This window comes from Selaginella moellendorffii, unplaced genomic scaffold, assembly GCF_000143415.4.
Source record: "Selaginella moellendorffii unplaced genomic scaffold, v1.0 SELMOscaffold_11, whole genome shotgun sequence".
In the NCBI taxonomy this organism is placed as follows: Eukaryota; Viridiplantae; Streptophyta; class Lycopodiopsida; order Selaginellales; family Selaginellaceae; genus Selaginella; species Selaginella moellendorffii.
Window position 1 is genome coordinate 157438 of NW_003314272.1, and position 59633 is coordinate 217070.

Consider the following 59633-nt stretch of genomic DNA (forward strand, 5'->3'; position numbering starts at 1 on the left):
TTCCCAAGAGTATAGTAGGGAAAGTGTGAGTTGGATTTTAATAGAATTAATTTGGTCAAGAAAGGCTAATGTGACTTAAGAAGCTTACACCCACATGGTGGGTGATGATATAACTATTGAAGAGTTTAAAGTTAGAGTGAATACAGATGGACAAAAGGGTAGTTTGGTGAAGTGTTCAAAAACCTATTTTAATTCCTTTGGAAGATAAAATGGTCAATGCTCTCTATGGGTGGCATTACTTACTTGGATATCTAATGTGACTTATTGAAACCTCACTCTAACTATATGGTTAAGGCACCTAAGGGCAGAAGGTGGGAGAGTACCCACGAGGCTTGTGTAGGGTTGCAATGTTTCAAAGTGTCATCCTAAAGTCCCAGACTGGCCTTTGGGCCTTAACTCTATGGCAGTGGGTGAGATGCAAATCCCTAAGCCCCAAAGTGGAGTTGAAAGGGTGCCACATGGTAGTGGCTGAAGCGAAAACCAAACGAGCGTAACACGTTTGGACTAAAAGCTCCGACTTGAAAGGTCTCGGACCATCTCGGACCCGAAATGGAGTCTGATGTCAAGACCGAGACCGGGACAAAAACCGAGATCGGGACCGAGACCGGGACCGAGACTAGGACTGAGACCGAGACTGAGGCCAAGGCCGAGACTGAGCCCGAGCCCGAGTCTGAGTCCGAGTCCGAGTCCGAGTCTGAGTGCAAGTCTGAGAGGGTGAAAGCCCAAAGCATTTGTCTCCCAGACTCTGGGGGGTTTGGTGAGCTCCAAAAGTATAGTAGGGGGAGGACTGCAGTGGAGCCAGTTTGGCCAGGAAAGGCCAATTTGGCCCAGGAAGGCTGTACCCAGTGTTGGGTGATGAGTTGCCCACTGGGAAGTCCAAAACTAAAGTGAACACGGACTAACAAGTGGGGTAGCTTGGTGAAGTGTTCAAGAGTCGGCTCTAGTTCCCCCGGGAGATCGACTGGCCGATGCTCCCAATCCAAGTATGGGTGGCACTACCTACTTGGATACTAGGCGTGGCTCAATGAAACCTCGCTCTAAGCCCATGGCTAGAGCACCTAAAGGCAGAAAGCAGGAAGAGTACCCACGAGGCCCACGTAGGGCCACGGTGTTCCGAAATGTTGTCCCAAAGTCCCAATCTGTGGAAAGGAAGAAGAGTAGCCCTCTGGTGTGGTGACTAAAGACACAGTCACACAGTGAGGAAGTCCTAGAGGACAGTGGGACTTAGTAGTCGGGCATGTGAGCCTTGACCCAGTGGCAGTGCAACAATCAAGGATAAGAGCAAAAGACTAGTGGCTAATAAAAAAGCCATGGGAATCATGGGAAAGAATCCAAATGGCAAAGTTAGAGTTTACAGTTTAGGTTAGGGTTTAGGGTTTAGGGTTTAGGCTTCCAAATCCAAATGGTAAAGTTAGGCCGAGAACACTAATGTGTTGGGTGCTAACAGATTGTGGGAAGGGCAATATTTCCCCAAGGATGGATTCCCAACTTCTCCAATTTGGCGAAAGTGGATGCTCTAAAGGGGGGAGCGGTAAGGTAGCCAAATAATAGGCCATGGGCAGCCCTAGCACCAATTATGATAACTGGAACTTAGTGCCCAAAGGTGGCACGATATCGAAGAAAGGATGATGGTACCCTCAAGTAAAGAACTTTCTAGGATAGGGAAGTGGAGTTGCACCATGTGCAACGTAAGGTGTCGGGGACACCTAAGAAATTGACTCAGAGAAGTCAAGATTAAAAGTTCCAAAGTGCAAAGGTTATGTCAATGGAATCTGAGATTACTCGAGAATGAGTAGTAGAATTGAGTTAGAGAGGGTGTCTCTAACGGGTTTAGTAAGAACTGAACCAATAAAAGGGAGTAAACCACCCTAGGTGGTCGAGTGAGTCTCTATGTTGGAGAGACTACGCTCCTTAGAGGATGGACAAGGCATGGTGTGCCTTCGGGGTCAAACCATAGACAAATATTGGCTGGGTGCCAAGGATGGAAATGGTAATACTTGTGGGTATTACTTTATAAAAGGGTTTACCGTTCGATGAGGACATCGAACTTTGTCTATAGGTGGTGGAGTTGTGAGACACAAAATCCCTAGGCCACAAAGTGGAGCCGGAAGGGCGCCATGTGGTAGTGGCCGAAGCAAAAGCCAAACAAGCGTAACACATTTGGACTAAAAGCTCTGACTTGATAAGTCAAGAGCGGGAATGGAACTCCCAACAAAGTGCTCGAGGAATGAGCATGAAGCGAGCAATAAGCAAAGCTCTAAAAAAGGGACCCAAAAGGACAAACACATGACACGTGGGAGTGCCTAAGATGGAGTCCAAGATGGACCCGAGATGGAGTCCGAGAAGGAGTCTGAGATGGAGTCCGAGATGGACCCCAGATGGAGTCTGAGATGGTCCGAGACGGAGTCCGAGAAGGACCAAGATGGAGTCCGAGATGGACCGAGACAGAGTATGAGATGGACCCAGATGGAGTCCGAGAAGGAGTCCGAGATGGAGTCTGAGATGGACCCAAGATGGAGTCTGAGATGGACCGAGACGGAGTCCGAGATGGACCAAGACGGAGTCCAAGATGGAGTCTGAGATGGACCGAGATAGAGTCCGAGATGGAGTCCGAGATGGACCCAAGATGGAGTCCAAGATGGACCGAGACGGAGTCCGAGATGGAGTCCGAAAAGGACCCAAGTTGGAGTCTGACGTCAAGACCGAGACCGGGACCGAGACTGAGACCGGGACCGAGACTGGGACCAAGACCGAGACCGAGGCCAAGGCCGAGATCGAGCCCGAGCCCGAGTCCGAGTCCGAGTCCGAGTCCGAGTCTAAGTCCAAGTCTAAGTGCGAGTCTGAGAGGGTGAAAGCCCAAAACATTTGTCTCCCAGACCCTAGGGGGTTTAGTGAGCTCCAAAAGTATAGTAGGGGGAGGACTGCAATGGAGCCAGTTTGGCCAGGAAAGGCCAATTTGGCCTAGGAAGGCTGTACTTAGTGTTGGGTGATGAGTTGCCCACTAGGAAGTCCAAGACTAGAGTGAATACGGATTGACAAGCGGGGTAGCTTGGTGAAGTGTTCAAGAGTCGGCTCTAGTTCCCCTGGGAGATCAACTGGCCGATGCTCCCAATCCAAGTGTGGGTGGCACTACCTACTTGGATACCAAGCGTGGCTTAACGGAACCTCGCTCTAAGCCCATGGCTAGAGCACCTAAAGGTGGAAAGCAGGAAGAGTACCCACGAGGCCCGCGTCCGAAATGTTGTCCCAAAGTCCCAATCTGTGGAAAGGAAGAGGAGTAGCCCTTTGGTGTGGTGACCAAGGACACAGTCACACAGTGAGGAAGTCCTAGAGGACAGTGGGATTTAGTGGTCGGGCCTGTGGGCCTTGATCCAGTGGCTGTGTTGCGAATATGGCCAAGGACAAAAAAGGACTTGGTGGAGACCGGAATGAAGATATTGGGGAAGGTTATTCCCCATGTCTGCAGGCATCCTAAGGATGCTAAGGAGTGGATTTGGGATGACCACTCATGGGCGAATGGCCTAGTTTTGGAGAGATGGGATTGCAAGGTAGGTGGCATTAGACCATTGATGTGACCAAGGTGAATGAGCGTGGCCTAGTGTAACGGGCTCATATGTCGGTGGTACCGTGGGGTGTTGGTCATAGGATCGGACACGTGGAACACTTGGACCAAGTGCAAAGGTTGAGTGGCATAGATGCCATTCTTGGGGCTAGCAAGCCCCAAGTCTTGAATGGGACTTATGGAGGTTGTGAATGAGACTCCTCCAAGTGGTCAGAGGTGTGGTTAAGTGACTAAAGTAGAATGGAAAAATTTAGTTGCTTACACTGGGATGACCACTCGTGGACAGATAACCCAGTTTGTGAAAGACGGGATTGTGGTGCAAGTGGTGTTGGACCACCGGTGTAACCAAGGGGAATGGGCATGGCCTTAGTGTAACGGGCTGGTATGTTAGTGGTACTTTGGGGTTTCGGTCATGGGACTAGACACGTGGAGCACTTGGACCAAGTGCAAAGGTTGAGTGGCATAGGGGCCATTCTTGGGACTAACAAGTTCCTAAGTCCGGAATAGGATTTAAGGAGGTTGTGAGTGAGACTCCTCTAAGTGATCAAAAGTGTGGCTAAATGATTAAAGTAGAATGGAAAAATTAGTTGTTTACATAGTGTTGGCAAGCATTGCTGTGAACAAAATGAGACTTAATGAGGACTAAAGAAGGGATATTAGGGAAGAGTGTTCTCATATCTCCAAGCATCCTAAGGGTTATCAAGGGATAACCATTCATAGACGGATGGCCTAGTCCATAGGAGATGGGTTTGTAGTATAGGTGGTCTTGGACTACCATGAAACGAAAGTGTGGATATAGCCTTAGTGTAATGGGTTGATCTATTTATAATATCTTTGTGTGTTTGTTTTAGGATTAGACATGTAAAGCATTTGGACCAAGTATAAAGGTAAAGTGGTATAGAGGCCATTCACGGGAGTATTAAGTTCTCAAGTTAGAAATAGAATTTATGGAGGTTGTGAGTGAGACTTTTCCAAGTGGTCAAAGGTGTGATTAAGTGATTAAAGTATAATGGAAAAATTAGTTGCTTACAGTTAAAATCACTTCAATCAAAATTTCAAGATCACTTAATAATTTAAGATAAGAACAAGATCAACAAATGAATTAATGCCCAATACATACAATTTCAATTTTAGAGGTAAAAATATACCTTACTCAAAGGTATATTATAATTTAAATAACTTGTGCCATTTGCTTTGATACCATATGTAATGCAGCTTATCTCTCTCATTTTAACCCAACTAATAAAGGGATAATCACTTTATAAGAAAAACTATTTTATCCCTATTTATACCAAAGGGAAGGTCTAACAGTTTGCTGCTAAACTACCAATTAAATGCTGCACAACTAATATTAATATATAACATTATAGTTATACACTTGGACCTCACATAACTAGCTTTTTTTATTCAAATACAACACATTGTATTATTATACATTTCCATATCTTTTTCTTTTCATCTCAAACCATATATTATATACAGCAATCCAATGCCTCTCAGTGTTTTGCAGTTACATCCAAGAACATGAAAGTATTTAAGATTAACAAGCTCAAATTTTGTATCATTTTGGAGTGGAAAACCTGGCTAGCAAAACGTTCTGTTGGGACTCCTGCAAAATAAATTAAAGAATATTTGAGGTAACCTTACAGCAAAAAAAAACACTTTTTTTTGCAGCTATTCCTTAAACTTTCTAGTGGAAAGGCTGAAATGGCTGCGCATTTCTGATATTACTTGCTCAGCGAACATTATAACAAGTTGTTGATCAAAGTCAATACCTTCTACCTAAAGTAGTTTCCTGCATTTCGATGAACACCAACTTATGTTGCATAGCCTCCTGAATGAACTTGGAAAGAAAAGTAGCACCTGATATCTCGTTCCAGCACTCTAATTCTCGCAGCCAAGAATGCCAAGTTCTGTTCTCCAAGTCTGATGCCAGCAAAATTTCCTTGATTTCAAGGCTGTGAGCGTGTAGCGGAATTCTAATGTGTGTCTGGTGTGCATGCAACGAGGGTCGTAGAATTCGCCATCAGGCTAAGACTTCCCAGTGGAGGAAGTTGGTGTTGTGCCGTCAGTATTGAGTTGATATAATAGAGACTGGTTAGTTTGACTGCCACAAGCGTCGTTCTATAGATTGCAACGTACCCTTCGTTGGAAACCCCGAGAACATACGCCTTGGGTAGGACTTGGTATCCCACACGGCACCAGATGATACTATCCCCGTCCCTGTACATGATCACGTAACAGTCCTTGTCGTGCCGGTGTATGTCAGATCTCCTTACAACCCTAAGTATCTGTTTGCATTGTCAATCGGAACCCTCCACTGACAGAAGTGATGCTGTTGCCACTACTAAGATACGATGCTGGAACTTTACCTCTCATGAAGCTACTCACCAGGGTCGTCATGTAGATCTAGCAGTCGTGCCTATCATCGTCAACATGTGGCTTGAATCTATCCCAAATCTACTCTTTGATGACGAGGAGATCGGCATTGTTCTCGTCGGGCTCGGGCTCGAGCGTCTCGTGGCGAAGTCCAACGTATCGCAGTGCAATGGTTACCAATCCGTCCGACCCTGACCTCGTCCATAAATTCGATCACACGTCCCTTGCTGAGTTGACGACCTCGGTGGCTCCTAGCACACCCCCGATAATGGAAAGCGTGACTCGAGCATAGACGTTCTGGCCCATGTTCTGGCCGAACTCCACATTAGCCGACAGATACTGCCTGAGGCGATCGACGAGAGTTGTGTACGGAAAGAGCATTGTAAAAAATCCTTCTCGTGACCAGGCGACGCTTGACAATGATGTATGGTGGAAGGACATAACGTACGCTTTGCAGGCTTCAAGAAGCCTCGCTCGCTCGCTTCCTTTCAAACCATTTGGTTTCTGTCCTGGTCCGCAGCCCCAACGTTTTTGCCTTGGGAAGAAAAGACTGACGTGAATACCAGTCAAAACATCAAAATAGACTGATACTAACAAGATCCGAAGAAACCTGGTTGGAAGCTAGAAGTTTGGCATCGCAGCCATCTTCTCCAGATCTTCTTGTGACAGCAGTGTTGATTTGCTGACCTGAGGGTCTGATGGTTGAGCCATCCGCCGCAAAAACTGTAAAATGAAAAGCATTCAACCCACGCTTTGATAATATTTTCTGTACTTCTCGGGCAATGTGGACTGCCATATCAGTACTCAGGTTTAGGTGCTCTTCCCGTAGCTGAGATTGAATCCACTGCGGCAACTTGTTTCGTTTGTTAGGAAGGTTATACCTGTTTCAATGTCAACAAAATTAGAAAAAAGAAAAGGAAAAAAGAAAAAGAAACGACAGGGGATAACCTCTTGTCTGCAAATATCATCATTCCGTAATCTGCTTTTGAGCGAATGACACGGCCTACGCATTGAGCAGCTTGTCTCTGGTACAGGTAAACGAATAAGCGGAGAACAGAACGTAAAGAACTTGCCACAGCATCGAAGGTGAGAAAGTCTCCCTCCTTTATCTGAAATGTATCTCGCAAATACTCCAGGCGCGCATTCAATATTCTGGGAATCGAAAAGAGGGAGATTCATCGTTTTGGATATGCGTGTACAACTTACTTGCTCAGTGTATACTGAAACGGCACCCCAAACATTATGACAAGGCGACCATAATGTCGATCGAAGTCAATACCTTCTGCAACTTTCCCCCTACATAGAACAATGTTTTTGCCAAGTAAAAGATGCCAGAAAAGCTAACAAACCTAGCGACTGAGAAAAATACGGCTCCACGGCCACAATCACAGGCTTGACGGAAGTTCTCCAAGGCCAAAGTAGTTTCAACATAGTCTTGCGTTTCTATGAACACCAACTTATGTTGCATAACCTCCTGAAACCAGCACTTGCACGTACAGGAATGCCAATAACCTGAAAAATCTCACCTGTAAGATTCCCATCTCATTCCAGCTGTTGATTATCCCGTCCATGTATGAATAACTTACAAAGAAACATACCACTCCATCCGGGACAGTGGCCACCATTTCGAGCAAGAGGCGTCCATAATTTCGGACCACACCAGGGTCGCTCCGCATATCAAACTTTGAACTCACCGGAAGTTGATCACTGTAAACAAGTCCTGTGAGATACTCACGACAGTGAAAACAAAATAGTACCTTCCTCGCGCGAGGATCATCGGACACAAGCAGTCCCTTGTTAGAGTCATTGTGAAACTGTGGATAATGACCGGGTTAAAGTTAAGCAACCGCGGGTAGAGATCGATGGGACTTAACGTTCCTGAAGTTATTACCACGGACTGAAAACGGTCAAACACGGGTTTGATGGCGAGAGACGCATCTAGACAGCTTAGCTGCAACCAAACAAACCGAGGCGTTTGGTCCGAATGATCGGAAAAAAACGAAGCAGGAAAACACGTACTTGCAAGACTGGATCTGGAATATGAGGCATACGCTCGTCATAAGGTTCGATGATGATGGAGAAACCGCGAGTGTAGGTGCCAACGAGAGTAAGGAAGTTGCAGACGGTTTGTACATGCAGGAACTCGTCAATCTCGGTCACCTCCAGCGTCAGCAAAAGGGAGTGCAAGCGGTCGTAGCAAAACTTGAGCGCTTTCTGGTCCAGCCCCGCTGCAGTGCTCATCGTAGTCGTGAAAGAAACAGGACCCTCTTTCACTACCGTGTCCGTGTCCAGCCGCTCGCGGAGGTATTGTACCGCTCTCTGTAAAAACGCTACGAAGTGTTCTGCTCGTCGTATGTTCCCGGGCACAGCCTCACGCAGAATGTCTTCTGGGAGAACGGGGTTGGCAAGCCAATTATCCGAACCTAAAGAACGAGCGAAGCAAGAAAGGAGCCTTTAGCAAACTTCGTTGTTTCCAACATTACCATGGAGATTTCCTTGCTGCGCCAGACCTTCTACGAGCCTGTTATACTCCTGCCGCAGACGGTTGGCATCGGTTTCCTTGAATCTGGAAGACACGACAAGATAAACATGGTTTCACAGGGAAAAAACGGAAAAAGAAGAAAAACCTGGAGATGATTTGGTTGAGCTTGTGTATGTTCCTGCTGGCGCCATCGAGATTGTTTTGCCGCAAGTTGACGCTGAGCGCCTCGATGCAAACGTTGTCAATGTTATGAGCCTCGTCAAAGACGACGATGCACTCCTTTTGCATCTCCTTGGAGATGATCCCCGACACCTTGGGGTCGAGGAGGTACTGATAGTTGTACACCACCACATTCGCAAACTGGATCATCTGCCTGGCCAGAAAGTATGGACACCAGCCCCGCTGCCTGCCATACACTCGGAGGTCGTGAAGAGTGTAGACGCCGGGAGGCAATGGCTGCTCGCTGCCTTGCTTCTCATATCCCTGGTAGAAGGAGCACGTCTCAATGTCGAGGTTGGTCTCGGCGGCGGCTCTCACCCACGACGCCGTCAACTTTCGGCAGCCGGCGTCGACGCTCTCCCTGGAGGTCTCGCCGCTCACCACGGGATGGATGCACAGGTTCTTCCGGGAGCTCAAGCCCAGCGCCAGGATCTTGGCCCGGCTGCTGCCAATCTCCTTCTCCTGGTAGAGGTGGAGGCGGCGGAGCTCGTCCAGCACCTTCTCCATCTCGTGCACGGTGCGCGTGCAGTAGATGAGCTTGGCGAGCGAGGGATTGGCGAGCTGGTAGCTGGTGATGAGGGAGAGGAGCGTGATCGTCTTACCCGTGCCCGTCGGCATCTCCAGGAGGCAATGGCCGCGGGCGTCGAGCGCGTGCTTGAGCTCCACCATGTACGCATACTGCTCGCGATAGATGAACTCATAGGGGAAGTAGACGGTGAGCCCCTCGATCACAAACTTCATAACTCTCAAGAACCCTAACAAAAACCCCCCCTCTATTTACTGGAAAATTACATAACCGGCTCTATCTTCTTCTCTTGCTTTCACTGATCCGCAAGCACTGCATTGCTCCAAGACAGGATGAAATCCCGAGCAGCCGCAGGGATTCCTGCTCAGAAGATAAGAAACAAATATCAATAGCTACTTTATGTTGATGGAGAGATCACAAACCTTGCAAGACATCGAGAGCCAATGCAGCTGGATCCAAATCTTTCTCGACCAGCCGGTAGACGTCCAGAACCTGCAGCAACCCAAATCTCATTATTCAGGAACTCCACTCCATCGTGAGTAGAGAGAGCATCACTCACTTCGTCAACATGAAGCCTCGAGTCCTCGGTGAAAGCCAATAGGAGCTGGCGCCGGATTTCGGGATCGGTGATGACAACTCTCACACCGTCTTTGATGGTGTCTGTGAGATCGAGCTTGGGAACCTGGCCTTGAGAAGCCGTGGCAGACCTGCAGCAGCACAAAACATTGAGCTTCTAATCCGATGGAAAAAAAGTGACCTTGCTTTTGACTTCGGACGCTAGGGTTGCGACTCATCATCGCTACTTGCTCTCTGGCAAGCATGATCAAGTTCTCCAGCCGGTTCCACTGAAACATGCCATCCTTGAACAGCACCTAGATAACAAATGTGAGAGTTACTTTAGAATCTCGCAAAAATCTAGAGATGAGATTTTCTTACTTGCAGCAATCTCTCCCGCAGGTATGGCTCGGGATCAGTCAAGAGTCTCTTTGCTACGTATGGATAAGCTACCTGAGGGAATTTTTTTTTTGTTGCGTGTGAGTTGAAGATAGAAAAAGTGAAGAGAAGCTTACCTCGAGAAACTTAAAATCTGGCTGGAGCGTCAAACAAATTCCTTCCTGTGTTAGTAGCGAGCGGATGACTAGCGAATACTTCTCAGGTATACGAATAGGATACTGGTACACAAGCTCATTGAATTGTTCTGTGAACAAAAGCAAAAGAACCACATCAAGAATCACGAGAAGAACAGCTTGCATACTTGTAACAATGCGGAAGTTAAAATCCGCAAGACCCTTCCCCATTGAGTTTCCCCAGATCGCCTCCAGAGCTGGAACAATAGGTGTTATGTCCGTTCCCGGTGCAAGAAATCCAAGTCTAGAGAAATCGTTGGCCATTTCCACGTAGTCTTCGTTAACGGCGTGAACGACCGCATCAATGAGAATTTGCTTATTTCTCTGCATGAACGACGGCCTGTAAGCAGGATATAATAAAGTGTCTCTGCGAAAAAGATACCTGTGTGAGCTGTGCTACATTGCCAAAATCAACGTAAGCAATGCGGCCATCACGCATTGCAAAAATGTTTCCGGGGTGAGGATCGCCATGAAAAAGACCAAACTCAAGAAGCTGCCTTAGAGCTGCGCTCACACCAACAGTGATAAAGGCTGGCACGTCGATACCAGCATCAGTTATAGCCTGGAGAGGCGCAACATATAAGCGTGAGGTCGAGAATCTCTACAAACAACTAAATGACGAACCTGAGGATCAGTGCAGCGAATTCCGTCAATCCACTCCATCACCAAAACACGAGAGCCGGAGAAGCTCTTGTACACGAGAGGGATCTTCACGGTCAGATCATTCTTAAAGTTCTTGTAGAAGTCCTCAAGGTTTCGTGCTTCCTGTCTCAGGAAAAAGATTTCAAGAATTAGCAATCAAGAAGAAGACGGGGAAGGATTTAACTTACAAGAGTGTAGTCGAGCTCTTCTAGCAGCTTCTCTCCAAACTCGTCGACAATCAACTCAGCATTACATCCAAGCTTCTTTGTGCTAATGCCGTTCAAGAAAGATGCAAGGGTTCTAAACAGAAACAAATCTCTGTAAATTATAGGCTCGATGCCAGGTCTCTGGACCTACAAACCAGCAGTGGAGAAAGATGTAAGCGAGAAAGTTTAAGAAAGGAAGCGAGTACCTTGACGGCGACTTCCTCTCCAGAAAGAAGCGTTGCTCGGTATACTTGACCAAGGCTAGCTGCGGCAACTGGCTGTGCCGAGATTTTCCGGAAAGCTTTCTCCAGAGGCATGTTAAGGTCGCTCTCGATGATGCTGAATGCAATCTGGGAGAAGAAAATGAAAACCAATACGAAACAAGCTTAATAGCAAGACCTGGTTTGGGAACGATGGAACGTCATCCTGGAGTGTGCACAACTCGTTCATGTAATCCTGTCGAACGATATCGGGCCTGTTCGCAAGAACCTGCAAAACAACCGAGTTTCAAAATCCATGAAACACGCAAGAAATTCTTCATACCTGTCCAGCCTTTACAAACGAGGGTCCTAGATCGCAGAGCAAAGTCCTGAGCTGTGCAGCACGAACGGGCACCATTTCGTCGTCTCTTCCAACCAGACAATCGTAGGAAAGGCTCGCCCAGTACAGTCCGAGCCTCCATATGATCTCCACGCATCGCCCAACAACGGAGGCAAATGACTCCCTCGACTCAAGCACTCTTTGGCGAACCTGTTTGCTCCAAACACTAGGCGTAAGGAAGAAAGAGTCCGCGATCTCGAGACTTACCAGTTCCGGTGTGTACTTTCTCAAGAGATTGCAAGCTCCTCGCTCCAAGTCCAGCTCCTCGAGTGCTTCGGTCGAGGGGAAAGCAGTGGCAGAGCCATTGAGACCCGACTTGATTCTGAGCGGAGCTGTAGCGACCCGGCAGATCACACAGCTCCTTTTCCTCGTCCGACCACTGATCGAGTGTGGAGGAACATTTCGGAGCCTGGCACTGCTTCCAATTGCCGGTGTTGCTGCTACCTCCATGTTGGCAGTGAAAAAGAGCCACACTTTCTGGGCAAAACATGTCCACGTAGACCCCGTTAAAAAGCCCACAGCCCTTTTGGATCATATCCATTCATTTCTCATCGCATTTTCTCATCCAGGAAATGCACCACTTGTATGAGTGACAAGAGGGATGGACTCCACCGCCATGGAAGATTTTTGCAACGCTCCTTCCTAGCTGGTTGCATCCATTTTGAGCGTGTTTTGCATCAGCACGAAACGGGCACCGTCCGACTCCGGCATGACATGGACGCCAGCGGCTTTTGCTGCGAGCTTGGCATCTTTGTGAAGTTTGCAAGCACTGATCAAAGAAATCCAGCCATCCCTCTCGCACTCGACGGAGTTTAGAAGCAGTTCCTCCGCCTGTTCCAGCAGGCCCAAGCGACCCAGGAGATCCACCATGGAAATGCAGTGCTCGACGGCAGGAGAAACTCCATAGTCGTGCTTCATGCCGCCAAAGTACTGGCAGCCGTCCTCTGAGAAGCCTCCGTGGCTGCAAGCCAGCAGAAGAGCACTGAAAGTTGCCCCGTTTGGCTGGTGGATACTCTCCAGCTCCAGTGTCCTGAAAAGCTCGAAAGCTTGGCTTGCTTGGCCGTTCTTTGCATACCCTGCGACCGCAGCATTCCAAGTGACTATGTCGCGTTTCCTCATTCCGTCGAACACGCTTCTAGCCGCTTCCATGCTTCCACACTTTGCATACATGCTCACGAGTCCGTTGCCTACAGCGACTCCTCCTCCAATCTCCATGCCATTGACGATGGAATGGTGAAAGATCCTACACGCTTCCAGTTCTCCCAATCTTCCAAAAGCCTCGAGAGCTGCTACGACGGCGACACCGTCTACAGGAACTCCTTCCAGGTCCATGACGCTAAAGAGTCGCACAGCATCCTTGAATCGTCCAGCCCGGGTGTAAGTTGCGATCATAGCAGTCCACGACACTGTGTTCTTGTGTGCCGCTCTATCGAACACGTCTTTAGCTCGTTCGCTCAAGTCACACCGTGCATAAGCGCTAACGAGAGCTGCGGTCAACATCGTGTCGGACTCCATCCCCCTGAGTGTGATCTCATCGTGGGCAAGACGAACAAACATTTCAGCACTGGCGGCGGCCTGGAGAACTGCGACGAATGTCATTCTGTCGGCTTGCACGGTGCCTTCCAAATCCATTGACGCCAGTAGCCGAAACGCAGCCCCGGTCATTTCCTGTCCACCATACGCAGCAAGCATCACATTCCAAGAGGCTATATCCTTTCTGAAAGGCATTGAATCAAAGAGCTTGTTTGCTTGCTCGATATGCCCGTTTTGGGCATATGCCGAGATCAATGCATTCCAAGACACGGCATCTCTCTCGGGCATCTGATCAAAGACCGCCTTGCATCTATCCAAGTCCCTGAGCTGCGCATAAACCGTTATGACGGTGTTCCAGGAGACCAGATTCTTCATTGGCATCCTGGCGAAGACACTGCAAGCTCTTTCCATATGCCCGTTTCGGGCATGTCCAGAAACAAGAGCAGTCCAAGACACGACGTCCCGCTGCGGCATTGCGTCAAAGATTTCCCGAGCTTTAAACATGAGACCGTTTTGAGAGTAGATCTTCAGCATCACATTCCACACCACTACATCCTTGTCTGGCATCGTATCAAAGAGCTCTCGAGCTTCGACAAGATACCCATTTTGGGCATATGCGGTGATCATGACAGTCCACGAAAAAACATTAGGCCTGTCTATGCTCTCGAAGGCCGCCACCGCGCGCTGAATGCTCCCACAGCTCCCATACATCTGAACGATGAGATTGCCGAGGTATCTGTTTCGAGAGTGGTGGTGCGATGCTGCAATTCGGCCGTGAACGAGAGTGCCTTGTGCTAGATCCTTGGCCCGCGCGCATTTTCTAAGCAGAGAAGCCAAGAGGGCGCATTCGTCTCGAAACGAAGTGTCGACTGTTGACATCTGTGGCAAGCGAATAAAAAAGATTTCGCTACGCAGTCATCGTGCACACTGCGATTCAAAGTTGGCATGGACGAATGTTTGTTAGCTTCCGGTGACAACGTTGACTGTGTGGCGGACGAGTTCGTTCCACTCCAGCTCCACTGTTAAAAGGCGAGAATATATGTGGAGGGGAATCTCGAGTGAGCTGCAAGCCAAGCGCCAGGGCCCAGGAGAGCAATTTAAGCAAAAAAGCAGCGGAGGACAAGGGGGTATCCATCTATCCCATCTATCTCTCTATCTCTCTATCATCCGCAAGGATTATAGCTATGGCGGTCTTGTGCTGCTCACACCACCCTAGCACGCAGCTCGGAAATCCCCATGAGTCGTCCTCCCACCACAAATTCGCCAAGGGCATGGTGGCTTTTCCAGGCAGCTCGCGCCCCATGAAGTTCTCGCCGCCGCCGAGATGGAGAATGCTGGCGACCCCCGCGTCGCGGACGCTCCAGGACGTCAAGAACAGCTGCACAGGTGAATCCTCCTTCGATCTCCAATCCTACTTGCAATTCAAGGGCGTGGCCGTGAACGCGGCGCTGGACGAGGCGCTGCCGATGCGCTACCCGGACAAGATCCACGAGGCCATGCGCTACTCGCTGCTGGCGGGCGGCAAGCGCGTGCGGCCCATCCTGTGCATCGCCGCCAGCGAGATGATCCCCGGCGGCACCCAGGAGGCGGCCATGCCGTCCGCCATAGCCATGGAGATGATCCACACCATGAGCCTCATCCACGACGATCTCCCGTGCATGGACAACGACGATCTCCGCCGCGGCAAGCCCACTTGCCACAAGGCGTTTGGCGAGGACACGGCGGTGCTGGCGGGCGACGCGATGCTCTCGCTCGCGTTCGAGCACATCGCGCGGTGCAGCGCGGGCGTGCCGGCGGAGCGAGTGGTGCGCATCGTGTCGGAGCTGGGCAGCGCGGTGGGATCGCAGGGCCTGGTGGCCGGCCAGATCGTGGACATCGCCTGCGAGGGCAAGGAGGGCGTGGACCTGGACATGCTGCGCTACATCCACATCCACAAGACCGGCAAGCTGCTCGAGGCGGCGGGCGTGTGCGGCGCCATCGCGGGCGGCGCGAGCGAGGAGGAGGTGGGCAGGGTGCGGAGCTACTCGCAGGCGGTGGGGCTGCTGTTCCAGGTGGTGGACGACATCCTGGACGTGACCAAGAGCTCGCAGGAGCTGGGCAAGACGGCGGGCAAGGACTTGATCTCGGACAAGACCACGTATCCCAAGCTGCTGGGCTTGCAAGGGGCGCGCGACTACGCGGAGGAGCTCCTGGCGGAGGCCAAGCAGCAGCTGGCGGCGTTTGGGGAGTCGAGGGCGGCGCCACTGCTCGCGCTGGCCGACTACATTGCCTACCGTCAAAATTGACCGTGTGCCATTTTAGGGCTTATTCTTTATACGAAAGGAAAGCGTCAAAAAGTCGACCTCATTTTTAAGGCTTATTCTTTTTCAAAATTAAAGGCAAACAAAGCTTACTTTAAAGATTTGCTCCCAGTGAGGATCGAACTCACGACCTCTCGCTTACGAAGCGAGCGCAATACCACTATGCTATGGAAGCCTTAACTTATCCTAGATCCGCTCACCTTCCTAGAACATTGATGTGTCTTCTTGTATTTCCATGTTTACTTGAATAAAGAGCTACCTAGGGCTTGCCATGGCGCTCTCGGGGCTCTCGTCCGTAGCATCCGGAGCGGCGCTGGTGGCGGCGTCGTCTACATCAGGGCCTGGGGTGAGCTTAAACCTAGCCGCATTTGTTTGATCCATCGCCACAGAGAGATTTCGTCTTGCAGCGGACGAGCGTGAGGATTCCTACATTTCTAGCATGGCGGAGGGATCGGAGACTGCTGCGGTGCGATTCCGCCCGCGCCTTGTCGCCTGCGAGTAAGACTGGGGAGGAATCCGCGACGAGGAGCGCGGTAGCGGCATCAAAGCCACAAGACCCGCTCAGATCGTTTCCGTGGGACGTGGCCGCCAAGAGATTCGCCGCCAGGCTATCCGACTTGGTGTGGACGGCGCTCAAGTGGCTCACCATCCCTGTGCTGCTCGTCTCCTCCGCCAGCGAGCTCGCCTACACGCTCGTCCATGGCAAGGCCCTCTTCGTGCCAGTCTCCATGCTCCTCGGGATTGCGCTCGCGGGGATCATGAACGAGGTTGCGAAAGAAGTGTCTCCAAGTCTCCGGGTACGTGCACGCTTGCGAGCGACTGACTTGACGAGTTTTTCTCGCCTCGTTCTCTTGCAGAAGGGATTTCCATTCCACTTGGTGGTGATCGGCGTTGGATTTGGATTGATCAAGATGCCCGGACCCTCGTATCCTTTCTGGGGACGGATAATTCTTCCACACTTTGCGAATGGCGGGCTGTGGCAGACTTGCTATCTCATCTGGCGTGGGCTGAGATGATCTTCCGAGTGTTGTACTACTCTCGAGATATTTGAGGAGGGCATATCCGGCAGGGATCCTTGGAATATCCACTTGGTGCTTCTTTCAAAGTTAGTAGTTCTTCCACTTCCGCCCTAGAAGAGATTTTTGGCCGCGCCTGCCACTAGCTATGCAGGGCACTCGAGTGCCTCTCCATTGCTCTCCATTCCTTCCGCTCCCTCCGCCACCGCTTCTGCCACCTCCGCCGCCGCTTTCTCCATTCCAATCCACTCTCGCGAGCAGCTGCTCGTTTCAGTCTCTTCCTCTCGCCTTGTCCCCGCCGAGAAGTGGTGCTCTGGAGAGCTGTGCTGCTGCGTTCTGGAGCCCGAGCTTGGTGAGAAAGCAGAGGAGGAGGAGGAGATTGTCGAAGCTGGATGCCGTTGCCAATGCTGTGGAGGAGCGGGGGCGGGAGCGGGACACTGGTACCATTGGGCCTCGCCGAATTGCTCTCTTCGTGGAGCCGTCTCCGTTTGCGTGAGTAGCAATTTCTTTCCTCTCATTCTCTCATTGTCTTGCTGGGCACAGCTATGTCTCTGGATATAAAAATCGCTTCCAGAATTTCATTCGCTATTTGAGAGAGATGGGGGACGAGGTTCGTGCTTTTGCGTGCTTTTCTTCTTGTTCTGTTTATAATCTTTAATTCCAGGTGCTGATTATCACGACACACGAAGGTGTTCCCACCGAGTTTCATGGAGCCAAAGTTATCGGTTCCTGGAGGTAATGCTCAATTTCTACGAAGAAAAAACGTTTTTTCTTTTTTTTTTCCTTTTGAAACAAGTGTTTTTCTCTTTTCTCGTGAAGCTTTCCTTGCCCGTTCTACAAACTCGTTCCCCTGTCGCTTGCTCTCAGCCCACGCATCATCTCTGAAGTTGCGCATTTCAAGCCCGATATAATTCATGCGTCCTCTCCAGGAATAATGGTATGGTTTTGATTTTCTTCTACATTTTAATTCTTGATGCAGGTTTTCGGCGCTCTAGCGATTGCAAAGCTGCTCCACATTCCTATTGTGTTGTCCTACCATACTCATGTCCCTTTGTAAGCTCTTATTGGCTTTTCTTTTACAAAGTTAATGTTTGATCAACAGGTATATACCGAAGTACACATTCAGCTGGCTCGTCAAACCAATGTGGCTGATCATCAGTAAAGTTTCACTTTCCCAAGCCAAATCAAATGTTAATTTTTTTTAAAAAACTTTTTCTGTCGTGCAGAATTCTTGCATCGAGCTGCAGACCTTACGCTGGTAACTTCCAGTGTTCTTGGAAAAGAGCTCAAAGCAGCTGGCGCAGCAACAGGTATAGTGCAATCAATGTTTGTTTGCATCTAATCCATCCTTTTCCAGCCAACAAGATTCGTGTTTGGCGCAAAGGTGTCGACTCGGATAGATTCCATCCTCGATATAAAAGTGACGCTATGAGAAACCGGCTCACGTAAGCTTCGGTACATTTTCTCCTTCCGATCTCCATGATCTTGACTGGCAAATCACTTTCAGCGGTGGGGAACCTGAGCGTCGCCTAGCGATTTATGTGGGAAGACTGGGAGTCGAGAAGAACCTGGAGTTCTTGTACAAGTATGTCAAGAAATACTTCCACCGGTTTTCTGTTTTCTCACGTTGCAGTGCTTTTAGAGTGATGCAGAGACTACCCGACGCAAGGATTGCGTTTGTAGGTGATGGACCGTCCAGGTAAGTCACTGAATTTCATGGCTAAACTTGTTCTAGCGAGTCCACATCGTTGCAGGAAGGACTTGGAGGAATTGTTCGCGGATTTGCCAGTGGTTTTCACTGGAATGCTTCAAGGAGAAGAGCTCTCACAAGCCTATGCCAGTGCGGACGTGTTCGTGATGCCATCCGAGTCGGAAACGCTGGGCTTCGTGGTCCTCGAGGCAATGGCCTCCGGAGTTCCCGTGGTTGCGGCTCGGGCGGGGGGCATTCCCGACATTATCTGCGAGGGTGGCGAGACCGGATTCCTGTATGCTCCTGGCGATTTGGACGAGTGCGTGAACAGGGTGCGAAGTTTGCTTGATTGCGAGGAGCTGCGGCAGAGGATTGGAGACGCCGGGCGGAAAGAAGTGGAGAAGTTCGACTGGAGAGCGAGCACGAGACAAGTGCGGAACGAGGAGTACGGGGCTGCGATCTGGTTTTGGAGAAAGAGGAGGCAGCAGTTTTTGAGAAGATTAGCTTGGGTCATGAGGAAGCTACACTTGAAACAAAGCTGGTCTGGTGGAAATGTTGGAAGTGCAACTTGATTGGACTGTATTCTTTACCTTCGGTTTAAGAAACTTAGAAGAGACAATGTTCAAGACAGCCTTGACTTACTTCGACTTGCTAATCTCCTTTCTGTCTTTGTCATAGTCTTCTACTAGCTTTCGGACATCCTCCCAAAACAAAGCCTCTGCAAAAACTCCTTCGCTGGAGAACCTGGGCAGCAAAATTAGTGTGTTGTGTTGGATACAACCGTGACAAACCAAACGACAAGCATACCATTTTGTAACGCTCTTGGTAAACTCCACCGGCGAATGGGCCGAGATGTGACCCGGATCAGCACTCGCAATGCGTAGAGTATACTTTGGCGAGTGACGGGGGAGCTTGGACGATATTGCTAGTCCAGTACTGGTAAACGAGCCCTGCAAAACTCAAGTTAGAGTCCTCTCCCGCAAGAAAGAAGAAGAAAAAAAAAACAATCGTGACGTACCGGGAACGGATACGTGACGACTATGTTGTTCTTCTCCTTGAAGTAGACGATCGCTTGGATGGCGAGATTCAAGACAACATACGTGGGATCTGTGTCAAGGAAACAAGAAAGGAAACAAAACAAAGATTTGAGGATATAAGGCAATGCAGACGAGTAGAACTGGCTTGTTCTCCGGGAATTTCTTGGGATAGAGCTGCGCTGCCAGAGCAACGAGGCAGGCTAGAAAGCCAAGGCCCAGCTTCATGTTGCTCACCGTCACATTCTCCTTGAATCCCATGTCGCCGATGACCTGGTAACGGAGGATCCAGCTCTCAGCTCCCAGATCTAGCGAAATTCTCATGAGCTCCTACCTCGGACACAGTCTCATCGAGCATGCGCTTGATGGCGAAGTGATCGCTGAGATTGACCTTCTTAACCGCGGCCGCGGCCTTCGCCTCCCCCATAGCCGGCGACGGTAAACCCTAAGACTGGATTTCCCGTAATGACATGGATTTATACACGTCACACTTCTCCTGATATCTCCCGCCCAACGGGGTTTTAGCCCAGCTGCGCATTTAGGGTTCCTATGGCCGAAGCTCCTCTCCCGCCCGAGAAGGATCTCTACGGCAAGGATGATCTTCACTACCTCAGTTTCTCGGCGCCAGTGCCGACGCTGCCGTTCATCGACATCCATGACTATGTAAGTGTTCCTTTGAGCAGTGGAGCGGTGCTAAGCTAGGATTGTCGAGCAGGATTTACCGTATGGCGGGAAGAACTTCCTGCACGACACTTTTGCGAAATCGCAGACCACGCCCAGCCCGTTTCAGTTCAAAGGATCGACTGTGAAGAAGGAAGGAGCGAATTTGCTGTCTTCCCTTACTGGTGTCAAGACCGATGTCACGCGCCACAAGCATTGGGTGCCTGGCTGCGGTCGTGTGCGATGTAAGTACGACCAGCAATTCACCGAGGAGGCTGTGAAGCAGCTGGAGGATTTGCTGGATGGGAAAAAGAAGAGGTCTTCCAAGTCGGGCTCTCAACGCTCGCGCAGGAGTTATGTCTGCTACATGGTGGACGAGTGCGTGGATACAGGAGATTTGGAGGGGCTGGTTTTCGACTTCGATGCTGACAGTGATACCACAGTTGCTCAAGGTAGCTCCAGCAGCAGTAGTGACGAGGACGATAGCCCCGAAAAGAAGCCTGGAGTTATGGACAAGTCTCCGAACGAGTACCTTGCTCTCATCAAGGATTCCATGAGCCGTATCGGTCTGCGAACGCAAATGCTACATGACCTTTCGCTCGGTGAATGTCCTCCGAGAGAGGCACCGGCGTCAGCTCCAGCTCGATCGCAGGGCCAGGGATCTGCCGCCGCCGCTGCTCAAGAAGCGGATTCACCGTATATGTCGCATACAAGCATCAGTGTCAAGCAAGCCCGAAAGCTAGTAAGTTCAAGCCTGCATGGAGACTCTTTTTTATATTTTTCTTTTGTGCTTTCCAGGTTGGTGCGATGCACACTGATGAGCAGGCTATCGATTTGAGGGACTTGCTGTCCTGGATGGAACAACTGGGTGGGCTCTCTGTTTATTATTCGTGTTTACGAGAGGATTCCTGCTGTCCAGGTGCTATGGCTGAAGAAAAGAGCAAAGAGTACGAGTCCCGGCAGAGTTTAAAGCCCGAGTCTACAGAACAGATGAAGTCGAGGCTGCAAAACGTGGGAGGAAGTGACTGGAGACTTCCTGCCTCTCCACCTATCGCTTTACAGCTTGCGAACGAAGATTTGCAAAATCGACTGGCTAATCTGTATCAAGAAAAGGTTCTCATCATCTGGTTCTACGGTTTGTAAACGTTTGGTGACACTATGTTTGTTGACAGAACTTCCTGAATAACAAAATTCAGAGCTTGAGAAAGGAAGACCTGGATGTAAGTTCGGCTGTAACAGAGAAGAGCGTTCTTATGTCTGTCTGTTAATGCAGGAATCTCAAAACATGCCGCAGGAGTTTATGTCAGCACTACGGTCCTTGGTGTGTTTCTCCTTCACCAGCTTAAGGACATATCTTGAGTGGTAAATGCACTTGATTCTGAAAGTCCCGTGATAGGATGGGCTTTAAGCATTGTTTACTACTTATTCGCAGGAAGAAGACTACGAACTTCTTGGTGACTCAGTGTCGCAAAATCTTGAATCTGCTGAACGTTTGGTACGAAGCTTTCCTTTGATTTCCCATTGATTTTGAGTTTCTTTGGTTTGTCAGGAAGAACGATATCAGCTACTTGAGCAACAGCTGAATGCAACCGGTAAAGAGTTTCTTATATTCGTTGCTCCGCTTCTCAAAAGTTTTGTTCTTTGCTGGCAGGAAATAGTGCCGGCAAACATCTTCACGACATGGTGAAAGTGAAAAATCTACTGGGACCAGATGCCGTTGAAGGGCTTCAAAAATTACCTCCATCAAGACCTGATTCAGCTTTAAGTGAGGCAGAAAAAACTACACGGGAGGTCACAGAAGATCCTAATAAGAAGCCAAGGAAAAGCAGAAGTCCCGAAGCGATGCGAGAAGGAGGTGAAGGGGCCGCTTCAAAGCCACCGATTCGGATCCAGTCAAAAGTCTACCCAAGGAAGTCACCCAGCCCGAAGTTAGGCAAAGGAGACGACGACCGGCGTAGTCCTAGTCCTCTATCTGCCTCTGGAAGTCAGACTCCCGACTCGAGGTCGACAACTAGAAGTGAAACTGCAAGCCAGGGTAAAAATCTTATACAGATCATCCAGGACGACAAGACGAAGATTATTGAAAGTCGAGATGATGGAAGTGACAAGAGAGTTAGACGTCCTGCAAGGAAGGATAAAGCTGTTCAAACTGATTCGATTACAGTATCGTCCCTGGTAACTTCATCCTTCTTATATCTTCCTCTGACCATGTTTTAATTTCAGATGGATGATCATCGTGACTTCGCTGATGAACCACACGTGTCTACGACACACTTGGAGGTGCGTGATTTATTTGGATTCATTCAAATTAGAAATGTTGTGTGCACACCAGGCTAAGGCTGCCGAGAAGCCTGAGAAGCCACCCACTCCAGTTCCAACACCCAAACCAACAGTCGCGGACAAAGTTAGTGCCAGACCAGAAACACCAACTACAACACCAACTTCAAGCCCAGCAACACCAGCAACAGGAAGTCCTTCAGAGTCTCCTGCGCTGGACGGCGATTCCTCCAAAGTCAACATGCTTCACAAAGAGCTGGTAAGTCTTAGCTTGGGACCAAAAAAGTTTTTGACGCACAAACTGGGCTTGTTCATGACAGGAAAAATCCAAGAAGCAACTCAACTATTACCGGACTCGTAACTGGGCTGAAAAGCACGAGGCTCACGCTGTTCCGATTCCTGTTACTGCGACACGACGCCCAGAAGAACCATTGGCTCCTGAGGGAGACGTCGGACTTATTTTCGTTTACAACCCAACGTCTGGATTCCATACAATGCTGTCATCGGGCGACGTGGGACAGTCGAAGAACAAAGGTTCACTCATAAGAGGATCCACTATTTACCACCACGATAAGCCAATGTCAGCACCAGCGGGACTTTCCAGGTCCGGTATGCCCATGTCAGTGAGCACCAGCAACAGAGTTGTGTCAGCCAGTCAAGTGATGAAACTTATAGCCAAAAGAAGGGAGCAACAACAAGCAGCAAAGAAGTAAAAGTTTGTTTTGGGAGGGACAGATGTAGCAGCAGAAAACGTGTTTCACGCCGTCTATCTTCGCATCAAAAGGACAACCGTGTGTGCAGCAATGCTCCGATTCTCACCGAGGCTGTCAACCTTTTCGTGCGTTTTGGCCTTGATATTGATTACAGACGGGTGCACTCCGAGAAGACTGCAAAGGTTGGCTCGGATTTCTTCTTTGTGTGGGCTTAACTTTGGCCTTTGCAGGATCAAGGTGGCGTCGAGGTTTCCCAGCTCGTATCCGGCTTCATGCATGCGCTTCACCTGAAGATCTCTACGTTTACATGGAGGCAAACAGAATGACGACGGGCTTACCGCTTCTTTCACGAAAACAGAGGAAGCTGCTCCACGCCATCTGGGATCTGTGTCCGGGAAGAGCTGTCCGATATCCGGCAACGAAAGTGCACCTAGGATGGCGTCCACAACGCAGTGTAGCAACACATCACCTGTGCAGTTCAAAGTTTGAGACAACGAAAATAACAACACCCATGGGTTTAAAAGAACAGGATGACAACTCTACCATCGGAGTGAGCTTCGCATCCGCGATCGTGAGGAATGTCTATTCCACCAATCGTGAGGGGCAGTCCGGGTTCCAGCCGATGCAAGTCAAAGCCGTGTCCAACTCGGAAGGGGAGCACAGGTGCACTTATGGAAGCCGTTCTTCCGGTTTCGACTTCCACGGTCGTCGTTGATGCGCAACAAATGGTTCCACGAGCTGCTCTGGAAACTCTCCTGCTCAGCTCGACCCTGCTCGGACTACGAGCGAACGATTCAACGCCATCGTAAAACATGCGCTCGCTAGAATGAATTCACCACCAAAGCTCTCGGAAATTCGGGCTTACCCACAAGTCGCTGCTCGAATTTCCTTGTGCTGGAACAGAGACGAAGCCGCCGCCAAGGACGTCCCTTGTTGCATCATGGTCGCCATTCTCCTGCTCTCTTACCTAGAGAGTCGCAATGCTGCTGCCATGGCTTATAAAAGAGGGATTTTTGGAGCATACGACGACGACTGGTTGGAGCACGAGATTCGATCCACGGGGATATTCGATTCCTCGTTCGTTGTTCGATCATCCGCCGGCAACTCGAGGATTTCCGGTTCGTTGTTTTCGATTTCATGTTGTTTTTTTTTTCTTCTCGCAGAACAAAGCAAGCCTTGGAAGATACCACTTCTATTCGATACCCGAGGATATTCCATATCCCGTTCGTGTGTTCATGACTGGTCATGGCTATGGCGCTTGCTAGCTGCGCTCCAGCAGTCTCAGGTTCGCTTTCGTCCGTTAAATGTCCTTTCCTTTTGTCATGTGTTATGTTTCTTCTGCATAGGGAGATCCATCTCTGCCAGCGGTAGCATTGCATCTCGGAAGAAAAGATTCCATTGCATGGCTTCGACTGCAGAGGTTTCTAGCTGGGAAGAATTGTCGGAGAAAGTATCGAGACTGCCGGGATACAATGCAGCGGCAGCAGCTGCCAGGCTCCCAAACGTTCAACAGCGGGATTTTGGTGATACAAGCATCGCACAGGTTGTTTTCTACAGGGACAACTCGTCCTGGTGCCCGTATTGCCAGAGAGTGTGGCTGCAGCTTGAAGAAAAGAGGATTCCTTACAAGGTTGAAAAGATAAACATGAACTGCTATGGACCGAAGCCTGCATGGTATCTCGAGAAGGTACCTTCTGGACTGCTTCCAGCTCTAGAGCTCAAAGGCCGGCTTTTGACAGAGTCTCTGGACATAATGCTGATACTGGAAGAGGCTTTTCCGGAACGCCATCCTCTTTTGCCACCCAAAGGTTCTCCCAAAGCGAACGCCGTGGACGGCTTGCTGAGACTGGAGCGACTTCTCGCTGGCGCGTGGCTGAGCAGGCTGAGAAGCTTTTGGACGAAACCCGGACAGTTCGAACGTGCAATGGACGACGTTGATGGCGCTCTTGCGAAGTTCGGTGGCCCATTTTTCCTCGGTGACACGGTAAGCTCTCACACACCGAAGTAGAAGTTTGAAACTGATTATAACGCTGTTTCCTCCACAGTTTTCTTTGGTGGACGCTGTTTATGCTCCTTTCCTAGAGAGAATCGCTGCCAGCATGCCTTACTGGCAAGGAGTTATGATCCGAGGTGAGACTCGGTGGCCTCATCTGCAGGCCTGGTTTGATGCCATGGACGCGAAGCCAAGTTATCAGGCCGTCAAGTCGGATGACTACACTATAACTCACACGTTGGAGCCTCAAATAGGAGCTTGCAGAGCACTCCCGGCTGGCGAGGCATACAGAGCCAAAGTTGATGGGAAAGATGGAAGCTGGGATTTGCCACTAAAAGCAGAAGTGACAGCGTGGGGACGAGAGGAGGGAAATGGGAATAAAGCGGAGGCAGCACAGACTCTTGTTGACAACAACGCAGCAGTGGTCGGTTTCGCTCTCCGAGCCCTCAACAGCGATGAAAAGTATCGGGAATCTGTGGATTTGGGATTCCGATGTGTGGCGCAAGCTCTGGTTGACGGAGTTGAAAGTGCAACTCCTCCTGCTGTTCCTCAGCATTTTTCCAGAGAGGTGGCGAAAGCCGCTGCATATCTGCGAGACAAAGTCGGCGTACCTCGTGATTTGAGCTATCCGGCGGCCAGACAGCTCCGAGCTCATTTGCACTGGCTGGTAAAGGCGCTGGGATCGGAGCTCTACCAGTAGGGAGATTCCATACAAGAAGAGTTTTCCAGGTCTGATACGTTTCTACACTCCCCGAGGCTAAAGAGTTTTCTCTTTGCAGGAGCGCAGAACACGTTGGAAGCTGCCACAATTTTAAGCTCGAGAACCAAAATGCGTAAACTTTTGGAGACAGCACCCTGATTTCGTCTGGCTCAAATCTGTCTCACTGGATAGATTAAATCGTCTAAGCAACCGCAGCAGTCACTTCGCAGGATTGGCAGCAGCATGGGAGACTAGACGAGCGGGAAAGCAAGAGACTTTTTGGAAGTTTGGTGTGAGGTGATTGCAAGGGGATGCGACAAGCAGGCTGGAATCTCATGTTCTCTGGACTGTATGAACTCGGAGCTTGCCAAAGGCTTCCAGGTATGAAATCGAGCCCGGTTGGTGCACAAAGCACTATGCAAGCGACTGTGACCAGCCAACCTCGAATTTAGACTTGCCTCTCCCTTTGTAAGTTCGTAGCACAGGACGCTTTCGCTTTCATTTTTGTTTCCTCACTGTTTATTCTCGTCTTTGCCGGTAGCTTCGGTTTAAGTCAATGGCTCAACAGTGGTATGTTTTTGGAATTCATTTTGAGAGTGTGATCCGTGCAGGCAGGAATGCCGAACAGGAAAGTTGTCCAAGCTCAGGAAGAGCGTTGGCGGCCTAGAGGCACGTCTTTTGTACGTGTCTGGCTTCAGGCTACGTGATGAGAAGATTCAGCGGATCATGCAGCGTCGACTGTCCCTGTCAAGAAGTAGCTCGTAAGTTACGTTGCCGGTTTTTCGTTCGATTGGCTTGATAATTTGTTAGCTAACAAACATGCCCCTTATTTGGTTCTTTTGATCTCGGATCAATCGATCCAGTGATGGTGGCTGCGGTCAATTTTCTCTAGTTGTTAAGCTACCGATTTCGTGGCTTTACGGCCTTGTCTCAGCGATCTCCATTCGTGCATTCATTTATTTGCAAGGGAATGAGAATGATGGTGGTGATATCTTGCAAGCGATCTATCGCTGGGCTACCATTTATCATTGTCAAGGCGGTGAAAGAAAGCGAACGAGAGGGAAGCGACGTTCTTGTTTGGGCAAGAACATGGCACAGTCATGGATGATCTCTAATCGTGCTAATAAGAAGCATAGGTGCGCTGATAAACTGGATTGTGCGATCTAAAAACTATATGACAAAGAGACAAAGATCAAACTCGCGAAAACTTTGGAAGCACTCCTCTCGCAAGTTGTTAAACAAGCTTCCTTGAAATGTTCCAAGAGCACAAACAAGTCGAGTTAAAGAACAGTAACTCCACGGCACAGGCTTCGAACCCACGACCGTCTTGTCCGCCAGCGAGTAAGGCGGGAAAGGTTTTACCGCCACAAGTTTTTAACCCGGGGTTGAGGTGAAGCAAGCAGCAAGGCTAACTAACAAGGCAATATTTTTCCACCGCATTCAATCTGCCGTTCGTTTATTTAAAGAAAAGCCCGCTAACAAACCGAAAGTATTGTCTGGGAAGGAAAGAATACCTCCATAATGTAGTCGTCTACGTAGTTTTACCTTTTTCTACGTTTTAGCGCAAAGTGAAAAAGGAAGGAGGCGATTTATTTTGATCCTTCTCTCGTGTGTCTAGTCTGTGTTGAGTGTTGGCATCCCTGCGCTTGAGTCGGCGCTTTGCCTGCTCCCCCTGTGCCCTACCCTCCCTTTCCACAGCACGGGCAGCGCCTCGGATTCCTCACGGATGATCGCTTTCCAGCCGCTGGAGGAGGCGCAGCATCGCTAGCGCCAGGGCCAGCGCGGCGCCAGCAGCAGCAGCAGTGAGCGCGCCAGCGGCAGCGATCTAATCGCGACGAGGCTATCGGCATTGGATTGGAGCGCGCCCGCGCTTCTGATCGTCCCTCTTCTCAGCCTGGAAGAATGTATGAGTAGCAAGGGGCGGGAGCTCGAGGGCTTTGCGAATTCGAGGTAGGGGCAAATTTCGTGATTTCGTGATGACGAGAATTACAGTGGCAATGTTGGTTGTTCGCAGGGTGTGCAATGGATCGCCGGAGCTGGCCTTGGAAGAAAAAGTCCTCGGAATCCAAAACTCACGACCTTCCTTTGGAGTCGTCGACTGTTATCTCCTCACGGAGCCATCAGTACCACGATGAGCAGTACCAGCAGGTCCTCCTTTGTGTGTGATTTCTTCTCCGCGCATTTCTTATCGGTGGTTTGGTTTTCCCCTTCCAGGCGACGAGGAGCTTTCTCGAAAAGCCCGTAGATGATCCCGCTGTTGCTCTCCAGCACTGCCAGGAGAAATCCAGGATCTTGAGTGAGAAATTGTCTCTCGCTCTCACGGAAATCACTTCAAAGGATAACTTGGTCAAGCAGCATGCAAAAGTGGCTGAAGAAGCAGTCTCAGGTAGCTCTCTATTCTTTCTTTTTTCCTTCTTTCCTTCCATCCAGAGTGTAGTCATGTCAAAATTCTCTCGTGGTACCAGGTTGGGAAAAAGCTGAGACCGAGGCGGCCAACTTGAAGAAGCAGCTGGACGCCTCAACGCAGAAAAATGTGTCTTTGGAGAACCGGCTGGCGCACTTGGATGGGGCACTCAAGGAATGCATGCGCGAGCTGAGAAGCGTCCGTGAGGAGCACGAACAAAAGCTACAGGAAACGCTGGTTAAGAAGGCCAAGGCGTGGGAAAAGGTGAGACAGGAAATGGAGGCCAAGCTTGCGGCTGCAAACGACAGGGCTATCGAATCGGAGGCACAGAAGCATGCGCTGAACAGGTCTCTCCAAGAGCGCGCCAAGGCCATCTCCGAGCTAACCGAGGCAAAAGCTCGCGCGGAAGTACAAGCCAATGTAACGCAAGTCCAACGGGAAGAGGTCGAGAAAGCTTGCGCTGCACTCAAGTACGAAGTCCAGGTTCTAACGAAAGAGGTCGAGATACGCAACGACGAGAAGGATTACAACAAGAAGATGGCCGACGTAGTGAGCAAGCAGCAACTGGAAAACGTCAAGAAAATTGCCAAGCTAGAAGCTGAGTGCCAGAGGCTTAGGGGACTAGTACGGAAAAAACTACCAGGTCCGGCTGCTGTGGCGCAGATGAGGCTGGAGGTTGACGGGAGCATTAACTCGAGATCAAAATCCATGGGAGCTAGAGTGCCATCTCCCATAGCCGCAGCGGATTCTGGAGAGGAGGCTTGGCAGGCTGACAACAAAGAAAACGACGCGCTATCGGAGCGACTGCTGGCTATGGAGGAGGAAACTAAGATGCTGAAAGAAGCCCTGACAAAGAAGAACCAGGAGCTCCAGTCGGCGCGGCTCATGTGTGCGAAAACTGCGAGCAAGCTATCCCTCGTTGAAGAGCAGCTGGAAAGATCACAGGGACCAGCGGAAGCTGGTGGGACGAAAGCGAAGGCTAACAGCAACGGGAATACGTCTGCCGATAGCTGGGCATCTGCTTTAGTAGCTCAGCTGGAACAGTTCAAGAAAGGAAAGGACGGCTCATTGCACTCTGAAAAGCTTTTCGAGTCGTCAAACTTTGATCTCATGGACGATTTCACTGAGATGGAAAGGTTGGCAACGACTTCGTTCGAGAGCACGACGGATTGCTCCGGCAACGTGGACGAGTCGGATGGGGACGCTGAATTCAACAACTGTATCGTGCTGCAAGGTGACAACGCCAAGCTCAAGGCCGAGAGGGGAAGCATGGAGCAGGAGCTGAGCTCGGCCAACGAGCGGATCGAGCGGCTCAAGGCGCAGCTGTCCGAGTCCGAGCAGCTCGTGTCAACTTTACGTGTGCAGCTTGCGTCCATGGAAGAGTCCAAGCAACTGGCCGAGAATCAGCTGGCAGCGATGGCTAACGTGAAAGACGAGCTGGAATCGAAAGTCCGGGCTTCGTGCGCAGAGATGGGACATTTACAGGAAAAGATTCTGGCTCTAGAGAACGAGCTCCAAGAGCAACGACATCGGCATGAGCAAGTAATGAGCAGCGTACAATCGCACGTCTCACAGTAAGTGTTCGTTTGCTTTCTCTGAAAATGACTCGCTAATAACTTTGTATCAGGGGAGGAGCTTCCGAAAACTCTGATCCCGGGCGTTTGCAAGTAAGTGAGAGTGACGTCTTTCCTTCTTTCTCTGATCGAACGAAAGCTTACAAACTTTTTGGGACGCAGGAACGAGAGATTGCGGCAGCCGCTGAAAAGCTAGCCGACTGCCAACGAACTATCATGGCCCTGGGAAAGCAGCTCCACTCGCTCTCGGTTCCGACGGGCTCGTCCTCCAAGGGATCCCTCGATTTTTCCGAGACGTCCATGTCACCAGCGGACGCAAGCCATCATCAGCGTCGGCCGGAGGAGTCTTTCGCTCTAAAGCCCGAAGCAATCCACTCGGAGAGCGATGACGAGGAGCTCCAATGGAAAGTCCAACGCTCGGCCAGTGACATGAGTCGGCTCAGGAGCGTTGCTCGAGAGAACATCCGGAGGCAGGAAATCTACTGGAGCTCTGCCTTGTCGCCGGAGGCTGCGGCATCGTCGCTCGATAGCAGCAACAGCAGCACCACCACCACCAACGGTGAGAAGCAGCAAAGCCAGAGGAAGCTGAGCCAGGATGGAGATTTCTTCGCGTGCTCGCCGGCGTCTGCTTACTCCAAGAACTCGGGATTCAGCAGGTTTTTCCATCGCAGAGCGAGCCTTCACTGAAGCTAGAGGCTGTACGATAGTGGAGTTTTGAAGCTGTGTAAAAAAGATGGTAATAACTTCCCTTCGTTTATCGGAAGACCGTCTTCCTTGCGTAAAGAAAGATTTCTCTTTGCTGCTCCTTCAGTGTACAAAAGAATCGTGTTTGTCTACTTGAGCTTCGAACAGAAATCTGGGAGGTCTAGAACTTGGACGCGAGTGATAGCAGCTGCTGCCTCGCGTTCCGCCGGTGTGTTGTATCCCCAGTTACCTGGAACGAGTGGAAGTTCTTTTCTAGCCAAAGAAATCGAGCAGACATACCAAGGTACAAGTTCCATCTGTCAAGAGCGGGGTCCTTGATCACATTATGAAGTGTGGCCAACCTGTCTTCCACAAAACTGGGAAAGAAAGGTGATAATTTTCATTAGAACAAGGAGAGCATCACGATCTTACTGGAGAATCATTCCCTGGTGCTCTGGACGACTTTGGAGTTGCTTCAATACCTCCACCTTCGGCCTGGAACAAAACCGAAGCTAGATAATATAGAAAAGATTTCGAACTTTATACCCAGTGCCAAGACCAAATATTTTGTCTGTAGGAAAATCGACACCACCTAGCTCTTTAAGCAATGTTGCAGCGAAACGAGCCTGGAAAAAAGCGTTTTGCATTTCTAAAGACTCTTTCTTGGGGCGAGTACCTGCTTTGTAGTAACAATAAAAACTTGAGACGTCGCGAACTTCAAAGAATCAGCTGTTCCAGGGTAGAACCTGCAACGCAGAATTTTGTCACTGAAGTAGTAGTGCGTGACTCGATTCTTAAAATCATAATATCATACCTGTTTGCACTGATCCAAGTCCCGAGGTCTTTCGAGATCCATTCGTCTCTCACTTTGCCAAAAAGCTCAACCAGCTCGTCTCTACTGGCTTCACCCCATTCCTTCATCAGCACAGGCTTGAGCTTCTCCCAATTCTCCAAGACTCCTTCCACTGTCAATCCATTCACCACCTGTGGATAGATTTTCACTCTGGAGAAACAAAGTAGAAACAGCAACTAGAGTTCTTACCGAGGATTTTCCACGGTGAGGTTCCTTGAGCTCCAGCAACAATCTCACCAGCAGAACATTCTCATAGCCAGTTTCTACAACTGGTCTAACCTGGAAAAGGAAAGAGAAGAGAAAAAAAAGGAAGAATGGCTGCCTGTTTGATTCGAAGGAAACGATCGCCTTACAGTCCGCATGCTGTCGAGAATCCATGCATCCGTCTCAGCGCTCACATTCGCGAAAAGCTCCGGCCATCTCAATTTCGCGGCCTGCAAGAGAAACCACACTTGGAAGCACAATCTCAAGAGGAGGAGCGTGTCGATCGATCAGGACTTGCGCCTACCTTGAGCGCCGAAATGGAGCTCTCTCCGCAGCTGTCGCAGAGAACGCCGTCAAAATCCAGAGCGTAGAGGTGAGCTCCTTCTGCCATAGCTGACAAAGTAAATAGAAAAATAGGGTTCTTCGTCTAGCTAGGCAATGGCGGAGCATCTCTACGCCTTGGATTTCGACGGTGTGCTATGCGACAGCTGCGGCGAGGCATCGATCGCTGGCCTGGAGGTTTGTAATCATCCGATCGATTGAATGTGTGCTTTTTCGTCGTTGATTCATGTGAAGTTCATCAGGCCGCGAAGCAGCGATGGCCAGAGCATTTCAAGCGCGTCGACGCACAGCGCGAGGCCGAGATTCTCGAGAGAATGCACACGGTAAGATGAATCGACGGGAGTCCATGCATTGAAATTTGGATCGCAGGTAAGACCAGTGGTGGAGACGGGTGACGATTTCTTGCTACTCGCTCGTGTGCTGGCCAAAGTCGAAAATGGAACCTCGGTAAGATTTTTTATTTTTATTTTTATTTTTGTCTTTGTTCGTGCTGTTCTAGAGCAAAGTTCTTTCGTATTCCAATGTAGATTGCGTCTCACCTCGACGAGGAGAACATCCTCGAGTCTTGGACCGAGTCGATAAAGCGATCGTTTATGGAAGAGATTGGAGAAGCACGCCACAAGCAGGAGCTGGAAGATCTTCTGGGAAGCGTGAGGGACGCCTGGATCTCGCGTGATGTACACGGATGGCTCAAGACTAACAGGTGCTTTCACGTTTTTTCTCCGGCTTGAGATTTCTAACACACGGACTCCAGGTTCTACCCAGGAATCTCGGATGCAATCAAGTTCTCCTCGTCCAAACTGTTTATCGTTACTACGAAGGAGGTATTTATCTATGCAGCTTGTCTTGAGTGATGAATCCCTCTTCCAGGCGAGGTTTGTGACAATGTCACTCAAGGAGCTGGCAGGAGTGGACTTCCCAGAGGAGAATATATATGGACTGGGATCCGGGTATTTTACTGCTTTCTTTCTCAGACGTGCGTTTATATATTTTCTTCCAGTCCTAAGGTTGAGGTATTGAAGAAACTCCAGAACCGGGCAGAGCACCGAGGAATGACACTTCAGTACGTGTGATTTTGTTTCGATTTTACGTGCACTCAACCTTTTTGTTTCGTTGCTCCAGTTTTGTGGAGGACAGGCTTTCAACCTTGTTGAATGTGATCGATGATCGAGTGTTGAATAATTGGAACTTGCACCTTGGTGAGCATGAGAATCACATGTCGATTACGAAAATAAAGTTTTGCGTCTATCTGTTTGCAGCTAGCTGGGGTTACAACACTCCCACAGAACGGGAGGAAGCTTCAAAAAAACCGCGCATCGAAGTACTGGAATTGGCGGACTTTTGCTCCAAACTGAATTGACTCGGACCGATCTCTGTCGTCTACACTGTTCGGGGAATCGGGCTTGGTGGAGACGACAAATCTTGTAGCGACTCCAAACTTCGGCTTCTAGCAAACGCAAAGGATCTAGATTACGGGGCACGGAACAGGTTATTTCCAAAGATACGCAAAACCAGCAGCCTTCATCAAGCAGCTTATCAGGGAGGATTTTTCGCGTCTTTCCAAGGTTGGGAGCCGTCTCAAGAATGTGGTGGGTCAGCAGTGACTAATTTTCTTTCGTTTTGCAGAAGCAAAAATGCATCTTTGCTGGCTATGGCCGTGTGTGTGAAGAAGTCAGGGGGGAAGGATTCCACAGCAGGAGCGTTCACCTGGTAACGTCCATGAAGCAGCAATACCTAATCGCGATGCCAGCAACTGTCGCTTCCCTCCAATTGGCTGCTCTCCATCGACTACGGCCCCGATTCTTCACGGGAATCTCTGTCAAAGAGGCATTTTTTGGTGGCCGGAGAGCACGAAGAGATGCGGCTCTAGCGGTTCGTGCGACGAAGAAGAGCAGCAGCGGGGACAACAATGGTTTCAATGGCAACGGGAAGAAAGTCCCTCGTTTCGGCACGCCATTTCCAGATGGAAACTCGGAGATTGACAGCCCCGTGCCATGGGACCAACTTCCTATCAACGAGTTCAACAGCTTACAGGAATCCCAGTACTTCTCCTGGGCCGTGGAGAGCGTCTGGCTTTACTCGATGAAGATTGGTGGGATTGCTGCGTGCTGTACCGTGTTCTTGGGATGGCCGGTCGCGTCACTCAGCGTGAATCCAGAGTCCGACTTGCTCAAGTGCACACTCGGGGCTTTGAGTGGGGGTCTCATGGGTGCAACGTTAGCAGCTTTACGACTCTACCTTGGCTGGGCACACATCGGAGATCGTCTGTTCAGTGTTACAGTCGAGTGTAAGTACTGCCTAGCGACTGTTGTCTTTGTTTCTCTAAAACACAATTCGCTATTTTCTGCAGACGAGGAGACTGGGTGGTACGACGGCCAGGTATGTAAAATGAGATTTTCGGTGCAGACTTAGAGAGACTGAGACAGCTCGTTATTTTCTAGACTTGGATCAAACCCCCGGAAGTTTTAGCTCGCGATCGGCTGGTTGGCGCTTACACGGTACGAAAAACAGGAAAAAAAAATTTTTAAGCTCGGCTCAAATGGACGCCTTCGTTTTCCTTCCAGGTGAAGCCAGCTCTCAGCAGGGTGAGAGTGACGCTCATTGGATTGGCAGTCTCGCTCTCCATCTGCGCCGCATTACTCTTCTCCATCCCGGAGACCAGATCCAGCTTGCTGCTACAGAAGATCCAGACGCAGCCCCCTCCTCCGCGCTCCTCCATCAAAGGCTACAGTGAAAAGTCCGCTAGAACGTACGAGCCAAGCGCGTTCGTGGGTCCGGACGAGGAATTTACGAGAGCTCCCGGAGTTGAAGATAATGGTGGAGTTCTTCCGGATTTATGTACTTGACGCGATGAAAACAAATTTAGGCATACCGGAGATTCTCACCTTAAAATGGGCACGTGCAAAATCCCAGTGTGTTAGTTTGGGATGGATAGCTATGGAAGAAGTGGTGGTGTTGTGTAGAATGGATTTGGGGCGCAAGCACACTTGAGAGAGTGATACTTGATAGATTGATAGCTCGCAAGGACATTTGGTAGATTGCTAGCCAGAGATTTCAATCCAAATGGAGATAGACTTTTGCTCGAGGTGGGATGGCTCGATGCAAATTGGGACGCGAGCGAGGGAGGAGGATCTAGTCGGCGATGGTGGCGAATTGGATCTCTGGATGTTCAGCAACAACAAGCGGCAAAAGACCACCCATGGCGAGGAAGAAGATCACGAGCAAGGGAGGCGCACGGCGCTGCACGACATTCCGGGCTCTATCTTGGCGGCGATAATCGCTCTGGTGCCCGACACACGCAGCCGCAACGCAGCGTCACTCGTGTGCAAGGAGTGGCACGCAATGGAGCGCGCGACGCGACGCCGGCTGTGCCTCCGCGGCAGCTCCGCCCAGCTCCACATGCTGCCCACCACCTTCCATGCCGTGCGGCACCTCGACGTCTCCAACGTCTCGCCCTGGGGCACCACGCTGTACGCCGCCCACTCGGCGGTGTGCGGCCAGCTTACCGCGCGGTGGCTCAACCGGGCCTTCCCCAGCGTCGTGGATCTCACCGTCTACGCCCGCGATGGTACGGACATCCAGCTCGTGGCCGCCTCCTGGCCCGACCTTGAGACCGTACGCCTGGTTCGATGGCACCAGCGCCCCACCGGCGCCGGCGGCGATGGCAGCGATGGCGGCGACGCCGCCATGGAGCTCCGCGGCCTCCTCTCTTCGTGCCCCCGCCTCACCCATCTCGACCTCTCGCGCTTCTACTGCTGGGCCGAGGACATTGCGCCCGCGCTCCAGGCCAGCCCATCCGCCAATCTCCGCGTCCTCAACCTCCTCAAGCTCTCGCCCGAGGGATTCAAGGCCGCGGAGCTCCTCGCCATCGCCGCCGCGTGTGGGATCAACCTCGAGGAGCTCTACGCGCTGTGCGAGTTCGATCCGCGGTTCCTCGACTGCTTGAGCGACGAGTGCCTGATCCAGGTCGCCGACTACTGCCCGCACCTCCGCGTGCTCCACCTCGTGGATTCCACGCAGTTCTCCGCCAGCCGCGATCCCGCCAGCGATGATCCGGTGTTTGGCGCCCCCGCGCTCGACGCCAGCGTCACGGTCCGGGGGCTGGAGTCCCTGTTCCAGGCGCTGCCGCTGCTGGAAGATCTCGCGCTGCTGCTAGGCCACAAGGTAAGAGACTCCGCCCCGGCATTCGAGGCCCTGGCCAAGAGCTCCAAGAGCGTCCACGCGCTCCACCTCGGCCACTTCCAGGGCTTGTGCTCGGGCAGCAATGGGATCGCGCGCTGCGGCGCCGCCGGGCTGCGGACCCTCCAGCTCCGGAGCTGTGACGATCTCACGGACGCCGCGCTGGGCGCCATCGCCAGCGCCAGCCCACAGATCTCCTGGCTGGGCCTCCGCCGCTGCCCGCTCGTCACCCCGGCTGGCCTCTCCTCGTGCGTCTCGATTCTCCGCCGGAGTCTCACCCGCGTGGAGATCGAGTGCTGCCCGACGCTGTCCACGCGCAATCTCCTCCGCGCGCTAGCTCCGGTGCGATCCACGCTCCAGCACCTCCACGTCGATTGCGTGTGGGATGCGGACCTGGAAGAAGAAGAACAAGGAGGGGCTGAGCAAGAGCAAGAGCAAGATCAAGCGCTGGATCTCTTCGGAAATCTCGCCTGGAAGAAGCTCCACCACCTCTCGCTGTGGATCTCGGCAGCGCATCTCATCAGCCCGCTCGTCCAGATGAATCTCATCTCCCACTGCCCGCTCCTCCGCGAGCTCAGCATCCGGGTGGAGGGCGACTGCCGCCTCTTCGCCAAGCCGCAAGCTCGCGAGTTTGGGCTGCGCTCCTTCGCGCGCTTCCCATCGCTGGCGAGCCTCCGCCTGGATCTCAGCGAGGCGGTGGGCTACGCGCTCAGTGCCCCCGGCGGCAACCGCGATCTCAGCATCTGGGAGCGCTTCTACCTCCAGGGGATCCAGTCACTGCCCGGCCTCCAGGAGCTCGACTACTTCCCTCCCTCGGACAAGGACGTGAACTATCGCGGGATGACGCTGCCGGGAGTGGGACTGATCTCGCAGTGCCATGGTCTCCGCAAGCTCTTCGTGCATGGCACCGCGTACGAGCACCTCTTCATGATGCTGCTCAAGATCTATAACTTGCGCGACGTCCAGCTCCGCGCGGACTACTTCCCGGCCCCGGATATGGAGACGTCCACCGAGATGAGAGCCGAGTCGTGCAAGCGGTTTGAGACTCTACTCGAGAAGCGTGGCTTCCCCGACTAGAAATCTGGAAGAAAGCAAGATAAGTTTGTGACATCGATCGTATCGTACCGTACCAGCTATCAAGATGTTCGCGACGAACTCGGATCGATCAACCGAAGCGAGATCGAAAAGTTGGCAATGCGATCGTGGAAAATAAGCCTTTTCATCCGTTCCTCCGTTCTGGGGAGTTTGATTAGTGTCGTATCAGACGATGTTCTGGAAGGCCACAAAAAGAGTGACATGACCGACGTACAGAGAGTGATATTATAGAGCGGGGCCAGCCCTTTACCTCAGTGGGAGCAGTGAATAAAGTAGACTCTTCTCGCGAGAAAAAGCAAGATGAAACAGTCAGCAGCGAGTCCATTAGAAGAATTCCTAGATTATTTTCACCTTTGGAGTCGATTCTTTTCGCCTTCTCGTTGACAAAATATCAAAGTGAGTCAGGCCGCACAACAAAGGAAAAGAAAAATCGCTCACGTTTAGAAAGAGTGCACCAGATCGTTGCAGCGGCAGAGTGACGAAAATCTCTGCAGGATTTTCGATCCTGTAGCATCTCGTCAGGAATAAAGAAAGAAAAAAAGGTAAAAAGGAAGTGTGTACCTCAAGATAGAAATTCCCGGCCGCTGAGAAAAAAATCCATGTAGCTCCAGCCTGGTCTCTTCTTGATTCCTCTCTGGCTCATGATCCTCCTCACGTTTGTCGCATCGTCCCAGTTCCCAGCAGCAGCATGGGTGTTCGACAGAAGAAGATAAGCCGACGCATTCTCCGGTTCCAGAGAAAACACTCGCTCGGCAGCAACAGCTCCTCGTCTCGAGTCTCCGATGCTCCGGCATGCGCTCAGCAAGATCATCCATGCAACCACGTCCGGGTCGAAAGGCATGGCGACGATCAGCTCTTCCGCTTGCTCCAGCTGTCCAGCTCTGCCAAGAAGCCCGATCATGCAAAGGTAGAGATCGTAAGGTGGAACGATGGCATAGTCCTCCTGTGCTGAGGTGAAGAAAAACCAAGCATCAGTAAGCATTCCTCCATGGCTGCAAGCGCACAAAACACTTACGACGACGATCCAGTCCGGAACCAAGCCTCCGAGGTTCAAGTTTTGGAAGAGCTCGATGGCACCAGCCGCACAGCCGTTTTGCGCGAAAGCCACGATGGTGGCCGTCCAGGAACCTATATCGTGCCTCGGCATTTTCTCGAGCATCGTCCTCGCCTCCATCAAAAGGCCACACTTTCCATACATGTTGATCAGAGCCGTGCCAACTGAAATCTCCGAGACAACCCCGCCTTGGACGATGCTTGCATGGATAAGTTTGCCTTCTCGAGGTGCCACAAGGCTTGAACATGCCTGTAAAACGCTGGTGTAGGAGACCTTGTCCGCTCGGAAACCTTCCAGATCCATCAGCTTGAACAGCCGAAGAGCAATTTCTGCGTGACCACTTTCAGCATAGGTTGCGATCATGGAAGTCCATGAAACTGTATCTTGCTCTGGCATTGAATCAAACACCTTCCTCGCGTTGTCCAATTCTTCGCTCCGTGCATAGCTTGTGATCATTGTCGTCCAAGCAACAAGATTACGCTGAGGCATTTTCTCGAACACGCACCGAGCAGCTTGCAGCTCCCCGTTGAGAGAGTAGACGCTGAGCATTGCGTTCCAAGAGACGATGTTTGGTCGTGGAATCCGGCTAAACATCCTCCACGACTCTTGGAGCTGTCCGTTCTGGCCGTAAGCCACCACCATCGCTGTCCAGGAGATCACATCTCTCTCCTTCATCTCCAAGAACAAGTTTTCGGCCTCTTCAATGTTGCTGCTTTGAGAGTGAGTTTGCACCATGGCGTTCCACGAAACCAAGTTCCTCTTCGGCATTTTGTCGAACACACTCCTCGCTTCATCCAGAGCCCGGTTCTGAGCATAAGCCACTATCATCGCGTTCCAAGACATGACGTCGTGCTGAGTGACACTGTCAAAGATTTCTTTTGCTTCTTCGGCATCGCCACCTTCAGCATACGCCAGCAGCATTGCAGTGCACGAAGCAACGCTGTGCTCGGGCATGTCTTCAAAGATTTCTCTCGCAGCATCGATCTTCCCCGACTGAGCGTAAGAGGTGACCATCGCGATCCAGGAAGCTCTATCCCACTCTGCCATCCGATCAAACACTCCTTTCGTTTCTTCCAGGCTTCCGCGAGCCGAGGAAGCCTGAAGCACCAAGTTCCAAGATATCAAATCCTTCACTGGCAGTCTGTGAAAAAAATCCCAGGCCTCTCCATGATGCGCGTAGCCTTGCAGCATCGAATTGCAAGTAACCAAGTTCCACCCCGGCATCCCCTCAAACACTCTTCTCGCATCTTTCAACATTCCAGCCGCGGCATGAGCCGTCACGAGAGCGTTCCACGGAACTAGATTCTTCTCCGGCATCTCATCGAAGACGCGCCTCGCATCGACCAAGAATCCATCCTGGCTGTAGATTCCTATCATGGCGGTACAGGAAACCATATCCCTCTGAGGCATTCTCTGGAATACGATCTTGGATCTATCCAAATGCCCGTTCTCGGCATACGCTCCACACAAGAGCGTCCACGAGAAGACATTCTTCCTGTGGATCCTTGCAAATGCCGCAAGCGATTTCTCCACCTGGCCGCAGCTCCCATACATCCGGACGAGCAAATTTCCCAAAATCGTTCCGCGATCCATCCCCGTCGCGGCAAAATGCGCGTGGAGCTTCCTGCCTTCGCCAAGATCCCTGGCATCACCGAGGTGCCGCAGCCAGGAGACGAGGAGATGCGATCCATCGGCGGCCCTCCCGCGCATCCACACATTAGGGCGAGTGGCAGTGTGGGTTTTAGTTTGGTCTAGGTTAGGGTTTTTGTGCGCGGCAAGAACTCCCAGTGTAGAAGGCGGCTTTGCGAGCGAGGAGACGCCGCCGAGATGAAGCTCGTGAGGTACGTCGGCGCATCTCCATCGCCTCTCCTCTTTCTCTTCCACAGGGTTTAGGGTTCTCGCGCACTGACAGTCTGATTTCTCGCTTCTCCCAGATTTCTGATGAAGCTAAACAACGAGACAGTATCCATCGAGCTCAAGAATGGGACTATTGTGAATGGAACAATCACAGGTTTGATCTCTAGGCTAGTTTCTAGCGATTGTTTTCTCTGATAAGTTTCCCTTTTTCTCTGGTGTGTAGGCGTGGATATCAGCATGAACACCCATCTCAAAGCCGTGAAGCTGGTGTTGAAAGGGAAGAACCCCGTCACAATGGATCATCTCAGCATCCGAGGGAACAACATCCGCTACTACATTCTACCCGACAGCTTGAATCTCGAGACGCTGCTCGTGGACGATACGCCCAGAGTGAAGCAGAAGAAACCAGCGGCGGGTATGATCATCCTTGTTCTTCGTGCTTGCTTCTAAATTTGTGCTGCTTTTCTTCCTTCCAGGCAAACCGGCTGGCCGAGGACGGGGCCGAGGTCGGGGCCGGGGCCGAGGCCGAGGCCGATAGGAGTCGACCGGAGTGTATGATATTTTGTGAAAGCAAGAAGCCGCCAGCCTCCCAGTTAACCGGAAGAAGAAAAAAAAATGGTAGTCCCTCGAGGTTGTATCTTTCCTTTCCATGTCAACTCCTTTCGTTCACCATCAATAGTTGCAAGAGTGCTCCAGCCTTGGACTTTGCCCGCTGCGTTCCGGCCGAGAGCAAGCTACACAGCGCCGAGACGCACACATCGAACTCGATGAGCTTCTCGACGACGGCGTCGCCGCCCGTTTGACACAGCGCGAGCAGCGCGGCGCTGGCGTGCTCCCGGCACCGCGACGACTCCCCGGGCTCGAGGAGCTCCACCAAGAGGGCCAGGATCTTGGGCTTGCTCAGCGCCGCCACGCCCTCGTCGCAGGAGGCGAGCTGCGTGAGCAGCGCGAGAGCGTCGGCGGCGGCGTTGTCGACGTTGCCACTGTCGTCCCTCTTTGGGATTCTAACCCTACGCTCCACCATGGCCAGCAAGATCTCGAGAGTACCTTTGCGGATGATCCTCGACTTGTTTAGCGGCGAGAGGGAGAGGTGGAAGAGGGCCTTGATCGCGTCCTTCCTGGACCGCGGCGACTCGTGCTGGAGGAGCTCCAGCAGCGCCGTCATCACGCCCTCCTTCTCGCCGATTGGATTCCTGTACTCCTCGACCATGAGCACGCTGAAGAGCGTCGTGGCGGCGTTCTGCCGCGATTCCTCCCGCGCGCCGCAGCGCACCGTGTCGGCGATGCGATCGATCGCGCCGCGCGTCTCCACGATGCGCCCCTTGTTGGCGTGCGCGATGGAGGTGTTGAGGAGGCAAGTGATGGCGTCCTCTTGCACGGCCGGGTCGGGCGAGGAGAGAAGGCGGACGAGATGGGGGATTGCGCCCGCGTCGCCGATGCATAGCCTGTGATCGTCGTCGCGCTTGGATAGAATCCGCAGCGTGTGTACCATGTCCTTCTGATCACTCAAAGAGCCCATCACCATGCTCGTCACTAGCGCATCCACCCGGATCATCAACGAATCTAGCGATTCCATATCCATAGCCGCCGCTAAAAAAGAGCAGCACCCTCCTTCCTCTTGCTTGCTTTTCGTAACAACGTGTCCGTACGAGAAACTGGCATGTGGTCACTTTCCCGTAGGACGCACGGCCGCTTGAATGGATCAAAAGAAAACTTCATCTAAAATGGTGGCTCGCAGCGAACCTGGGAGACGCGACCTCCTGTTTTTGCAACGAAATTTTCACAGCCTTCCTTCGGCCCGAAGGCCCGAGCGATCTTCCTGCGCTAGTAGATTTTGTAGTACTGCGATCGGGATGCGCTACGCCTGGCGCAGCAGCCAACCGAGTAGACGACAATCTGCAAGAGAACAGCGTGAGTCATCGATGACGTAAGGAATAGAATCGCATTTCTTCTTCTCATTTTTTTCCCCGGTACCAGGATGACGAAGAGGACAACGTTGAAGGTTGACATGCGGCGCCATTTCTTCTTTAAGTACTCCGCCACTCCAGCTCTTTTTCAAGCAAGAAAACAATCCAACCATAAGACGACAGGCGACTTCACACACAAAGTAGGTAGCGGATAATGCTTACCTGCAAGAATCGCAGTTGTAGCATTTGGTCTCGCGGTCGTTCTTATACGTTCTGCAGTCCTTGTTCGAGCTTCGTATCCGAGATGTGAGGTCGTAGAACGTTGAGTTCTTCATCGCAAAGCCACACCTGCAAAACAAGAGATTAGTCCTGGAATTATGGAGTTTTCTCTCAACTCAGATGGTGGCCTGCAGCAGCCTGACTCGATCGAGCTCAGCTTGCCGTTCCTCATGCTCCTGATGGTCTGACAACATAAAATCACGGAGAATTGTCCAAGAGAAAACGAATAAATGCTTACATACATGATACTTCTTAGGGAGCTCGTTGCATAAGCTAGTTTGCACAAAACAGCTCTTGAGATGCTTCCACCTCGCCGGGTCATTCGTCTGACAAAATAAATTGATAAAAAACGTCACAAGGAAAAGAGTTTTAAACCTGTTTCTGGATCCAGTGGGAATAGTCTCCGAGCCTGTACTCCTTGAATCTGGAAACGACAATTCAAGCATGACATGTCCTTATTCTGACTACTTGAAAAGTAAAATCTCTTACGCTTGACCACTGATAGCATGTCCAGCGCCTTTGCTTGTCACAACGAACCTGGAGGAACAGCAAGCTTGATTATCAAGCTCAATCAGCATTTGCAACTTACGCAAAAACAGTGAAAACGGCAACTCCAGCGATCAGGAGGAACAAAACAGTCAGGTACTGTTGCAATGTCAAGGAGAAAAGAAATTGAAGATAGAAAAAGAAAAGGAAGGATACAGTCCACAAGAGGCAAACGTTGTCCCTCCAAGCTCCAACACAGCCAACGAGTGAGCTGTAACACCCAGGAAGAACATTAATTCGCACATTTATTCCATGGCTATTCCATGAGGAAAAGGTCTTACAGGATCAAAGAGAACGCTCCAATGACGAGAACAGGAGCCGTGAAAAACTTCTCGCAATCCCCATGCTTGGCAGCCAGGAAAATCCCGAAAGACAAAATCGCCAGTGACGCAATCTGTGACATCAGATCGAAAATACTTCCCAATGCCGATCGCGCCACATACCAGAGTGATCAAGTTTATCCAAGTGATCACGAAGGAGCTGATCCGATACCGTCCCATTGTCGAATCCACTGCGCTTGCAAGAAAGAAAAGATTCTCTGCATCGATTCACGGCGCCAGGATTCACAAACCTGATCGATCGACCGCGCCGTGATCTCACATTCGTGAACCCTAGAAGCACGACGGGCGAACGAAAAAGCTCCCAGGAATGGTACTAGCTCGTTACCTAGGAGTTAAAACACTGCATGGGTAATCACGCATCTGGATTGAAAACCTGTCAGTAAATGACACGTGTCTGCTAGCGAGTGGACTAAACCTAAGCGGGAAAATATTTGAAAAGTTCCCTGACAGTGACTGCTGCCCTAGAACGTACGAAGGAGAAAGTTACTTTCATGATTTACCGGGGTCATCGATCCAAAGATATTCCAGCCCTAAGATGCCTGTTCCAGGATCGTTGGAGAGGTCTTTCAGTGTAGCGTACACAATCCACAAGGGGCGGCAGCGGCATCAGCGTGAATCCCGCAGGAAATCGTCCATCCAATGCCAGCTGAATCCCCAGCCAGAGCAGCAGAGATCTGTGAGTCCAATTCCTCTCAAAGAATGCTTAGATTTGACGACAACAAGAAGGGCGGCGCTAGCTGCGCCACTCGTCGCGACGGCAGTGGCAACAGTCGCCAATCCAGCAAGAGCTTTGATCCAGACGGGCCAGGAGAGGGATTCGACGAGGCAATCCCAGAATGCGATCGACAGGTTGCAAAGTAGGGTTTCTACATTCCAGCTCGGGAATGGGATGAAATGGATCGTCCTGGAGCGTCACAATGCTCCAATTGTCGCTTGCCACACCTATGCCGACGTTGGAGCGGCGGATGAATCCACTGGAATGACTGGGATTGCTCATCTTCTCGAGCATCTAGCATTCAAGGGGACGAGGCTGATTGGAAGCCGAGGTTTCGAGCGTGAATCGGAAGCACTGGATCAGCTGGACGAGATCTTTTACGCTCTCAGGGATGCCAAGGTGGCCAAAAATTCCAAGCTCGTGGCGAAGCTGGTGGAAGAATTTGCAAGAGCTCAAGAACAAGCAGCAAAGTTCTCTGCCGCCAGCCAGTATGGGTCTTTGATCGAGAGGCAAGGCGGAGTGGGCCTCAACGCTCAGACCTCGCAGGACTCCACCGAGTATTTCGTTTCGCTGCCAGCCAACAAGCTGGAGCTCTGGATGGCGCTCGAGAGTGGACGATTCATGGCGCCGGTTTTCAGAGATTTGTACGCCGAGAAGGAAGTGGTGAAGGAAGAGAGGCGCCTGAGAGTGGAGAATTCTCCGTATGGTCGCTTCACCGAGGCATTCACCGAGGCCGCATTCCCAGGCCAAGCTTACGGCCGGCCCATCATCGGCTACCCGAGTGACTTTGAGAAGATCGGCCGCAGAGAAGTGACCGACTTCTTCACCAAAAACTACACTCCTTGCAAGCTCACTTGTGCCGTGGTTGGCGACGTGAATCCAGTCGAGGTTGAGAAGCTAGCCACTCGCTACTTCGGCAGCTGGAAAACTCCTTGCGCATCGCCAACGTCCTCGTCACCGAGAAGTTATTCCGAGCTCTGGAGGACCCAAGATGGTTGGGACGATTTTGCTGCTTCCAAGCCTCCTCCGGGAGAGATCTTGAGGATGTCTTCACCGGCACAGCCTCTCTACATGGAAGGCTACTACAGGCCAGCTTCGTGGTCTTCGGATGATCCAGTTCTCTCGGTGATCAGCGACGTCCTCGCCGGCGGCCGAGTCTCCAGGCTCTACAAACGGCTCATTGCTCCCAGCAGGGTCCTCTCGGCGGAGTGCCTCTCGAGCTTTCCAGGCGACAAGTTCCCGTGCTTGATGATGCTCTATGCTTCTCCAACGCCCGGATCGAGCAGCACCGAGAAGCTAGCCGGCCTCGTTCACGACCAGCTCCAGGACCTGGTTCGCCAAGGGGTCGAGGAGGGCGAGCTGGTTCCAATCCGGAAGTCGACGCGAGCGAGCTTGCTGGAAGCGCTGGGAAGCAATTCCTCCATGGCGAGGATTCTCAGCACTTACGAAGCTACAGCGGGGTCTTGGAACCGTGTTCTTGAGGAAACTCGAGAGATCGAGTCGGTCACCAGGGACGACGTTGTCCGAGTCGCGAGCAAGCTCTTCACTCCCTCGAATCGTATTGCTGGAAGCACACGGCCTGTTTAGTGAAAGAATTTAGTGCTAAACCTTTAAGCCCTTGGAAATTTAGGGTTCTTCCGCCGATGGGCGAGGGAAAGAGACGACGCAAGCCGCGACAGCGGCAGCCGCAGCTCGCCGGTGATCCTGTCGGCCATGCTCTTGGACCGATGCCATCGCGGTAAGGAGAGAACGCTGAAATCCCGGCTGAAACATTTTTCTCTTAGAGGCCAGATCGATGCCGAGACGCAGAAATATTTCTCCGAGGTCTTGGCGCTGCTGGAAACGATTGCCGATGACAAGGAGAGGGAGGCATTGTGCGCCAGCGCTCTGGAAGAGGCCCGCGGCAAGGAATTGCGGCTCGCCTCGCATCCTTCTTGCGGTAGAGCGCTTGAGAAGCTCATCCAGTCCTTCGATGCTGCTCGGTTGCTATCGTTTCTCGGGCAGTGCACGGCAGATTTCGCGAGCATGGCAATGGATCCCTCGGCTTCTCACGTTGCTGAGATGATGCTTGGGAGCTTGTCCGAGATTTTGCAGCAAAATGGTGGAGATGCGGGACTGATTTCCTCGATCGAGAGTGCGGTGGCCAGGATCTCCGAGGTACTTCCATGCGTTATTGTGTTCTTTCTACATCGTTCTCATTATAGGTACTGCAAGGAAGTGCTCTTGAGGTTATGGGAAACAAATATGGCTCGCATGTCTTGCGAAAGTTCACTCTTCTTGCAGCCGGATTAGTGGAAACAGAGGGAAAAGATGGCTTGTCGAGGAAACTAGGACGAATGGATTCCATGGCGAAAACATGCGAATGCATCCATGCAGGCTTCCCGAGAATTCTCAAGCAACTTACCAGTGAGATTCTAGTAGCATGCAAAAGCTCAATGTCTGAGAGAAGAATGGACCAATTTTCGAGTCTCGTATTTCAGGTGAGAACAACTTTGCATATTATTTTTTTGAGCTCTGTTATAAGCTATGTTATGCAGACCATTCTCAAGGCGCTCCATGGAACTGGAAGTGATACGTCTTCAGCCATAGCAACACTCTTAGGTTTTGATCAAACAGAAATGATTTCGCCTAAAGTGTTGGAACGCATTTTGGAGTTGATGGAGAATCAAAACGGTAGTCATTTGATGGAGGTAAATTTGTCAGAGTTTAAAGAAGCATCAGACTTTATTGTTTTGTTGTCCAGATAAAAACTTTAACTATTTAAGTGTGTGCTGTTATGCAGGTCATACTACAGGTGGCATCTAACGAGGTGTACGCAAAATTGCTTGAAGAAATCTTCAAAGGAAATTTGAAGCGGCTAGCAACGCACCAATTTTCGAATTTTGCTCTACAAACGTTGATTGCCTTTGCACGCCAAGAAGATCAGGTGCATAAGTTTTACTTGTGTTATCTTTTATTGAAACTATAATTTTGTTGCAGGTGAGCCTCTTCTTGGACGAGTTAGGAAAGGATTTTACCGAGTTAATAAAGAAGAAAAGGGCTGGTGTCATTGTGAGCTTGCTGGGAGTATGTAGCCGTATGAGTACCAGCCAGCATGAGGCACGTAAACACACTTATGAAACTTTCTAACATTTTTGGCTTTAAATTTGTAGATAAGCCGATTGGTTGCTACTGTCATCTGTCCGAAATGTGCCTCTCGTGATACTCTTGTCCTGCGCTTGCTTCACTTAGAAGGACACGACTCGGATGGGAAGTCAGGAAGGAAAATGTCCATTCTGGGATGCGTAATGCTACAGATTTTGTTCACTTTTTCTCAGGTTTAATGATGTTTATATGTGCATATCCTTAACCATGTATAGTTCTTTGTGTAGGACTGCAGTCAGCAATACTACAAAAGCTTCTCAGTACTTGAAATGACACAGATTCTGGAAGCCATAAAAGATAAAGCTGGATGCCACGTTGTGGAAGCGTTTCTCAAATCTCCTGCATCGCCAAAACAAAAGCACGCTGTGATAGAGAGGTACGGTAATTCTCTAAAAAAAATCGGAACTAATTCTATGTTACATAGATTGAAAGATCATTTTGCAGTGCTGGCCACGGATACAAAGGCTCACTACATCGTAACAAAGTGCTTCGAGGCAGCAAATCTCAAGCTCAAAGAATCCATTGTAATGGAGCTGATTGGCGTGCAAAATGATCTCTCAAAGTCCAGGCACGGTCCCTATATTCTGGGCAGGTTAAACGTTGCGAAGTAAGTTGCCCAATATAGACTCTAGATAGTTTCATCTTTTGCCTTTCCGTGTAGATATGAGAAGGCTCCAGACAAATGGAGACAATCTCAGCAAACGAGCCATGCTCACAAGGAAGACTACGAAAAGCTCTTCAAACGCGAGCAACCTGAGCATCATGGTGCCCCGAGAAGAAAGAAGCAGAAGTATCAGTGAAAGGAATTAGAAATCTAGTGTTTTTATGGGGACAATGTAAAATCAAGAGCTCGCGATCTTTTGGAAAGCGTGGGCCAAGAACAGTGGTGGAGTTGGAAGGATCTTCAAGCCGTGGGGCTTCTCTTTTCTTTTATTTTGATCATTCTCTAAATACGTGAAGTTACATGTGATCAATTTTTTGAATATTGTAGCTGCAGTCTACTGTCACCTTTAGAGTTTTGTAGTACAATTATACAGTTACGGTCACCTTTACAATTTGTAGTTTGTTCAGTTTTGCTCAGTACAATTATAGTTACGGTCACCTTTACAATTTTGTAGTTTTGTTCAATTGCCAGTCTATACGGTTCTTTACAATTTTGTAACTTTTTTCAGTACAATTACACCTGTGACCGTGAGCGAGACATTTGAACAAAAGCTTCTACTTTGCTACTCTTGGATATAAACGTCCCCAAGTTTCCATAACCATGCTCAGCACAAGTTCTTTCTCCATCCATCGAGAGTCGCAGCAGCAGTCCCACTTCATAAGATGGCCTTCGACGAACTTCGACGTGGTTACTATGCATTGCGGAAAGCAATAGCACCACCACCACCGCTCAAATTGTGGAACGGGAACTGGCCTCACAAATCGGACCTCCTGGGTGACGAGGAAGGGAACAGTGGATTCCTCCTCACCATGGGATCCACTATAACATGACGATCTTTTGCAACATAATAGATTGCATTTTCTGTGCAAGGCTATTTTTCAATGCAAATTTTGTAGTAATCCTTGCAACATCAAATACATTTGCAAAACCTCTTCATGCACATAATATAGTGTTGTAAGTTGCATATAATCTATAAAAATACCAATCTGAATATATACAGTGACACCTTACGATTTTGTATTCTTCCATCGCTTGCATCAAAGAGGTCCCAATCCTGTACTCATCTGATTCCCTTCAAGATAGAAATTTTGTTACGCTACTCTTGCATATAAAGCGTTTCCACAACCAGTATTGAGCACACACTAGTCTTTCTTCTCTCTTAGCATCGGGTTCTTGATCAATCCATCCATCCATCAATATGGCGAGCTCCATGAGTGATCTAGTTCCCGCGCAGCGCGTTTCCTCTCCCACCACTAACGATTATGTCTATCCTGCACTTCCCAAAGCTCTCGAGGGTGTCAACTTCGATCTTACGTCGAGCTTGAAGGACAACAAGCTCCAAAAGCCTCCGCCCGACCATCTGCAAGCCCGCAAGGAGGCCCTTAACAAGTCGCTCGACTATCTCAAGCAGCAGCAGTCCCATTTCATGGGCTTCCAGGCCAACCAGAAGATGAGCTTCGACGAACTGAATGACTTCCTCAACGTGCACGTAAGTAGATAGATCATGGTCATTGTTATCAAATGTTTTTTGTGTGTGTTACTTCGATCCCAGCTGAACAACATTGGGGACCCATTTGTCGAGGGCAATTGCACCACCAACACCAAGTTCATGGAGCGCGCCGTGCTCGACTACTACGCATCGCTGTGGAACGCGAACTGGCCTCATAAGTCTTCCCTCCTGGGTGATGAGGAAGGTAACAGCTACTGGGGATTCCTCCTCACCATGGGATCCACCGAAGGCAACATGTACGCTCTGTGGAATGCCCGGGACTACCTCGGTGGCAAAATCCTCCTCATGGAATCCGGCGGAGACACAAAGAAGGCGGCGGCTCCGCGGCTTGTCTATCGCCAAGCAGCCGTGCCTCCAAATGCCAAGCCCGTCCCGAGCCAGGCAAGGAGCGCAGCTCCATTCCCAGAATGCTGCGACGAGTTTTGTGAGAACTACTTCTCGCCGGTTGCGTTCTATTCGGAGGACACGCACTACTCGTTCACAAAGGCGACCCGGCTCATCGGCATCCCCACTTTCGGAGTGGTGGGCGAGGAGAAGTACCCCGGGATGTGCCCGATCACCGAAGACGGGAAGTGGCCGGACGAGGTCCCCTCGCACGAGGAGGGCCCCGAGGATGGAACCATCCGCACCGAGTCTCTCGCGGAGCTAGTGCTCTTCTTTGCACGGAGGGGCCACCCCATCTTCGTCAACCTCAACTACGGCACCACTTTCAAGGGCGCCTATGATAGCGTCGTCAAAGCCATGGCCGCGCTCATGCCCATCTTCCAGTTCTACGGCCACGACAAGCGGGTCATCGACGCCGGCGGGGAGGAGAGTGTACGGACGGGATTTTGGATCCACGTCGATGGCGCACTCGGTGCTGCTTACATTCCGTATCTGAAGATGGCCGCGGAAGAGGGCTGCAAGTTTGAGGATGGTGGCGCTGTGGAAGTCGCTCCCGAGTTTGATTTCAGCCTGGAAGCCGTGCATTCCATCGCAATGAGCGGGCACAAGTGGATGGGTGCGCCCATTCCATGCGGACTTTTCATGTCCAAGAGAAGGTGAATGTTCTTACGCCACCTGATGAAAAACGTTGACGAAAGTTGTGGCTCTTCCAGGTACCAAATCAACCCACCGAGCAATCCGATCTACACTGGCACTCCAGACACCACCTTTGCCGGCTCCAGGAATGGCCTTTCGGCGGTCTTCTTCTGGAGCTACATCTCCAAGCATACACTCAAGCAGCAGATTGACAAGGCCGTGCGTTGCCAGGGAATGGCACGGTTCATCTACAACACCATGACGGAGCTGGGCAAGAAACTCAACCTCGATCTCTGGGTTGCACGATCTCCACTCTCGCTCACCGTTCGTTTCCGGCAACTCAACGATGACCTGGTGTTCAAGTACAGCCTCTCCAACGAGACGCTAGTTGTCAATGATGTGCAACGCCTAATTTCACACGTCTTTGCGATGGAGCATGTCACCAAGGAACTGGTGCTCATGCTAGCGGAGGACGTGATGAAGCTCGGGCCCAAAGCTTTCAAGGACTTGTCGGATGGAACTGCAGGTGCAAGCGATGGACTTACAACGATGGATGCTCCTCTTGTTTCATGCGTGCCATTCCAGGGTCGTGGTTTCAGCGGCAACTAAAGAACTTGTGATCAAGTAATTTTTATACTAAGCATAAACTATTTATGTTGTTGGGGCGATTATCATGCGAGATGACGTCCATCTCCGGCAAGAGTTTCTTTGGCAACTTAGTGGTTGATTTTATGAGATTGCTAGAAATTGCCTAGTGGAATGCTGGGCGGTTAAGAAAGCTAGGCTTGGATTTTAATCTCCCGCTGCTGAACACCCTCACTCTGTTGCTTAGTAACCAGCTCCCACCTCAAGCGCTATCTTTCCTTGGCCGATGTCCTGTTGCTTAGCCTTGTAGTCCCACACTCTTGCGGCTCCTATTAATTGGCTGTGATTAGCCAATTCCGTATATAAGCAATTAGTAAATGTTCCTTTGTATGCTTTAAATATTCCATAAGGAAATTCATCAACTCGCTAATAGTCCATTACCGTTGAAAATGGTGGATCACTTCAAATAAACGCTTTACGGATTTATAATCTTGAAGAAGGTGGAAACATTTTGAATATACTTGAATTTGGGCACCTATGTGTAATTTGTTCTATTGTCTCCACATGTTTATAACACAATTGACAAAGTCACTTCTTCCAAAATAGGGGGTCAGGACCATTCCATATAGAGTGTAGACCATGTCCACTAGTACAGTAGGCAAGTAATATATTTGTTTTAGTCCTGAGGGCCAATACTAATTTTGCATGTGAGATTTATTGTAAATAAATTGATTAAGTCTTTTTAGCCATGTTTTGAAGGTTTGTTCTATCCATGTTGTCCGGATATATATTATGTTTGTAGAGAGGAGGTCCATCTTTAGTGATGCTAACTTGACTAAACTGCTCGGTCCAATTTTTACAAAAAAATTATAAGAGAGCACAGCAATAATTTTTTGAACTACATTCTTGATTAATCCACTTATAATTATGCCTAAGAAAGCCAGTTAATGAAGTCAGAGATGACATACTTTGCAAGTTTATCAGAGATGCATGAGTCATACTGCATAATGTTTTTCCAGACTTAAATTGTATTGGCAAGATATTCATTCATTCATTCATATACTGTTTACAAGGTTTTGCAGCGCCCCCCAAGAAGCATGAGACTGATGGGATATTAATTCCATGTGTAAATTGCCTCAGGCCACTTTTGGGCATCCAAGTTCCAAAAGATGAAAATTCTCTCCAAAGGGCATTGATTAGACTTGGTCCCTTGATGTGAGTAAATTTCACTAAAGGGGGAATGGATTTAGCACACAGAAATATAAGTACCTAGGATACACCAGTGTTCAATGCTTCCTGTGGATTTCTTGAATAGAGGAGCACATCACATCAGCAGCAAGGGCTAGTGCACTCCTCCAATCAAATTGCCATAAAGCCAACATACACAGGTGGGGTGTCAAACACACCTATTACATGAAAAAGGTAATGACAGCAGTCTTGTATGGAGTAGAGAGTTGGGGTCCAGGGCTAGAACAAGCTCGAGGCAATCAATAAGTGTTTCATCTCAACAAAATTCATACTCCCAATGGAGATTCTCACATGGAGATTCATCTCGATTTGCATATGCATCACATACATGCAAAGTGCATATTTTTTTCACAGACAGAAACTTGCAGACATGGCAATTGCTAAATTGCAACATATAGCCCAAGCTCTTGGAAAAGGTTGGTGGCACACTCTTGAGGTATGGACAGCCACCCTCAGCTATGACCTCTCCACATTGATGACAGAATTGCTTGAACAATTGGAGTTTTGGACTTGGCAATCTCTCCAACATTGGTGTGATGCTTGGATGAAGGATAGTGTCCTTTTTTGGAATGTACATGAACACCATCAACCCAAGGTGCCAATTTGGTTTCACAATCTACAACAACTTCACCCCCACAAGTAGAGAATCTTGGCCAGTTATAGAACAGGGCATTATAGATGGATAATGAAACTTAGATGTAGTTTGAGACCACCACTACCACATGATATCCACCTCTACCCCATATGTTATGAAGAAGTTGAAGACATGGAGCATGTGGTTAACATGTGCTCAACCTATACTCCACTACGCCAACCATAGGTCCTCTAGGGGTGCAGATCTACATATAATTCTTGTAGGCAAACATTGGGCCAAGGACATTTGTGAATTTCTATGAGAAATAGAGATCAAAGTGCCTATCCTTAGTCATTGATGCCATACTCACGATTACACACTGTCACGAATATGACTTCGGGTATTGAAAGATTGACTTCGGCCAATCCTTACGAGCACTCTTTCTTTACTACCACAACGGCAGGAGGTATTACTGGTTCCCTTTATTAACCCCTTTTGTCCAAGTGTTAGTAAATTGGACTTAGCATCTATACTTGGTCAGATGAGCATAAGGAAGGAATTCCTAAGTGTCTATTTAGCCAAGCATACTTGGCCTAGCTTAGTTCTCTTTTGTTCTATCTTGCACTGGCTTGGCAAAGCCCTTGTGTATTAAGACTAGTCCCTCAATATTGCTAGATAATAGTTTACCGTGTTTGCCAAACACCCTTGCTATTATGCCTTTTGTGTTAGTCTCATTTCAGTCCCAAATGCTATTTATGGAAAGTGTCTAGATTTTCTCATTTGGCATATTTACAGAATGTAGAAGTCAGCCTGAACACAATAGTGTTCGTCCCATGTCCAAATTCGTAATCTAGGGACATTCCATATTTAGTATTTAGAAAGCTTGTCCCAAAGACTAACTCTTGGTACTAAGGGAAGCTTGAGGTGAAAGCCCAAAGCGTGTGTTCCTCAAGGGCGGGGGGCTATAAGGGGTTCCAAATATATAATAGGGATAGTGGTTGAAATGCATGTTCGACCACATGAGACATTAGTTTGACTTCCACTGGGTTGTGTCGCTCTTTGTTCTACGTTTGGCTTGGGTTTAAGCCCAAGCTCCATGCTACTCTAGTCAGTGGGGTACCCTCCTCCTCGCGTTAGGCCACCGGTATGCCAAAATTGTGCCAGACTCCGTCTGACACCATTTTGCGTGTAGGCGCTGGATACGGGGAGTTGGTGCTCGTGGGATTGTACTGGACTCGTTTCATAGTGTAATGGGTTTGGAGTTCGGCTCCAAATTCAAGTGTGCTACATTTGGTATCAGAGGAATTATCTTAGCGATTCTTATCCAACTTTTATCGGATTTTTGACTCAAGTTGCATAGGCAGAGACTTTTCTAGTAGATTCGAAGCGATCTGTGTAGGATTAGTTGGATTGCACCATTCGCTAGCGGGATGGTGAAAAAGAACCGTGCTGATGACGTTGAAACCTTTAGACGGGTGAATCAAGAAAAGGAAACTCTTGCTCGAGATGTTGTGGAAGAGGTTGAGGCTGAGTTAGAAGAGGAAGAGCCATATGCTATGGCACTGCAGCGTATGGCTCAGGAAGTCGAGATCTAGAATTTGCGAAGGGAGATTCGCAAATTGAAGAAGGAGAACAAGAAGAGGAAGCAAGAAGCTAAGGCAGTTAAACTAGCTAAACTTAAGCAACCAGATTCCTCTTCAAGTTCTAAGGACGATGAAGTTTTGCAACTGCCCCTGGTTGTACGAGTTTCAAAGTTCAAGCCTCTGAAACCACCCAATTTCATAGGCATGCTAGACTATCAGGTTTTGGAAGACTGGGTCTACGATATGGAAAACTATTTCATAGCGGCAGACATAGATGATCATATGAAAGTTGCATGAGCGCAATCCTTTCTCACCAACCATGCCAAAACTTTGTGGCGCCAGGTGTGTGCTGAAAAAGGGTAGTGTAAGCAACCAAAGGGAACAACTTGAGAGACGATCCATAGGGTTCAAATATAGAGGGAAAGGGCCCATGAATAAGAGTGCACCCTCTTTTCTAATCAGTTAAGGGTCTTGGGATATTTGGGGTTAAGCGTCCTTGGGTTTGAATAGTACTGGGCTAGGTGACTGTAAGCCATAAATTTTTCCTTTCTGATTTGCCAACTTACCTCGTCTATCTGTCCAACACTGCCTTGGCTTTTGCTAAGTTCCCTTGCTAAGATTCCCGCCTATGGTACCAGCTTCTACTTGGTCCTACTTGGTTTCAGCTACTTACTGCACGAGCAACAGAGTGTTAGCCATCCATCCACGAATTCTCAAATCTCTCCCAATCCCCCTCCCCAGGTTAGACTGCACTTAAGGTTCGGCTACACTCCCCGCAAGCACAAGCAGCCAAGCACACCAAGCTTCCAGGTTCCTAATATCCCTTGGTACCACAAGACTTGATCATAGGACCTTCTAAATCCCAAGTCTTGGGTGCAACACTTGCTTCGGGATGCGAGGGCGAAACACCATGGCCTAACGGCCTGGTATAGGTACCTCTACCCCCCCACATCCATCCCGAAGGAAAGGCCCAAGCCCCTCGGAAGGGCGAGGACCAATGAGCCACAAGGTACTCAAATGGGGCACCACTCCACATGAGCCGGGAGCACCGCAATCGGTTTCCCTTTCGGGAGTGGGAACTGCTCTTGAGCACTTCCTTGGATGGCCCCTCTGGCACCAACCAAGTTCATGCTCACTCCCACCCAAGGCCCCTCGGTGCCAATCTCAACCTCAAGTCAGTTTGGAAGCCCCACTGGAGAGTTCCTTCAAAACTAGTTCCTGGACCTCACTATCCCTACTATACTTTTGGAACCCCCTACAACCCCCCCCCCCCGGGAGACGCACGTTTTGGGCTTTCACCCCTTAACCCGTATTAGTACTTGGACTCGATCTCAGACCCGACTTCGGATTCGGTCTCGAACTTGATCTCGAACTCGATCTCGGACCTGATCTCGGACTGGACTTTGGACTCAATCTCGGACCCGATTCTTGGATCTCGGACTTGGTCTTGAACTTGGTCTCTGAGTTGGCCTCGGACTCGATTCCGGACTCTATCTCGAACTCGGTCTTAGAGTCAGTTTTGGACTCGATCTCAGACTCGGTCCCATCCGATGAACTCTTTGTCATTTTGGTCATGCTTTCGGGGATCCTTTAGCCTACGACACCTCGAGGAGTTGGTTCCTTACAACTCCACCACCCATAGAAGAAGTTTGATGCCCACATCAAACGTCTCTTTTTTATCCTACGATTTGTTGACCATGTCTGCGGGGGCATCCTCCCCACTTAGCGGTGTGCCTAAATTAGCCTCCTCGGCCAAGAGCCCATGACAACGGAATATAGATGTCCCTATACTCCTCACCCCACCACACCCTAGTATGGGGTTGGGACTTGAACCTAGCCTTGATTTACTAGGGGGTTGGGACTTGAACCCCGCTTTGCTTTATTAGGGGGTTGGGACTCGAACCCAACCTCCGTAGAATATGTTTACGGATTCGACATCCCCGTGGGGAGTCGGGCGTAGTTCCCTACGCTTAGTCGACCTAGCTAACCCATGCTAATTAGCTTACCTTCGGCATGCCTTCGGGTCCCAACATATACCATTGCTCAACTTCACAAATTGATACTTTAATTGAACTTTGCATAAGTACATAGAGTTCTACTTTGCAGAAATTCCTCCACTAGATCTCGTGCGTTCACTACATTCTCCTTTGGTTCCCATGTTGCTTCGCAGTGTGGAAATCCTTTCCACTTCACATGCAACTCTCTTACCTTGCGTCCTTGTCGTTTGCTCTTGCACGCATTGAGGATGGCCTCGACTTCGTATTCCTCTTCCCCTTGGATAACTTCAGGTAAGGGTCTTACTTGGTCTTTGCGAAGTGGATCCTCAAAATACGGCTTGAGTAAGTTCACGTGGAACACGGGGTGCATCTTCCCCATCTCTCAAGGAAGTCAGAGACAGTAAGCCACTTTACCGATTCGAGCCTCAATCTCATAAGGCCCCACGAACCTGCTTAAGGAACTCAAGATCAATTCATTTACAGGAATACATGCATTTTTACCTTTGGGTCAATTTTCGGCTGATCCCATTTGGTAGCCTGAGGTTCTTGGTGTTCAGCCACACCTTCTCCCCAACTTGGAACTCTACATCCTGGCGCTTCTGGTTCGTGTACTTGGTTTGCCTTTGTTGAGCCCCTTCCAAGGAATCCCTTACTAGATTCCAAATGTTGAGTCTTTCTGCCGTGAATACCTCCACTGCAGGTAACTCTCCATGATACTCGGCCACGTCGAGTTCCATAGGACCTTCAATAGCTGGCCCATTGATGACTTCCCATGGACTCACCCTGATGCTCGAATATGGTGAGTTGTTATAACACATTTCCGCAAGTCCCAAATGATTTACCCAATCAGTCTGGTCTCCTGAGACATAGCATTGCAAATAATCCTCCAGCTGCCTATTCACCTTTTCCGTTTGTTCGTCTGTCAAGAAGTGTTAGTGCCATCAATCTTGACTTAATACCCATTACCTGTCTGTAGGTGATAGGCTGTACTGAATTTCAACTTGGTGCGATACTGTTTTAGGAGTGTCCTCCAGAACCTACTGGTGAAGATCTTATCTTGATCTGAGATAATCTCTTCTGGCCTTCCCCGCACTCGAACCACTTGTTCGAAGAACAGCTTCACCACACCTTCCGCATCCATTTCTATTGTGGTGGGTATGAAATGTGCCATCTTCGAAAATTGATCCACCACCACGAATATCGTATCAAACCCCTCGCTTGGGGGGAGTCCCGTGATGAAGTCCATCGTAAGACATTTCCACGGACGATCTGGAATTGGGATGCTTTGTAACAAGCCCTCACTAGCTTTAGTCACGGCTTTGACCTGCTGACATGTTGGGCATGTCTTTACATAGTCTTGGACGTCCTTAGCCATATCTGGCCAGTGGTACTTCCTCTTGAGTAAGCCCATTGTCTTGGGCACTCCACCGTGTCCCGCAAGAGGTCTGTCATGACACTCTTCTAAGGCTACGTTCCTTAGTTTCCCTTCTGGAACATACACCCTTGTTTGCTTGTAATATATGAGTCCATTGCGTTCTGCATAGCCCGTTTTCTCTTCCGTTGGCAGCTTACCTCTTTGGTGAGCTTCCTGCGCCTCTAGATTCCTCAGCAACACTTCTTGTGCTAAACCATCGTTCTTATATGTAGTCCGCACATCATCCCAAAAGGTTGTTGTCATACTGGATATCGCCAACTTCAAGCTCGCTTTTCGACTTAGCACATCTGCCACAATGGTGCTCTTCCCAAACTTGTATAGAATCTTGCAATCAAACTTAGCCAAAGCCAAATCAAACTTTGGCCCACCGACCTTGTTTTCCCTTCAGGTCGGGCTGTGACAAGAAGTGTTTCGTTGCCACATTGTCCGTGTAAACTTTGAAGTGTCTCCCAAGGTAGTGTTGCCACTCCTTGAGTGCCTTGACCACCACAAACAATTCCTTCTCATGGGCAGGCCACTTCCGTTGAGCTTTGTCCAACTTCTTCGAGAAGAATGCTACTGGATGGTTGTCTTGCTTTAAAATTGCACCCAATGCAAAGTCTGAAGCATCTGTTTCTACCTCAAAGTCCTTACCAAAGTCTGGTAACGCCAACACGGGAGCCTTCCTTAACTTCCCCTTGAGGTAGACGAATGCCACTTTGCATTCCGCTGTCCATACCATCTTCCCTTTAAGGGCAGGGCTACTCTCGAATAGTGTCTGATAAACTTTCAATAGTAATTGCATAGCCCTAAGAATGCCTTTAACTCATGTACATTCGATGGTTGCTCCCAATCCTAGATCGCTTGGACCTTCTCAAGGTCCACCTTGAGCCCGTCCTTGCCCACCACATGCCCAAGAAACTTTACCTCTTGTTGGGCAAAGTCACATTTGCTCTCTTTAGCATACAGCTGGTGTTCCCTTAGTTTCTCAAACACCTTCGTCAAGTGTTTGGCATGCTCCTCTAGTGTTTTGCTATAGATTAGGATGTCGTCAATATAGACGACCACAAAGTGATCTAGATAGGGTACAAAGATATGGTTCATCAACGCCGAAAACGTTGCCAACGCATTGCATAGCCCGAAGGGCATCACCAGAAACTCGAAGCTCCCATACCTTGTTCGATAGGTTGTCTTCTCGACATCTTCCTCTGCTACCCTGATCTGATACTATCCTGACCTTAGGTCAATCCTCGAAAAGTATTTTGCCTTTCCCAACCTATCGAACAAGTCTTCAATCCTTGGCAAAGGGTACTTGTTCTTCTTTGTATACTTGTTGAGCAACCGATAGTCTATGCATATGTGTATAGATCCATCTTTCTTTTTCACAAATAGCACTGGCGCCCCATACGGCGACTTGCTCAACTTAACATACCCTTTGTCCACCAACTCCTCTAGTTGGCGCTTGAGCTCCGCGAGTTTTTTTTCGTTCAAACGATAGGGGGGGACAAACCACCGCCTCAGCACCCTCGACCAGCTCAATCTTATGCTCTATCGGTCGTGCGGGGGGCAATCCCGCCGGTAGCTCCTCTGGCATGGTATCCTGGAATTGGTCCAAGACCCGCTGGATCACTAAAGGTACTTCTTCTGTTCCTGTCTTTTGATCACTTCTCACCGAGAGTAAGCACAAAAATGCAACCTTGGTCCCTTTAGTGAGTTGTCCTCTCGTGAACACCAGGTTTAGGCACGAATCTTTGGCCTTGCATTGCACTACCTTTAGATCCTGGGCCTCCACCCTGGATCTTCTTCCTTGGGCATTCGCCAGTACCACAAGGTTCCTACCTTGTCCATGTAGGGCTACCATGAACCGATTGAACCAATCCATCCCGAAGATCATGTCAAATCCCGCCATGTCTAACACGGTGAAATCCATGTCTACTTTCCAAGTCCCTAATTTGACTCTCGTTTGTCAAAGTACCTCATCGGTGCTTTGGCTACCTTGAACAAACTCTATAGTCCTTGGTTCGCCCAGCCACTGCACCGTTAGTCCAGCTTGCCAAACTATGTCTGCAGCCACAAAATTATCCGAAGCACTCGTGTTAATAAGGATCTTAACAAAGCTACCTCCGAGCTTCCCTCGGAGGTTAGTAGATGTCGCGAATGACTCTCTACCAAAGTTGCTTATGTAATGAGGAACTTTGAGC

General features: G+C 50.0%; 21 protein-coding genes and 1 non-coding gene across 30 annotated transcripts; 12 read left to right on the top strand and 10 right to left on the bottom strand.

The window, feature by feature from the left end:
* Nucleotides 1-5837: 5837 nt before the first annotated feature.
* LOC9651504 (general transcription and DNA repair factor IIH helicase subunit XPD) lies at nt 5838-9399 on the bottom strand. Of its 2 annotated transcripts, none has more exons than XM_024673753.1 (12): nt 8569-9399; nt 8425-8507; nt 7961-8364; nt 7699-7892; nt 7468-7648; nt 7291-7415; nt 7148-7237; nt 7015-7093; nt 6890-6966; nt 6714-6822; nt 6537-6664; nt 5838-6476 (listed from the first exon to the last, which is right to left on the bottom strand). In XM_024673753.1, the coding sequence occupies exons 1-11, from the start codon at nt 9381-9383 to the stop codon at nt 6563-6565; spliced, it is 2259 nt and encodes a 752-aa protein (XP_024529521.1). In that variant the 5' UTR covers nt 9384-9399; the 3' UTR covers nt 5838-6476; nt 6537-6562. The 2 variants fall into 2 exon arrangements, with proteins under 2 accessions (XP_024529521.1, XP_024529522.1); XM_024673754.1 differs by having other exon boundaries at nt 5838-6491.
* On the bottom strand, nt 9399-12211 carry LOC9651505 (protein ACTIVITY OF BC1 COMPLEX KINASE 1, chloroplastic). Of its 2 annotated transcripts, XM_002968883.2 has the most exons (14): nt 11951-12211; nt 11687-11893; nt 11543-11632; nt 11350-11493; nt 11126-11290; nt 10920-11060; nt 10678-10857; nt 10424-10619; nt 10239-10366; nt 10105-10176; nt 9931-10040; nt 9728-9875; nt 9591-9660; nt 9399-9528 (listed from the first exon to the last, which is right to left on the bottom strand). In XM_002968883.2, exons 1-14 carry the CDS (start codon nt 12191-12193, stop codon nt 9464-9466), a joined length of 1959 nt encoding a protein of 652 aa, XP_002968929.1. In that variant the 5' UTR covers nt 12194-12211; the 3' UTR covers nt 9399-9463. The 2 variants fall into 2 exon arrangements, 1 of the variants encoding a protein (XP_002968929.1); XR_002992239.1 differs by lacking the exon at nt 9399-9528 and having other exon boundaries at nt 9926-10040.
* A 174-nt stretch (nt 12212-12385) lies between these two features.
* Nucleotides 12386-14155, bottom strand: LOC112345980 (pentatricopeptide repeat-containing protein At4g02750-like). Its single transcript, XM_024673875.1, has one exon. It carries the CDS (start codon nt 14153-14155, stop codon nt 12386-12388), a length of 1770 nt encoding a protein of 589 aa, XP_024529643.1.
* A 158-nt stretch (nt 14156-14313) lies between these two features.
* Nucleotides 14314-15675, top strand: LOC9651506 (geranylgeranyl pyrophosphate synthase, chloroplastic). Its single transcript, XM_002968597.2, has one exon. The coding sequence runs from the start codon at nt 14461-14463 to the stop codon at nt 15559-15561; it is 1101 nt and encodes a 366-aa protein (XP_002968643.2). The 5' UTR covers nt 14314-14460; the 3' UTR covers nt 15562-15675.
* A 4-nt stretch (nt 15676-15679) lies between these two features.
* Nucleotides 15680-15751, bottom strand: TRNAT-CGU. Its single transcript has one exon. It is a non-coding gene; the product is annotated as a tRNA-Thr (tRNA).
* A 45-nt stretch (nt 15752-15796) lies between these two features.
* Nucleotides 15797-16685, top strand: LOC112346051. Of its 2 annotated transcripts, none has more exons than XM_024674070.1 (3): nt 15797-15922; nt 15966-16373; nt 16434-16685. In XM_024674070.1, the coding sequence occupies exons 1-3, from the start codon at nt 15848-15850 to the stop codon at nt 16590-16592; spliced, it is 642 nt and encodes a 213-aa protein (XP_024529838.1). In that variant the 5' UTR covers nt 15797-15847; the 3' UTR covers nt 16593-16685. The 2 variants fall into 2 exon arrangements, with proteins under 2 accessions (XP_024529838.1, XP_024529839.1); XM_024674071.1 differs by having other exon boundaries at nt 15805-15922; nt 15984-16373.
* Nucleotides 16686-16714: 29 nt separating this feature from the next.
* On the top strand, nt 16715-18912 carry LOC9650755 (sulfoquinovosyl transferase SQD2). The gene is made up of 11 exons (XM_002968598.2): nt 16715-17084; nt 17136-17202; nt 17257-17327; nt 17412-17529; nt 17572-17645; nt 17695-17750; nt 17819-17902; nt 17950-18037; nt 18100-18177; nt 18235-18291; nt 18347-18912. The coding sequence occupies exons 1-11, from the start codon at nt 16741-16743 to the stop codon at nt 18852-18854; spliced, it is 1545 nt and encodes a 514-aa protein (XP_002968644.1). The 5' UTR covers nt 16715-16740; the 3' UTR covers nt 18855-18912.
* Nucleotides 18827-19784, bottom strand: LOC112346052 (probable signal peptidase complex subunit 2). Its single transcript, XM_024674072.1, has 5 exons — nt 19651-19784; nt 19438-19589; nt 19301-19382; nt 19090-19232; nt 18827-19026 (listed from the first exon to the last, which is right to left on the bottom strand). Exons 1-5 carry the CDS (start codon nt 19741-19743, stop codon nt 18921-18923), a joined length of 576 nt encoding a protein of 191 aa, XP_024529840.1. The 5' UTR covers nt 19744-19784; the 3' UTR covers nt 18827-18920.
* Nucleotides 19785-19865: 81 nt separating this feature from the next.
* On the top strand, nt 19866-21724 carry LOC112346049. The gene is made up of 9 exons (XM_024674063.1): nt 19866-19979; nt 20032-20718; nt 20775-20844; nt 20896-21089; nt 21149-21196; nt 21250-21338; nt 21409-21471; nt 21526-21568; nt 21628-21724. The coding sequence occupies exons 1-8, from the start codon at nt 19866-19868 to the stop codon at nt 21557-21559; spliced, it is 1299 nt and encodes a 432-aa protein (XP_024529831.1). The 3' UTR covers nt 21560-21568; nt 21628-21724.
* On the top strand, nt 21657-22966 carry LOC112345981 (flocculation protein FLO11-like). Its single transcript, XM_024673876.1, has 3 exons — nt 21657-22151; nt 22309-22512; nt 22574-22966. The coding sequence occupies exons 1-3, from the start codon at nt 21657-21659 to the stop codon at nt 22964-22966; spliced, it is 1092 nt and encodes a 363-aa protein (XP_024529644.1).
* LOC9650756 (2-C-methyl-D-erythritol 2,4-cyclodiphosphate synthase, chloroplastic) lies at nt 22901-23949 on the bottom strand. The gene is made up of 4 exons (XM_002968884.2): nt 23832-23949; nt 23510-23745; nt 23305-23435; nt 22901-23253 (listed from the first exon to the last, which is right to left on the bottom strand). The coding sequence occupies exons 1-4, from the start codon at nt 23915-23917 to the stop codon at nt 23020-23022; spliced, it is 687 nt and encodes a 228-aa protein (XP_002968930.2). The 5' UTR covers nt 23918-23949; the 3' UTR covers nt 22901-23019.
* A 195-nt stretch (nt 23950-24144) lies between these two features.
* LOC9651507 lies at nt 24145-26579 on the top strand. Its single transcript, XM_002968599.2, has 4 exons — nt 24145-24251; nt 24313-24950; nt 25012-25688; nt 25739-26579. The coding sequence occupies exons 1-3, from the start codon at nt 24212-24214 to the stop codon at nt 25657-25659; spliced, it is 1326 nt and encodes a 441-aa protein (XP_002968645.2). The 5' UTR covers nt 24145-24211; the 3' UTR covers nt 25660-25688; nt 25739-26579.
* Nucleotides 26580-27155: 576 nt separating this feature from the next.
* Nucleotides 27156-30441, top strand: LOC9650757 (filament-like plant protein 4). Its single transcript, XM_002968600.2, has 6 exons — nt 27156-27609; nt 27674-27807; nt 27874-28045; nt 28125-29637; nt 29691-29730; nt 29800-30441. The coding sequence occupies exons 2-6, from the start codon at nt 27682-27684 to the stop codon at nt 30322-30324; spliced, it is 2376 nt and encodes a 791-aa protein (XP_002968646.2). The 5' UTR covers nt 27156-27609; nt 27674-27681; the 3' UTR covers nt 30325-30441.
* Nucleotides 30365-31800, bottom strand: LOC9651482. Of its 2 annotated transcripts, none has more exons than XM_002968885.2 (9): nt 31683-31800; nt 31528-31608; nt 31364-31453; nt 31136-31305; nt 30998-31067; nt 30868-30947; nt 30754-30816; nt 30622-30698; nt 30365-30571 (listed from the first exon to the last, which is right to left on the bottom strand). In XM_002968885.2, the coding sequence occupies exons 1-9, from the start codon at nt 31767-31769 to the stop codon at nt 30471-30473; spliced, it is 819 nt and encodes a 272-aa protein (XP_002968931.1). In that variant the 5' UTR covers nt 31770-31800; the 3' UTR covers nt 30365-30470. The 2 variants fall into 2 exon arrangements, with proteins under 2 accessions (XP_002968931.1, XP_024529833.1); XM_024674065.1 differs by having other exon boundaries at nt 31528-31625; nt 31683-31747.
* On the top strand, nt 31780-33200 carry LOC9651508. Of its 2 annotated transcripts, none has more exons than XM_024674066.1 (9): nt 31780-31897; nt 31963-32043; nt 32090-32167; nt 32248-32423; nt 32475-32544; nt 32591-32670; nt 32721-32783; nt 32843-32919; nt 32958-33000. In XM_024674066.1, exons 1-9 carry the CDS (start codon nt 31817-31819, stop codon nt 32981-32983), a joined length of 732 nt encoding a protein of 243 aa, XP_024529834.1. In that variant the 5' UTR covers nt 31780-31816; the 3' UTR covers nt 32984-33000. The 2 variants fall into 2 exon arrangements, with proteins under 2 accessions (XP_024529834.1, XP_002968647.1); XM_002968601.2 differs by having other exon boundaries at nt 31782-31897; nt 32980-33200.
* Nucleotides 33129-34598, top strand: LOC9650758 (protein CONSERVED IN THE GREEN LINEAGE AND DIATOMS 27, chloroplastic). Its single transcript, XM_024674064.1, has 5 exons — nt 33129-33285; nt 33347-34007; nt 34071-34099; nt 34162-34218; nt 34285-34598. Exons 2-5 carry the CDS (start codon nt 33440-33442, stop codon nt 34564-34566), a joined length of 936 nt encoding a protein of 311 aa, XP_024529832.1. The 5' UTR covers nt 33129-33285; nt 33347-33439; the 3' UTR covers nt 34567-34598.
* Nucleotides 34599-34760: 162 nt separating this feature from the next.
* On the top strand, nt 34761-37246 carry LOC9650759 (F-box/LRR-repeat MAX2 homolog A). The gene has a single exon (XM_002968603.2). The coding sequence runs from the start codon at nt 34784-34786 to the stop codon at nt 36974-36976; it is 2193 nt and encodes a 730-aa protein (XP_002968649.2). The 5' UTR covers nt 34761-34783; the 3' UTR covers nt 36977-37246.
* LOC112346047 (pentatricopeptide repeat-containing protein At4g02750-like) lies at nt 37105-39785 on the bottom strand. 3 transcript variants are annotated; one of them, XR_002992267.1, is made up of 4 exons: nt 37556-39785; nt 37433-37499; nt 37346-37367; nt 37105-37273 (listed from the first exon to the last, which is right to left on the bottom strand). XR_002992267.1 is itself a non-coding variant. In XM_024674052.1 (2 exons), the coding sequence occupies exon 1, from the start codon at nt 39756-39758 to the stop codon at nt 37557-37559; it is 2202 nt and encodes a 733-aa protein (XP_024529820.1). In that variant the 5' UTR covers nt 39759-39785; the 3' UTR covers nt 37412-37499; nt 37556. The 3 variants fall into 3 exon arrangements, 2 of the variants coding, with proteins under 2 accessions (XP_024529820.1, XP_024529821.1); XM_024674052.1 differs by lacking the exons at nt 37105-37273; nt 37346-37367 and having other exon boundaries at nt 37412-37499; XM_024674053.1 differs by lacking the exons at nt 37105-37273; nt 37346-37367; nt 37433-37499 and having other exon boundaries at nt 37789-37942; nt 38010-39785.
* Nucleotides 39786-40442: 657 nt separating this feature from the next.
* LOC9650761 (U-box domain-containing protein 14) lies at nt 40443-41508 on the bottom strand. The gene has a single exon (XM_002968887.2). It carries the CDS (start codon nt 41485-41487, stop codon nt 40558-40560), a length of 930 nt encoding a protein of 309 aa, XP_002968933.2. The 5' UTR covers nt 41488-41508; the 3' UTR covers nt 40443-40557.
* A 95-nt stretch (nt 41509-41603) lies between these two features.
* Nucleotides 41604-43252, bottom strand: LOC9651613 (tetraspanin-10). Of its 2 annotated transcripts, none has more exons than XM_024674069.1 (12): nt 43209-43252; nt 43081-43148; nt 42919-42983; nt 42794-42848; nt 42681-42736; nt 42581-42628; nt 42467-42515; nt 42334-42417; nt 42208-42275; nt 42035-42160; nt 41880-41955; nt 41604-41801 (listed from the first exon to the last, which is right to left on the bottom strand). In XM_024674069.1, exons 2-12 carry the CDS (start codon nt 43135-43137, stop codon nt 41730-41732), a joined length of 756 nt encoding a protein of 251 aa, XP_024529837.1. In that variant the 5' UTR covers nt 43138-43148; nt 43209-43252; the 3' UTR covers nt 41604-41729. The 2 variants fall into 2 exon arrangements, with proteins under 2 accessions (XP_024529837.1, XP_024529836.1); XM_024674068.1 differs by having other exon boundaries at nt 42919-43031.
* Nucleotides 43253-43500: 248 nt separating this feature from the next.
* Nucleotides 43501-45318, top strand: LOC9651614 (uncharacterized zinc protease y4wA). Its single transcript, XM_024674061.1, has one exon. The coding sequence runs from the start codon at nt 43514-43516 to the stop codon at nt 45278-45280; it is 1767 nt and encodes a 588-aa protein (XP_024529829.1). The 5' UTR covers nt 43501-43513; the 3' UTR covers nt 45281-45318.
* Nucleotides 45319-48619: 3301 nt separating this feature from the next.
* Nucleotides 48620-50761, top strand: LOC9650762 (serine decarboxylase 2). The gene is made up of 3 exons (XM_002968606.2): nt 48620-48990; nt 49054-50051; nt 50109-50761. Exons 1-3 carry the CDS (start codon nt 48700-48702, stop codon nt 50638-50640), a joined length of 1821 nt encoding a protein of 606 aa, XP_002968652.2. The 5' UTR covers nt 48620-48699; the 3' UTR covers nt 50641-50761.
* Nucleotides 50762-59633: the final 8872 nt, after the last annotated feature.

Excerpts from the sequence above, each read along its gene's own strand:
- LOC9651504 (XM_024673753.1), bottom strand. The coding sequence starts at position 9,383 with ATGAAGTTTGTGATCGAGGGGCTCACCGTCTACTTCCCCTATGAGTTC. Across the intron at positions 7,416-7,467 it reads ATGAGATGGGAATCTTACAG|GAGGTTATGCAACATAAGTT; the intron begins GTGAGATTTTTC and ends TGCTGGTTTCAG. Across the intron at positions 7,094-7,147 it reads TTTCAGTATACACTGAGCAA|AATATTGAATGCGCGCCTGG; the intron begins GTAAGTTGTACA and ends TTCGATTCCCAG.
- LOC9651505 (XM_002968883.2), bottom strand. The coding sequence starts at position 12,193 with ATGGAGGTAGCAGCAACACCGGCAATTGGAAGCAGTGCCAGGCTCCGA. Across the intron at positions 10,620-10,677 it reads ATGTAGCACAGCTCACACAG|AGAAATAAGCAAATTCTCAT; the intron begins GTATCTTTTTCG and ends TCGTTCATGCAG. Across the intron at positions 9,529-9,590 it reads GGCTCTCGATGTCTTGCAAG|GAATCCCTGCGGCTGCTCGG; the intron begins GTTTGTGATCTC and ends TCTTCTGAGCAG.
- LOC112345980 (XM_024673875.1), bottom strand. The coding sequence starts at position 14,155 with ATGTCAACAGTCGACACTTCGTTTCGAGACGAATGCGCCCTCTTGGCT.
- LOC9651506 (XM_002968597.2), top strand. The coding sequence starts at position 14,461 with ATGGCGGTCTTGTGCTGCTCACACCACCCTAGCACGCAGCTCGGAAAT.
- LOC112346051 (XM_024674070.1), top strand. The coding sequence starts at position 15,848 with ATGGCGCTCTCGGGGCTCTCGTCCGTAGCATCCGGAGCGGCGCTGGTG. Across the intron at positions 15,923-15,965 it reads CGTCTACATCAGGGCCTGGG|AGAGATTTCGTCTTGCAGCG; the intron begins GTGAGCTTAAAC and ends CCATCGCCACAG. Across the intron at positions 16,374-16,433 it reads AAGTGTCTCCAAGTCTCCGG|AAGGGATTTCCATTCCACTT; the intron begins GTACGTGCACGC and ends GTTCTCTTGCAG.
- LOC9650755 (XM_002968598.2), top strand. The coding sequence starts at position 16,741 with ATGCAGGGCACTCGAGTGCCTCTCCATTGCTCTCCATTCCTTCCGCTC. Across the intron at positions 17,085-17,135 it reads GTGGAGCCGTCTCCGTTTGC|CTATGTCTCTGGATATAAAA; the intron begins GTGAGTAGCAAT and ends TGCTGGGCACAG. Across the intron at positions 17,646-17,694 it reads TACCATACTCATGTCCCTTT|GTATATACCGAAGTACACAT; the intron begins GTAAGCTCTTAT and ends TTTGATCAACAG.
- LOC112346052 (XM_024674072.1), bottom strand. The coding sequence starts at position 19,743 with ATGGGGGAGGCGAAGGCCGCGGCCGCGGTTAAGAAGGTCAATCTCAGC. Across the intron at positions 19,383-19,437 it reads CTACTCGTCTGCATTGCCTT|GTATGTTGTCTTGAATCTCG; the intron begins ATATCCTCAAAT and ends CACAGATCCCAC. Across the intron at positions 19,027-19,089 it reads ACCAAGAGCGTTACAAAATG|GTTCTCCAGCGAAGGAGTTT; the intron begins GTATGCTTGTCG and ends TTTGCTGCCCAG.
- LOC112346049 (XM_024674063.1), top strand. The coding sequence starts at position 19,866 with ATGGCCGAAGCTCCTCTCCCGCCCGAGAAGGATCTCTACGGCAAGGAT. Across the intron at positions 21,090-21,148 it reads CTAATCTGTATCAAGAAAAG|AACTTCCTGAATAACAAAAT; the intron begins GTTCTCATCATC and ends GTTTGTTGACAG. Across the intron at positions 21,197-21,249 it reads TGAGAAAGGAAGACCTGGAT|GAATCTCAAAACATGCCGCA; the intron begins GTAAGTTCGGCT and ends CTGTTAATGCAG.
- LOC112345981 (XM_024673876.1), top strand. The coding sequence starts at position 21,657 with ATGGTGAAAGTGAAAAATCTACTGGGACCAGATGCCGTTGAAGGGCTT. Across the intron at positions 22,152-22,308 it reads CGATTACAGTATCGTCCCTG|GCTAAGGCTGCCGAGAAGCC; the intron begins GTAACTTCATCC and ends TGTGCACACCAG. Across the intron at positions 22,513-22,573 it reads ACATGCTTCACAAAGAGCTG|GAAAAATCCAAGAAGCAACT; the intron begins GTAAGTCTTAGC and ends TGTTCATGACAG.
- LOC9650756 (XM_002968884.2), bottom strand. The coding sequence starts at position 23,917 with ATGGCGACCATGATGCAACAAGGGACGTCCTTGGCGGCGGCTTCGTCT. Across the intron at positions 23,746-23,831 it reads ATTCGAGCAGCGACTTGTGG|TCCGAGCAGGGTCGAGCTGA; the intron begins GTAAGCCCGAAT and ends GTTCGCTCGTAG. Across the intron at positions 23,254-23,304 it reads CTGTTTTCGTGAAAGAAGCG|GTGAAGCGCATGCATGAAGC; the intron begins GTAAGCCCGTCG and ends AGAGATCTTCAG.
- LOC9651507 (XM_002968599.2), top strand. The coding sequence starts at position 24,212 with ATGGCTATGGCGCTTGCTAGCTGCGCTCCAGCAGTCTCAG. Across the intron at positions 24,252-24,312 it reads CTGCGCTCCAGCAGTCTCAG|GGAGATCCATCTCTGCCAGC; the intron begins GTTCGCTTTCGT and ends TCTTCTGCATAG. Across the intron at positions 24,951-25,011 it reads CATTTTTCCTCGGTGACACG|TTTTCTTTGGTGGACGCTGT; the intron begins GTAAGCTCTCAC and ends TTTCCTCCACAG.
- LOC9650757 (XM_002968600.2), top strand. The coding sequence starts at position 27,682 with ATGGATCGCCGGAGCTGGCCTTGGAAGAAAAAGTCCTCGGAATCCAAA. Across the intron at positions 27,808-27,873 it reads ACGATGAGCAGTACCAGCAG|GCGACGAGGAGCTTTCTCGA; the intron begins GTCCTCCTTTGT and ends TTCCCCTTCCAG. Across the intron at positions 28,046-28,124 it reads GGCTGAAGAAGCAGTCTCAG|GTTGGGAAAAAGCTGAGACC; the intron begins GTAGCTCTCTAT and ends TCGTGGTACCAG.
- LOC9651482 (XM_002968885.2), bottom strand. The coding sequence starts at position 31,769 with ATGGCAGAAGGAGCTCACCTCTACGCTCTGGATTTTGACGGCGTTCTC. Across the intron at positions 31,454-31,527 it reads TTCTCGACAGCATGCGGACT|GTTAGACCAGTTGTAGAAAC; the intron begins GTAAGGCGATCG and ends TTCCTTTTCCAG. Across the intron at positions 30,699-30,753 it reads CACCAGGGAATGATTCTCCA|TTTTGTGGAAGACAGGTTGG; the intron begins GTAAGATCGTGA and ends TTTCTTTCCCAG.
- LOC9651508 (XM_002968601.2), top strand. The coding sequence starts at position 31,817 with ATGGCGGAGCATCTCTACGCCTTGGATTTCGACGGTGTGCTATGCGAC. Across the intron at positions 32,044-32,089 it reads TTCTCGAGAGAATGCACACG|GTAAGACCAGTGGTGGAGAC; the intron begins GTAAGATGAATC and ends TTTGGATCGCAG. Across the intron at positions 32,168-32,247 it reads AAGTCGAAAATGGAACCTCG|ATTGCGTCTCACCTCGACGA; the intron begins GTAAGATTTTTT and ends ATTCCAATGTAG.
- LOC9650758 (XM_024674064.1), top strand. The coding sequence starts at position 33,440 with ATGAAGCAGCAATACCTAATCGCGATGCCAGCAACTGTCGCTTCCCTC. Across the intron at positions 34,100-34,161 it reads CTGGGTGGTACGACGGCCAG|ACTTGGATCAAACCCCCGGA; the intron begins GTATGTAAAATG and ends GTTATTTTCTAG. Across the intron at positions 34,219-34,284 it reads GGCTGGTTGGCGCTTACACG|GTGAAGCCAGCTCTCAGCAG; the intron begins GTACGAAAAACA and ends TTTTCCTTCCAG.
- LOC9650759 (XM_002968603.2), top strand. The coding sequence starts at position 34,784 with ATGGAGATAGACTTTTGCTCGAGGTGGGATGGCTCGATGCAAATTGGG.
- LOC112346047 (XM_024674052.1), bottom strand. The coding sequence starts at position 39,758 with ATGCGCGGGAGGGCCGCCGATGGATCGCATCTCCTCGTCTCCTGGCTG.
- LOC9650761 (XM_002968887.2), bottom strand. The coding sequence starts at position 41,487 with ATGGATATGGAATCGCTAGATTCGTTGATGATCCGGGTGGATGCGCTA.
- LOC9651613 (XM_024674068.1), bottom strand. The coding sequence starts at position 43,137 with ATGGGACGGTATCGGATCAGCTCCTTCGTGATCACTTGGATAAACTTG. Across the intron at positions 42,737-42,793 it reads ACGTTTGCCTCTTGTGGACT|TACCTGACTGTTTTGTTCCT; the intron begins GTATCCTTCCTT and ends ACATTGCAACAG. Across the intron at positions 41,802-41,879 it reads TTGTCCTCTTCGTCATCCTG|ATTGTCGTCTACTCGGTTGG; the intron begins GTACCGGGGAAA and ends GTTCTCTTGCAG.
- LOC9651614 (XM_024674061.1), top strand. The coding sequence starts at position 43,514 with ATGCCTGTTCCAGGATCGTTGGAGAGGTCTTTCAGTGTAGCGTACACA.
- LOC9650762 (XM_002968606.2), top strand. The coding sequence starts at position 48,700 with ATGGCGAGCTCCATGAGTGATCTAGTTCCCGCGCAGCGCGTTTCCTCT. Across the intron at positions 48,991-49,053 it reads ATGACTTCCTCAACGTGCAC|CTGAACAACATTGGGGACCC; the intron begins GTAAGTAGATAG and ends CTTCGATCCCAG. Across the intron at positions 50,052-50,108 it reads CTTTTCATGTCCAAGAGAAG|GTACCAAATCAACCCACCGA; the intron begins GTGAATGTTCTT and ends TGGCTCTTCCAG.